Source organism: Heterodontus francisci, chromosome 5, assembly GCF_036365525.1.
Source record: "Heterodontus francisci isolate sHetFra1 chromosome 5, sHetFra1.hap1, whole genome shotgun sequence".
Classification (NCBI taxonomy): domain Eukaryota; kingdom Metazoa; phylum Chordata; class Chondrichthyes; order Heterodontiformes; family Heterodontidae; genus Heterodontus; species Heterodontus francisci.
In genome coordinates this window covers 56,677,962-56,750,050 of record NC_090375.1, presented here as the reverse complement: position 1 = coordinate 56,750,050, position 72,089 = coordinate 56,677,962, and positions in this window count along the sequence as shown.

The window sequence follows — 72,089 nt, the reverse complement described above, 5'->3', positions numbered from 1 at the left end:
GATTTGCTAGTGCTCTTCGGGGGGGTTTAAACTAATTCAGCAGGGGAATGGGAACCTAAAATGTAGTGCCAGTGTACAGGATGTTGAGAGCAGTGAGGTCAGGGATAAGGTTACAAGGACGCAAGAGGGCACTGGCAAGCAAGAACCTGGTTTAAAGTGTGTCTACTTCAACGCCAGGAGCATCCAGAATAAGGTGGGTGAGCTTGCAGCATGGATTGGTACCTGGGATCTCGATGTGGTGGCCATTTCGGAGACATGGGTAGAGCAGGGGCAGGAATGGATGTTGCAGGTTCCGGGATTTAGATGTTTCAGTAAGAACAGAGAAGATTGTAAAAGAGGGGGGGGTGTGGCATTGTTAATCAAGGAGAGTATTACAGCGACAGAAAGGATGTTTGAGGACTCGTCTACTGAGGTAGTATGGGCCGAGGTTAGAAACACGAGAGGTGAGGTCACCCTGTTGGGAGTCTTCTATAGACCTCCAAATAGTTCCAGAGATGTAGAGGAAAGGATAGCGAAGATGATTCTCGACAGGGGCGAGAGTAACAGGGTAGTTGTTATGGGGGACTTTAACTTTCCAAATATCGACTGGAAATACTATAGTTCGAGTACTTTAGATGGGTCAGTTTTTGTCCAGTGTGTGCAGGAAGGTTTTCTGACACAGTATGTAGACAGGCCAACCAGGGGCGATGCCACATTGGATTTGGTACTGGGTAATGAACCCGGCCAGTTGTTAGATTTAGATGTAGGTGAGCACTTTTGTGATAGTGACCACAATTCGGTTAGGTTTACCTTAGCGATGGGCAGGGACAGGTATATACCGCAGGGCAAAAAGTATAGCTGGAGGAAAGGAAATTATGATGCGATTAGGCAAGATTTAGGATGCGTAGGATGGGGAAGGAAACTGCAGGGGATGGGAACAATCGAAATGTGGAGCTTATTCAAGGAGCAGCTACAGCGTGTCCTTGATAAGTATGTACCTGTCAGGCAGGGAGGAAGTTGTCGAGCGAGGGAGCCGTGGTTTACTAAAGAAGTTGAAGCGCTTATCAAAAGGAAGAAGAAGGCTTATGTTAGGATGAGACGTGAAGGCTCAGTTAGGGCGCTTGAGAGTTACAAGCTCGCCAGGAAGGATCTAAAGGGAGAGCGAAGAAGAGCAAGGAGAGGACACGAGAAGTCATTGGCGGATAGGATCAGGGAAAACCCTAAGGCTTTCTATAGGTATATCAGGAATAAAAGAATAACTAGAGTTAGATTAGGGCCAATCAAGGATAGTAGTGGGAAGTTGTGTGTGGAATCAGAGGAGGTAGGGGAAGTGTTAAATGAATATTTTGCGTCAGTATTTACAGTAGAGAAAGAAAATGTTGTCGAGGAGAATACTGAGATTCAGGCGACTAGGCTAGATGGGATTGAGGTTCACAAGGAGGAGGTGTTAGCAATTTTGGAAAGTGTGAAAATAGATAAGTCCCCTGGGCCAGATGGGATATATCCTAGGATTCTCTGGGAAGCCAGGGAGGAGATTGCAGAGCCTTTGTCCTTGATCTTTATGTCGTCATTGTCGACAGGAATAGTGCCGGAAGACTGGAGGATAGCAAATGTTGTCCCCTTGTTCAAGAAGGGGAGTAGAGACAGCCCTGGTAATTATAGACCTGTGAGCCTTACTTCGGTTGTGGGTAAAATGTTGGAAAAGGTTATAAGAGACAGGATTTATAATCATCTTGAAAAGAATAAGTTCATTAGCGATAGTCAGCACGGTTTTGTGACGGGTAGGTCGTGCCTCACAAACTTTATTGAATTTTTCGAGAAGGTGACCAAACAGGTGGATGAGGGTAAAGCAGTGGATGTGGTGTATATGGATTTCAGTAAGGCGTTTGATAAGGTTCCCCACGGTAGGCTATTGCAGAAAATACGGAAGTACGGGCGGCACAGTGGCGCAGTGGTTAGCACCGCTGCCTCACAGCTCCAGGGACCCGGGTTCGGTTCCTGGTACTGCCTGTGTGGAGTTTGCAAGTTCTCCCTGTGTCTGCGTGGGTTTTCTCCGGGTGCTCCGGTTTCCTCCCACAAGCCAAAAGACTTGCAGGTTGATAGGTAAATTGGCCATTATAAATTGTCACTAGTATAGGTAGGTGGTAGGGAAATATAGGAACAGGTGGGGATGTTTGGTAGGAATATGGGATTAGTGTAGGATTAGTATAAATGGGTGGTTGATGTTCGGCACAGACTCGGTGGGCCGAAGGGCCTGTTTCAGTGCTGTATCTCTAATCTAAAAAAAAAATGGGGTTGAAGGTGATTTAGAGCTTTGGATCAGAAATTGGCTAGCTGAAAGAAGGTGGTAGTTGATGGCAAATGTTCATCCTGGAGTTTAGTTACTAGTGGTGTACCGCAAGGATCTGTTTTGGGGCCACTGCTGTTTGTCATTTTTATAAATGACCTGGAAGAGGGTGTAGAAGGGTGGGTTAGTAAATTTGCGGATGACACTAAGGTCGGTGGAGTTGTGGATAGTGCTGAAGGATGTTGTAGGGTACAGAGGGACATAGATAGGCTGCAGAGCTGGGCTGAGAGATGGCAAATGGAGTTTAATGCAGAAAAGTGCGAGGTGATTCACTTTGGAAGGAGTAACAGGAATGCAGAGTACTGGGCTAATGGGAAGATTCTTGGTAGTGTAAATGAACAGAGAGATCTTGGTGTCCAGGTGCATAAATCCCTGAAGGTTGCTACCCAGGTTAATAGGGCTGTTAAGAAGGCATATGGTGTGTTAGCTTTTATTAGTAGGGGGATCGAGTTTCGGAGCCACGAGGTCATGCTGCAGCTGTACAAAACTCTGGTGAGCCCGCACCTGGAGTATTGCGTGCAGTTCTGGTCACCACATTATAGGAAGGATGTGGAAGCTATGGAAAGGGTGCAGAGGAGATTTACTAGGATCTGGCCTGGTATGGAGGGAAGGTCTTACGAGGAAAGGCTGAGGGACTTGAGGTTGTTTTCGTTGGAGAGAAGGAGGAGGAGAGGTGACTTAATAGAGACATATAAGATAATCAGAGGGTTAGATAGGGTGGATAGTGAGAGTCTTTTTCCTCGGATGGTGATGGCAAACATGAGGGGACATAGCTTTAAGTTGAGGGGTGATAGATATAGGACAGATGTTAGAGGTAGTTTCTTTACTCAGAGAGTAGTAGGGGCGTGGAACGCCCTGCCTGCAACAGTAGTAGACTCGCCAACTTTAAGGGCATTTAAGTGGTCATTGGATAGACATATGGATGAAAATGGAATAGTGTAGGTCAGATGGTTTCACAGGTCGGCGCAACATCGAGGGCCGAAGGGCTTGCACTGCGCTGTAATGTTCTAATTCTAATTCTAATTCTAATTCTAGAGTTTAAGATTAATAAACTTCCACTTTTCCTGTTTAAATCCAAGAAAGCCTATCCGATTTCTTTGCCATACAATTGGAATCTCCGATCCTGCGGACTTCACCGTCCAGAGTGTCCGCGGCCACGGCGTGCGGTAAGTCCATTGAAGAGAAGAAGGAGCAGTGGGACCCGAGGGAAGCCTTGCGAAAAGGTGCCCCGAACACCCAAAAATCCACGAACGGCTCCTCGGCCACAACTTCAAAGCGCCCGCGGGAGATGGCTCGGAGAGCATCTGCAGCGCACTGTCGGCAATGCTGTATGCCTTTATATAAACCACATTAAAAACCCCTTAGTGAATATAATCACCTTTGTAAGTCTGCCAAAAGATGATTCACCTCCCGAAGGACGCGGATGAGCTTTCCAGACGTCGATGGTGGGAACTGAGGAAATGGCTTATTACCTGCACCCGCTTTCTCCCCCCCACTTCCCCTCCCCCTTCCCCACCTTCCACCCCCCCTTCCCCTTCCCTGCTCCACTCTCTCAGCTCACCCCCTCACAACCCCGTCCCAGCGCCCCCCCCTCGCACCATCTTCCCCCTGCACCCCCTTCCCCTGCACCCCCCCACCCCCTTACAGCCCCCTTCCCAGCTCCCCCTTGCACCCCCTTCCCTCCACCCCTCCCCCTCGCACCTCCTCCTCCCACCGACATCAGCCTCCCCCTGTGTAGGGGCCCTATCAACCCCACTGCCTTGTGGGCATCTCGGGAGAGACCAAGGCTAAGGGAGTAAACCCTAACAGAAAATCCGGAGCGGAACCCCATAGGCGGTCATGTGTCACCTTTGGCACGTTTCCGGCAGTTCCTACAGCCATAGCAGTGCCAAACGTCGTGCTCTGCACTCCTTTGGACCCCACCAGAAAGGCCGAGAGGGGGGTTTTGACGACTGGGCTACTCTCAACCTCCATAAATTCGCCCAGGGATGCGCCATGGAGAGGTCACTGCATAGTTGCCTCACAGCGACTGAAACAACATGGAAGGCAGCAGTTACGGGTTATAAGTCCAGATAAATTGGCGTAGAAACTGGGCGCCACGGGTTGCCTTTGTCGGTGGGAAAAGTCATCGCGCCTCACTGGACAGCTACCGCCCGCCTCAAACCGGGCAGCCCCCGGTCAGTAAGGTTCTGTCCCGCCACAGGCTACCTGCTTCAATGGGTGCTTGGAGCTCAGGGTCATTGCCCGAAAGGTGGACTGAAACACCGCACCAAACAACACGAAAAAAGGAAAGAAGGTACCAGCCCTTCGCTTTGCAAGCTGGAACATCAGAACTATGTGTCCTGGCCTGTCGGAAGACCTTACACAAATAAACGATTCCCGGAAGACTGCCATCATTAACAAAGAGCTCAGTAGACTCAATGTACACATTGCAGCACTTCAGGAGACACACCTCCCCGCGGGTGGATCTCTAGCAGAGCAAGACTACACCTTCTTCTGGCAGGGCAGGGATCCTGAAGAACCAAGACAGCATGGAGTGGGCTTCGCCATCAGAAACTCCTTGCTCGGCATGATAGAGCCTCCCTCAAATGGCTCGGAACGCATACTGTCCATCTGACTGCTCACCACCTCTGGTCCAGTACACTTACTCAGCATCTATGCTCCAACACTCTGCTCCTCACCTGAAGTTAAAGATCAGTTCTACGAGGAACTCCATAACATCATTAGCAGCATCCCCAACACCGAACACCTATTCCTGCTGGGGGACTTTAATGTCAGGGTTGGGGCCGACCATGACTCATGGCCCTCCTGCCTTGGGCGCTATGGCGTTGGAAGGATGAATGAGAACGGGCAGAGACTGCTTGAGTTGTGTACCTATCATAACCTCTGCATCACCAACTTGTTCTTTCACACTAAACCCTGTCACCAGGTTTCATGAAGGCACCCAAGTTCGCGTCGTTGGCACCAGCTAGACCTCATTGTCACAAGGCGAGCCGCCTTAAACAGTGTTCAAATCACACGCAGCTTCCACAGTGCGGACTGCGACACCGACCACTCCCTGGTGTGCAGCAACGTTAGACTCAGACCAAAGAAGTTGCATCATTCCAAGCAGAAGGGCCACCCGCGCATCAACACGAACAGAATTTCTCACCCACAGCTGTTACAAAAATTTCTAAATTCACTTGCAACACCCCTTCAAAACACTCCCACAAGGGATGCTGAGACCAAGTGGGCCCACATCAGAGACGTCATCTATGAGTCAGCTTTGACCACCTATGGCAAACGTGCGAAGAGAAATGCAGACTGGTTTCAATCTCATAATGAAGAGCTGGAACCTGTCATAGCCGCTAAGCGCATTGCACTGTTGAATTACAAGAAAGCCCCCAGCGAGTTAACATCTTTAGCACTTAAAGCAACCAGAAGCACTGCACAAAGAACAGCCAGGCGCTGCGCAAACGACTACTGGCAACTCCTATGCAGTCATATTCAGCTGGCCTCAGACACCGGAAACATCAGAGGAATGTATGATGGCATAAAGAGAGCTCTTGGGCCAACCATCAAGAAGATCGCCCCCCTCAAATCTAAATCAGGGGACATAATCACAGACCAACACAAACAAATGGACCGCTAGGTTGAGCACTACCGAGAACTGTACTCCAGGGAGAATGTTGTCATTGAGACTGCCCTCAATGCAGCCCAGCCTCTACGAATCATGGATGAGCTGGACATACAGCCAACAAAATCGGAACTCAGTGATGCCATTGATTCTCTAACCAGCGGAAAAGCCCCTGGGAAGGACAGCATTACCCCTGAAATAATCAAGAGTGCCAAGCCTGCTATACTCTCAGCACTCCATGAACTGCTATGCCTGTGCTGGGACGAGGGAGCAGTACCTCAGGACATGCGCGATGCCAATATCATCACCCTCTATAAAAACAAAGGTGACCGCGGTGACTGCAACAACAACCGTGGAATCCCCCTGCTCAGCATAGTGGGGAAAGTCTTTGCTCGAGTCGCTCTAAACAGGCTCCAGAAGCTGGCCGAGCGCATCTACCCTGAGGCACAGTGTGGCTTTCGTGCAGAGAGATCGACCATAGACATGCTGTTCTCCCTTCGTCAGATACAGGAGAAATGCCGTGAACAACAGATGCCCCTCTACATTGCTTTCATTGATCTCACCAAAGCCTTTGACCTCGTCAGCAGACATGGTCCCTTCAGACTTCTAGAGAAGATTGGATGTCCACCAAAGCTACTAAGTATCATCACCTCATTCCATGACAATATGAAAGGCACAATTCAACATGGTGGCTCCTCATCAGACCCCTTTCCTATCCTGAGTGGCGTGAAACAGGGCTGTGTTCTCGCACCCACACTTTTTGGGATTTTCTTCTCCCTGCTGCTTTCACATGCGTTCAAGTCCTCTGAAGAAGGAATTTTCCACCACACAAGATCAGGGGGCAGGTTGTTCAACCTTGCCCGTCTAAGAGCGAAGTCCAAAGTACGGAAAGTCCTCATCAGGGAACTCCTCTTTGCTGACGATGCTGCTTTAACATCTCACACTGAAGAGTGCCTGCAGAGTCTCATCGACAGGTTTGCAGCTGCCTGCAATGAATTTGGCCGAACCATCAGCCTCAAGAAAATGAACATCATGGGGCAGGACGTCAGAAATGCTCCATCCATCAATATTGGCGACCACGCTCTGGAAGTGGTTCAAGAGTTCACCTACCTAGTCTCAACTATCACCAGTAGCCTGTCTCTAGATGCAGAAATCAACAAGCGCATGGGAAAGGCTTCCACTGCTATGTCCAGACTGGCCAAGAGAGTGTGGGAAAATGGCGCACTGACACAGAACACAAAAGTCCGAGTGTATCAAGCCTGTGTCCTCCGTACCTTGCTCTATGGCAGCGAGGCCTGGACAATGTATGTCAGCCAAGAGCGACGTCTCAATTTATTCCATCTTCGCTGCCTCCGGAGAATACTTGGCATCAGGTGGCAGGACCGTATCTCCAACACAGAAGTCCTCGAGGCAGCCAACATCCCCAGCTTATACACACTCCTGAGTCAGCGGCGCTTGAGATGGCTTGGCCATGTGAGCTGCATGGAAGATGGCAGGATCCCCAAAGACTCATTATCCAGCGAGCTCGCCACTGGTATCAGACCCACCGGCCGTCCATGTCTCCGCTTAAAAGACATCTGCAAATGCAACATGAAGTCCTGTGACATTGATCACAAGTCATGGGAGTCAGTTGCCAGTGTTCGCCAGAGCTGGCGGGCAGCCATAAAGGCGGGGCTAAAGTGTGGCGAGTCGAAGAGATTTAGCAGTTGGCAGGAAAAAAGACAGAGGCGCAGGGGGAGAGCCAACTGTGTAACAGCCCCGTCGAACAAATTTTTCTGCAGCACCTGTGGAAGAGCCTGTCACTCTGGAATTGGCATTTATAGCCTCTCCAGGCGCTGCTCCACACACCACTGACCACCTCCAGGCGCTTACCCATTGTCTCTCGAGATAAGGAGGCCAAAGATGAAAGATGACAATTGGAAAGCAGTGAACAAGGATTCACTGAGGAGGAGATAAAAACACGGTGTTTTTAAAAATTAAACCCTGTTACGATATAACCGGGCAAAGGCTGAAAGGGAATTCCCTCGAACCCTATCTCACCTAGTCATAACAGTAGTTTGTATTTTTTATTTTATAAATTTTTTGTTGTACTCATATAAGCACTAATATTAAAATATACCAGAATTGCATCATAGAACTATGGAAATTTACAGCTCATTAGGAGGCCATTCTGCCCATCAAGTCTATGCCACTTTTTTGCTCATGCAATGCAAAACTAATATCACTGTTCTGTGTTCTCCCTTGAAGCCCTGTATTTTCCTCTGCTTCAAATAGCTATCCAATTTTCCCCAACAAAATTCTGCCTCAACCATTCTGTGTGACAAGTATTTCATATTCCAGCAGTCTTCTGTGTCAAGAAATTTTAAATTGGTGACCCCTTCTCACTGAACCCCCTATTTAGGGGAAATAGTCTTGTTCCATTCATATTGTGCTATTCACTCCATAAAAATGATCCTTATTTTTAAAAACCTTTATTCAACCTTTATTAAATCGCCTTTCAACCTCCTCTGCTCAAGTGGAAATAGTCCCTGTATTACAATTTTCTCTCTCCATAGATGCTGCCTGACCTGCTGAGTATTTCCAGCATTTTCTGTTTTTATTCCAAATTTCCAGCATCAACAGTATTTAGCTTTTGTCCCAAGTTTCAAAATTATGTTCTTCATATCCAAGTAAAAATTATCTGTGTATACTGAGAACAAAAATGGATCCAGCACTGAACCCTAGGGGTACACCACTTGCAAAACTTCTCCAATCCAGGAAATACTCATTTGAGTTTTGCTGAAAATAGAGACATGTTGCATAAACTTTTTGTCTTGCACTCATCAGGACAATCTGCAAGAATACCAAGGTAAGGGAAAGCAGCAACTTTATAGTGTATGAGAAGAGAGTGCTGATTGGTTGGCAAGTGAACTCTGATTGGTAGAGGTGTTGCCATGGAGAATGCACCAGTTTATGGTGATTGACAGTTAACTGCCAAGCTTTCTTTGAACTTTAAACTAGGCAGCTTTACTCTGATTGGTCAAGTCATTGCCCTGAGAAATGAACCAGCGAATGGCTGTCACTTATTTTGTTTAGCTGAAGCAGGCACAATGTGTGTACATGTTCTTTCTGTCTGCAAAGAACAGGGCCCTGTGTATTAATATATGTAACTTCCAGTACGCGCAAATGTGCCACAATACGAGCCCTACAGACAATCCTAAATTAGTTGTCAGTGTAATTCTTAGCATATTGAAGATTATTTAGCAAATGTTGTCCAATCGCAGAACCACATCTAATGTTGGACACTGTGTTTTGAGTTTTACAAGCACGGACTGGTTGGATACAGCCTGTACCTTGCCCATTACGAACAGCGGAAGAGACATGTTGTTTGATACAATCTACCAATCTTTGGGACGTACGGCCTATATACCTAGTATCACACTGGCATTGAAATTCATATATCACATTACACATTTGTATGATAGGCAGGACGTCTGTTTGGCTTGATAGCAGCATCCTGTTAATGGCAAACACCACACATGTTGCTTTTGCACAGTAGCAGTGTGAAACATGTACACACATTGCGCCTGTTTCAGCTAAACAAAATAAGTGATAGCCATTCATTGTTTCATTTCTCAGGGCAATGCCTGACCAATCAGAGTCAAGCTGCCTGGTTTAAATTTCAAACAAAGCTTGGCAGTTAACTGTCAGTCACCGTAAACTAGTGCATTTGCCATGGTAATGCTTCTACCAATCAGAGTTCACTTGCCAACCAATCAGCACTCTCTTCTCATACTGTATAAAGTTGTTGTTTTCCCTTACATTGGTATTCTTGTGGACTGTCCTGATGAGTGCAAGACGAAAAGCTTTGACAACATGTCTTTATTTTCAGCAATACTCAAGTTCTGTACTACCAAATGACTATTTAAACAATCATTTTTCGAACGCTTTGTTTTCTGTTCCATTCTATTAAATTTCCTCTTATCCCATACACTAAAATTTTTCCAACTAGCTTTGAATGAGACACCATATGAAAGCCCTCTGAAGGTTTGTATATAGCATATCTACTTTAAATATCCAAGTAGTAACTTCAAAAAAATTTTATATTTGTCACTCATGACTTGCCTTTAACAATTCCCTGCTGCATTTAGAGTGACCATAATATGATAGAATGTTACATTAGTTAAAAAGTAATGTAGATCAGAAACTAAGGTCTTACATCTAAGCAAAGGAAACTATGAAGGTATGAGGGGCAAATTGGCTATAGTGGATTTGGAAACTATGTTAAAAGGTATGACGATAGACAGGCAATGGCAAACATTTAAAGAACTAATACATAATTTCCAACAGAACACATTCCTTTAATACACAAAAAACAAGCAAGGAAAGTGTTCCAACCGTGGGTAATGAAAGAAATCAAGGATTGCATTAGCTCAAAGAAAGTGGCGTACAAAGTTGCCCAAAAAAATGGTAAGCTTGAGGATTGGGAGCATTTTAGAATTCTGCAAAGGAGGATCAACAAAAAGATTAAGAAAGGGAAAATAGAATATGAGAGTAAACTAGCAAGAAACATAAAAAACAGACTAAAAGCTTTTATAGGTATGTAAAAAGGAAAAATTAGCAAAAACAGATGTAGGTTCATTACAAGTAGAGTCAGAAGAATTTATAATGGGGAATAAGCAAATGGCAGAGAATCTAAACAAATACTTCATGTCTATCTTCATGGAGGAAAATACTAAAAATCTCCCAGAAATAATGGAGAATCAAGGGACTAGTGTAAATGAGGAACTGCAAGATATTAATTTTTTTTTTAATTATTAGAGAAATTAATGGGACTTAATGTAGATAAATCCCATGGACCTGATGATCTACATCCCAGAATGTTGAAAGAGGAGGCTGTAGAAATAGTATATGCATTGGTGGTCATCTTTCAAAATTCTATAGACTCTGGAATGGTTCCTGCACATTGGAAGGTGGCAAATGTAATCCCACTATTTAAGAAAGGAGGGAGAGACAAAACAGGGAACTACAGACTTGTTAGTCTAACATTGTCGGGAAAATGCTAGAATCTATAATAAAGGATGTGATAACAGGACACTTAGAAAATAATGGTAGGATTGGGAAGAGTCAACATCGATTTATGAAAGGGAAATCATGTTTAACAATCTTGTCGGAGCTTTTTGAGGATGTAACAAGCAGAATAGATAAAGGGGAACCAGTGGATTTGGTATATTTAGATGTTCAGAAAGCTTTTGATAAGGTCCCACATAAGAGGTTAGTAAACGAAATTAGAGCACCTGGGATTGGGGGGAATATACTGGCATGGATTGAGAATTGGTTAACGGACAGAAAACAGAGAGTAGGAATAAATGCGTCATTTTCAGGCTGTGACTAGTGGGGTACCGCAAGGATCACTGCTTGGGCCCCAGCTATTCACAATCTATATCAATGATTTGGATGTGGGGATTAAATGTAATATTTCCAAGTTTGCAGATGACACAAAACTAGATGAAAGTATGAGTTGTGAGGAGGATGCAAAGACACTTCAAGGGGATTTGGAGAGTGGGTGAAAATTGGCAGATGGAATACAATCTGGAGCAATGTGAGGTTATCCACTTTGGTAGGAAAAACAGAAATACAGATTATTTCTTCAATGGTGAAAGGCTGGGAAGTGTTGAATTTCAAAGGGACTTGGGTGTCCTTGAGTCACTGAAAGCTAATATGCAGGTACAGCAAGCAATTAAGGCAAATGGTATGTTAACCTTAACTACAAGAGGATTTGAGTGTAGGAGTAAAGATGCCTTACTGCAATTATATAGAACCTGGTTGAGACCGCACCTGGAGTGCTGTGTGCAGTTTTGGTCTCCTTACCTAAGAAAAGATATACTTGCCATAGAGGGAGTGCAACAAAGGTTCACCAAACTAATTCCTGGTATGGAAGGATTGTCCAATGAGGAAAGATTAAATAATCTGGGCCTTTATTCTCTGGAGTTTAGAAGAATGAGAGGTGATGTCATTCAAACATATAAAATTCTTATAGGGCTCGACACAGTAGATACAGGAAGGATAATTCCCCTGGCTGGGGAGTCTAGAACCAGGGGACACAGTCTCAGAATAAGGGGTAGGACTGAGATGAGGGAGCATTTCTTCACTCAGAGGGTGGTGAATCTTTGGAATTCTCCACCCCAGAGAGTTATGGAGGCTCAGTCAATATGTTCTAGACTGAGATCAATGGGTTTCTACATATTAAAAGGGATATGGGGATAGTGCTGGAAAATGGCATTGAAGTAGGAGATCAGTCATGATCTCATTGAATGGCAGAGCAGGCTCAAAGGGCTGAATGGCCTATTCCTACTCCTATTTCTTATGCTGTTCTGTTCTTGATTGACCAATGCATTTCAATATATTTGCTTATTTTATCATGAATTATGGATTCTAAGTGCTGAATTTTCAGGTCTTGCCAGGGGTGGGAAGGGAGCCAGGTAGGGGAAGAAAATACTGGTACCGGCGAATTTCAACAGGACATTGGGAGGGCAGCCCCGAGACTTTGCCTTGTCCATTAAGAACGCCAATTAAGATTGTTAAAGAGCTTGCTAGGGGCATATTCTGGTTTTGTCAGGGTGCACGGTTTGCATGCGCTGTACGGGGCAGACTAGGTGAATGAAGGCGGACACACAGCGGGGAGCCAGTCATGAATGCCTCAAGGAATTAGGAGGGCCCATGAAAGGGTTAACAGCGCAGAGGGGGACTTGGCCACTGGCACACGTGCCGTCGGCTCAGCGCAGGTTGCGGGGAGAGTGGGTAGTAAGTGCTCAATCAGTGCAGGGGGTCGTCACCCTGCTGGCATCACAAGGCCATAGGAGGAGGGGGAAAGACTGCCGAATGCAATTGAGGGGCTACCTGAGCAAAAGGAAGGCAGTAGCTGGCAATGGGGGTACAACTCTCAGATTTTGGGCCCAGTGGCAATGAGAAGCAACACCTTCCACAGGAAGGTCACAGCCCTGGGCATTACGAGGGCAGAGGAGAGGGACAAGTGGCAGGAAGGGCACAGAGGCCATCCCCTCAGCATAGGATCTACTGCTGAAGACAGAGATATCTGGAGATGACTGAGAAACAGTGCCACAGGAGACTGTGACTCTCCAGGCAGATGTTTACAGAGATATGTGCCCTCATTGCTGAAGACCTCAAACCTCGCAGCACTGCTTGCCATGCCCTGCCAGTTGCTGTCAAAGTCACTGCTGTCTTGAACTTATTTACCTCTGGCTCTTTCCAAGGATCAGCCGCGGAACTTGGTGATGCCTCGCAAAAGGCTGCACACCGCTGTATCTTGCAGGTCACTGATGCCCTATTTGCAAAAGTTGGACAGTACATTCAATTCCAGACAGATGGGGCCTCACAGGGACAGAGGGCAATGAGTTTTGCTGCCATTGCTGGATTCCCCAGGAGCAGGACATCATCAATTGCACCCATATGGGCATCAAGGTACCTAGTGACTGGCCTGTCAGATTCATCAACAGGAAGGGCTTCCACTCCCTCAACATTCAGCTGGTCTGTGACCACAACAAGAGCTTCCTCCATGTGTGTGCTCGCTTTCCTGGCAGCTGCCATGGGCTCCTTCATCCTCTGCCAATCTGGGCTGCAGCAAATTTTCACTCCACCTCCAAACTCCGTGACTAGATTTTAGAGGCAAGGTACAGCCCTTGAAGAGATAGCTACTCTCTCCTTTGTGAGAGCCAGAGACAGAGGCCCAAAGGCAATGCAACTGAAGCCATCTTCTTACCAGGACAATGATTGAGCAGGCAGTTTCAGTGCCTGGACCAGTTGGGTAGTGAACTGCAGTACACTCCTCCAAGCTCATTGTGGCGGTCTGCTGCAGTCTCCATAACATGGCCCTCCAGAGAGGTGTGGTCCTTGAAGAGGGTGAGGCACTGCAAGGACACAGCTCATCAGAGGAAGAGGAAGAGCAGGATGTGGAAGAGGAGGAGGAAGAGGAGGCAGAGGGGGAAGATGCAGTACACCGAGGTGCACAGCGAGGTGGCAGGGCCCAGTGTGGGGCTCGAGGATCTTGTCAGGATGTTATCAACATTAGGGATCATCTGATCCAGGTTCGTTTTGACTGAGCCCCTCTGACCCAGGAGCAATGGCTTGATCTGGAACTCACTCTGAGTGCCTGTGCTAACACATCCATTGAAGATGCAGCTTGGAACAAGTAAACTCTTACTGCCAATGAAGTATACACATCTGCCTGGAGGTTTCACCATCACCGTAGATGGATACTAGCTTGCCTTCACCACTCCATATGTCTTTTCTCATTCCCTCATTAATAAAGGAGGCACACACATTTGGATTCATGTGTCAACATTTATATGGTGCTCATAAAGGAAAACAATGCACAGTTCCAGGTATAAGACTCCCCAGTGACCCACTCAGTGCTGTGCCCAACGCGGTAGCAGCTGCACTCAGCCACTGCTATGCAGTGTTGCCCTTGTGGTCTTGGAGGAGATGGAGACAGCCTGCTTACTTGTCTTTGGCTGCAGCTGAAATGCACGTGGTGGTCATCCTCGTTGTGGAGGTACCCATGGGGGCACCTCCAGAAGCTTCTGCACCTCCAGAGGCTTCTGCACCTCAGAGGGGCCAAAGAGGCTGATGTTGATAATGGTGCCCCATGAGGGATGGCACCCTCATCCTCCTCGGTGGCAGCCTCAGCCCTTGGCTGGTGCTCCTGATGACTGAAGGGTACCACCAGCTGAGGTGCAACTGACCTCCCCTCCAGACATCCTTGCGCCTTCTCTGACTAGTCAGGGCTACATAGTATGGCAGGCATCCTGTGAACATCAGTGCACAGTTCCTGCATGCACACCAAGTGCTGCTGCACATGGCTCTCCTTGAGTTTGGCTACTCTATCAAGGGAGGAGCTCATTCGCTCAAAGCCCTGAGCTATGGGGGCGCACATGAGCTGGACAGACCTTCTCCGCCAAAAGCCCCGCAATGCCTCATGGAACTCTGACAGGTGGGAGCACAATCTGTATAAATGATTTGGATGTGGGGACCAATTGTAATATTTCCAAATTTGCTGATGACACAAAACTAGGTGGGAATGTAAGATGTGAGAAGGATGCAAGGAGGCTTCAAGGGGATTTGGGCAGTCTAAGTGAATGGGCAAAAACATGGCAGACGGAATATAATGTGAATAAGTGTGATGTGATCCACTTTGTTAGAAAAAAATAGAAAGACAGAATATTTCTTAAATGCTGAGAGGTTGGGAAGTGTCGGTGTCCAAAGTCCTGGGTGTCCTTGTTCATGAGTCACTTAAAGCTAGAATGCAGGTGCAACAATCCATAAGGAAGGCAAATGGTATGTTGGCCATCATTGCAAGGGGATTTGAGTACAGAAGTAAAGATGTCTGACTGCAATTGTACAGAGCCTTGGTGAGACTGCACCTGGAGCATTGTGCACAGTTTTAGTCTCCTTGTCTGAGGAAGGATATATTTGCCATGGAAGGAGTACAACGGAGGCTCATCAGCCTTATCCCTAAGATGGTGGGATTGTCTTATGAGGAGAGATTGGGGAAACAAGGCCTGTATTCTCTAGAGTTCCGAAGAATGAGAAGTGATCTCATTGAAACTTACAAAATTCTTACAGAGCATGACAGGGTAGATGTAGATAGGATGTTTCCCCTGGCTGGTGAGTCTAGAACCAGGGGACATAATCTCAGAATAAGGGGCAGGCCATTTAAGACTTCACTCAGAGGGTGGTGAATCTGTGGAATTCTTCACCCCAGAGGGCTGTGGAATCTCAATCATTGAGCATGTTTAAGAAAGAAATTGCTAGATTTCTGATATTAATGACATCAAGGGATATGAAGATAGTGCGGGAAAGTGGTGTTGAGGGAGATGATCAGCCATGATCTAGTTGAATGGCGAAGCAGGCTCGACGGCTGAATGGCCTACTCCTGCTCCTACATTCCTGTTGCTGCTGGTCCAATTATAGTCTCCTTTCCTGTGACTCCTGAGGTCCTGCATCCGTGCCCAGCTAAGCAGGGCTGCGTCTGTCTCCATCCTCTGAGGGGGAACTGCCCACAGCTGCCTCTGCCTTTAGCAGCTCCTCCTGCACACTAGTGTCATGCTCATCACCCAGTGCCACTCTATCTAACCATGCATGACAACCCACAGAGGTGACTGTATCTGCCCTGTTGGAGAATGTACTTATAAGGTCTGATGGTGCCTCTTCTGAGCTCTGATGTTGCCTGGCCCAGTGATGGTGATGGAGTTGGTCGTCTGTACCTGTGGGAAACTTTCCTTCCTCATCCTTCATAACCTATCTGCAGCCATTGACATGGTTAACCACACCATCCTCCTCCAACCCCTCTCCACTGTTGTCCAGCTGTGTGGGACTGCTCCCGCCTGGTTCCATTCTTAACTATCTAAAATGTACAGACTATCACTTGACTTGGCTTCTCTTCCTGCTCCCGCACTGTCACCTCTGGTGTCCCCCAAAGATCTATCCTTGGTCTCCAATTTCTCAACTACATGCTGTCCCTTGGTAACATCATTCAAAAGCACAGTGTTTGTTTTCACATGTACGCAGACGGCATCCAGCTCTTCTTCACCACCACCTCTCTTGACTCCTCCACTGCTGCTAAATTATCAGACTGCTTATCCAACATCCAGTACTGCATGAACAGAAATATTCTCCAGTTAAATATTGGGAAGGCTGTTTTCGGTCCCTGTTCCAAACTTCATTCCCCAGCTACTGACTCCACCTTCTTTCTGGCAACAGTATGAGATTCAGCCAGTCTGTTCCTAACCTTGGTGTTACATTTGACCCCAACGTGAACTTCTGATCACATATTCGTGCCATCACTAAGACCGCCTATTTTCACCTCTTTAACATCACCCGACTTCGTCCCTGTCTCGGCTCATCTGCTGCTGAAACTCTCATTCATGCCTTCATCACCTCCAGACTTGACTATTCCAATGCACCACTGGCTGGTCTCCCACATTCTACTCTCTGTAAACTTGAGGTCATCCAAAACTCTTCTGTCCATGTCTTAACTCACACCAAGTCCCAGTCACCTATTAGCCCTGTGCTCGCTGACCTACATTGGCTCCCCGTCAAGCAACGCCTTGATTTTAAAATTCATTAGTGGCTGCGCCTTCAGTTGCCTAATACTTTATGTTGTCTGCTGTTTGCAATGGGCAAGGTAGGGGCTGTACCCAACTAGCCTGTGCTTGCAAAACTCAAAACACAGTGTCCAATATTAGATGTGATTCCGTGATTGGACAACATTTGCTAAATAATCCACAGTGTGCTAAGAATTATGCTGACAACCAATTTAAGATTGTCAGTAGGGGTTGCAGTGTGGCACATTTGCATGTACTGGAAGCTACGTATATTAATACACAGGGCCCTGTTCTTTGCAGACAAAGAATATGAACAAACATTGCTCCTGTTTCAGATAAACAAAATAAGTGACAGCCATTCACTGCTTCATTCCTCAGTGCAATGACTAGACCAATGAGAGTCAAGCTGCCTGGTTTAAATTTTAAACAAAGCTTGGCAGTTAACTGCCAGTCAGCGTAAACTGGTGTATTCACCATGGCAAGTCCTCTACCAATCAGAGTTCACTTGCCAACCAATCAGCACTCTCTTCTCATGCAGTATAAGTTGTTGTTTTCCTTATATTGGTTATTCTTGCGATTGTCCTGATCAGTGCAAGACGAAAAGCTTCAACAACATGTCTCTATGTTCAGCAATACACATTTTATTATGTTAAAGATGCTATAGAAATATAAGTAGTTGTTGTTACAAGAGAGACCATGAAGAAGGGAGTAGTGGTAATGTCACTGACCTAGTAATCCAGAGGCCCAGGCTAATGCCCTGGGGGACAGATTCAAATCCCACCACGGCAGCTGGTGGAATTTAAATTCAATTAATTAATAAAAACTTGGAATGGAGAGCTAGTCTCAGTAATGGTGCCATGAAACTATCATCGATTATTGTAAAAACCCATCTGGTTCACTCATGTCCTTTAGAGAATGTAATCTGCTGTCCTTACCTGGTCAGGCCTACATGTGATTACAGACCCTCAGCAATGTGGTTGACTCTTAACTGCTCTTTGAAATAGCCTAGCAAGCCACTCAGTTGTCAAGGGCAGTTAGGGATGGGCAACAAATGCTGGCCTTGCCAGCGATGCCTACATCCCATGAAAGAATAAAAAAAACTAGCCTTAGAGAGCAGAAGCCTCTGCGGTACTGAGGCTTCCCAAAGCAACTCAGTCTTTGGTATTCTGTCAGACAGGGGGGAGTGCAATGCACTCACTTAGTGAACACATGGCACTCTCCTTGTGATCTGCGACCCTGACAATGTCCACGGCTCCCTCCTCCATGGCGGTGATAATGTGTAGGTAGCGAACTTCTCCTCATGTCTGGACCCTCTGGCGAGAATTGCGAGCTACTGTTTCTCCTGCAAGGACAAAAGAGCACAAGACAAGGCATTGCTGGCCTCTATGGCCAATTCCAGATGCTCCTATTCATTAGAAGTGACATGCTTCAGTGCTGGCAGGTCCTCAGCAACACTATGGCTCTGCTCTGAGGGGTCAGTAAGTGCCCTGGGCACACATCCCTCCCATGTTCAGAATCAGCATGCATCCTGAGGCTCCTCAGCTGGTATATCTGGTGGTGGGTGAATACCCAGAGATCTGTCCTAAGGGTTGGGCATTGCACTCACCTTGCCAGAGCGTATCCGGTCATTAAACCTCTTCGGACACTGGATCCAGTTTCTGCGCAGCACACTCCTTCTGCTGACTGTGCCAGCTATCTCCGTCCAGGCCTCTTAGTCTGGTTGGGTGGCCTCCTCCTGCCACGCTCCAGGAAGAGGACCTCCTTCCTCGGCCTTACTGCCCCAAGAGGGCCTCCATGTCTGCATCCGGGAATCGAGGGGCTGCCCTGCCCCGAGTTCCAGGCCTCTGTCTCTCCTGAAACATCTTCCAAACTGCAGGTAAAGCAGTGATACAACAGCCACAGTAACGGTTACCGTGGTCTGTTTAAATTGGGCCCGCACTTGAAAATCCTGCCTCCATTCCTGCCCCGCGGCCACTAATTGGCTGCTAAAACTGTCTCCAGGCCAATTATGGGGGTGCGCCTGTCAAAATCGGGACCAGTGACTTTTCCCTTCCCCCCACCCCCGGGGTGGTGCAGGACCCAGAAATGATCCCAAGTTCCATTTCTCACCGCCCCCACCCCCCAGAAGGAAAGTCCTGCAATAAAAGTTTATCCACAAGTTGGAATAATTATAGTTACCCTGTTTATCCCTCTCTCCCCTCGAACTAAGGCATTACATTAGCTGCTCTCCAATCTCAATTACATAATATGCATATTTAAAGAAAATTGGAAGACTGTGACCAAAGCCTGTGACCATTTCAACAGGGTCCATGCCATTAGGGACCAGTGACTTCTGCTAATTTTTCCAGAGCCAATTATCTCTCATGTATACCCATTATTAGAATTAGAATTAGAACATTACAGCGCAGTACAGGCCCTTCGGCCCTCGATGTTGTGCCGACCTGTGAAACCATCTGACCTACACTATTCCATTTTCATCCATATGTCTATCCAATGACCACTTAAATGCCCTTAAAGTTGGCGAGTCTACTACTGTTGCAGGCAGGGCGTTCCACGCCCCTACTACTCTCTGAGTAAAGAAACTACCTCTAACATCTGTCCTATATCTATCACCCCTCAACTTAAAGCTATGTCCCCATGTTTGCCATCACCATCCGAGGAAAAAGACTCTCACTATCCACCCTAACTAACCCACTGATTATCTTATATGTCTCTATTAAGTCACCTCTCCTCCTCCTTCTCTCCAACGAAAACAACCTCAAGTCCCTCAGCCTTTCCTCATAAGACCTTCCCTCCAGACCAGGCAACATCCTAGTAAATCTCCTCTGCACCCTTTCCAAAGCTTCCACATCCTTCCTATAATGCAGTGACCAGAACTGCACGCAATACTCCAGGTGTGGTCTCACCAGAGTTTTGTACAGCTGCAGCATGACCTCGTGGCTCCGAAACTCGATCCCCCTACTAATAAAAGCTAACACACCATATGCCTTCTTAACAGCCCTATTAACCTGGGTAGCAACTTTCAGGGATTTATGTACCTGGACACCAAGATCTCTCTGTTCATCTACACTACCAAGAATCTTCCCATTAGCCCAGTACTCTGCATTCCTGTTACTCCTTCCAAAGTGAATCACCTCACACTTTTCCGCATTAAACTCCATTTGCCATCTCTCAGCCCAGCTCTGCAGCCTATCTATGTCCCTCTGTACCCTACAACATCCTTCGGCACTATCCACAACTCCACCGACCTTAGTGTCATCCGCAAATTTACTAACCTACCCTTCTACACCCTCTTCCAGGTCATTTATAAAAATGACAAACAGCAGTGGCCTCAGTATCCTCCTCCAGTACATGGACTGCTGCATTTTCACCATTATTTGTAAAGAGCAATACAAAATATTTATTTAGTAATTCTGCCATACCTAAATCCTCCACAATTAGATTCTCTCCTACATCCCCAAGTGGCCCCATCCTCTCTTTGACTATTCTTTCACATTATGCTTTCTTATAAAAGCCTTTACAATTCTGTTTTATGTTATCTGCTAGCCTTCTTTCATATTCCCTTGTAGCCTTTCCAATCTCCCTTTTGACCTCTCTATTACACTTTCTATATTCTTCATAATTATTTTAGTATTGTTGATCGATTATTTTATCATATATCTTTCTTTAATTTTCAGTTTTGTTTCAACCTTGTTATTTATCTGCAGACCAGCTTTTTATGCAAATATTTATTTTGTATTCAAACCATCTCATATTGGAAGATTTCCCACTGCTGTTCTGTCAACCTTTTTGTTAATATTTTGACCTAATTAATTTGGGCCAGAACCTTTTTTATCTCATTTTTTTATTTCACTGAACTTTGCCTTTTTCCAGGCTCTTTATTATCCCCTTTTATTCTTAAACTGAACCTAAACACTGTTTACTAATTGTTCTCCTACCCTGACATCAGTTATTTGCCCCACTTAATTTCACAGAACTAAATCAAGTAATGCTTCTTAAACACAATGATCCATGAAGTGTTGTGTTCATTATAAGAACATGACTCAGACTGATCCCATGCTTTACCTTTATTCTAGTCCATCTTAGGATAGTTAAAATCACCCAATACTATTGCCCTGTTGTCCTTGTATCTCTTTCTGAACTGCCTGTAGTTGTTTCCTTCTATCTCATCTCCATTGTTTGGTGGCCTGTAATGTACAGCAAAGATTCACATTTGTATTTCTTAACTTTTCACATGGATTCCATCCGAACATGACTCACAAAGTCCTTACATTTTGGTGCTTCAATAGAATCCTTTACCAATACTATAACTACATGACCTTATTTTCTTCCTCTCTATCTCCTAAAATTGTAACTAGGAATAATACGTTCCTAATCCTTTTCAAATTCACACCATGTCTCTGGTACAACTGTTATGTTAATCCCTTCACTGTAGTATGGGAGTAATAGGAACATAGCAGCAGAGGGAGGCCATTCAACCCCTTGAATCTGTTCCATCATTCAACCATATCATGTCTGATGTGTACCTCAACACCATTTACCCACCTTTGTTTCATATCCCTTGATACCCTTACTTAACAAAAATCTATCAATATCAGTCTTGAACAGTGCAGTTGTGCCAACATCCACAGTTTTTTGAGAGGGTTCCATAATTCTTCTATCCTTTGTGTGAAAAAGTCTTTCCGGATTTCAGTCCTGCATGGCCTAGCTCTAATCTTAAGATTATGTTCCCTTTTTTTCTAGATTCCCCCGTCAATCAAAATAGTTCCTCTCTTCTATTGAATCCTTTAATTACTTTAAAAAACTCAGATCAGTTTCAGGATAAAAAATGGAGTGAAACTGTGTCCTAGCCCCCATTTTTATTTCTTCTCCATGCTCTTAGCCTTCGCCTTCCCTGCAGATATGGAAGGAATCTACTTGCACACTAGATATGACAGCAAGCTCTACAACCTATCAAGGCTGAAAGCGAAGACAAAAACACATCACATTCTGATCAGAGAACTGCTCTACACTGATGATGCTGTGCTAGTCGCTCACACGGAAATTCAGCTACAAAGACTCATGAACTATCTCTCCCATGCCTGTAACTTGTTCTCCTTGACTATAAGCGTCAACCAAACAATGGTCATGGGTCAAGGTGTTGCATATCCTCCACTGATCACACTAAATAACACCCCACTGGAAATGGTTAGCAAATTCTGCTACGTCGGGTCCACGGTGACAGGTGACATCCCTTGATGCAGAGCTTGATACACAAGTAGGAAAAGCAGCTACCACCTTTGCTCAATTCACAAACTGAACATGGAATAACACCAAGCTGACCCAGAGGACCAAGCTGATGGTTTTTAAGGCCTGTGTTCTCAGCACCTTGCTGTATGGCTGTGAAACATGGGCGACTTACAGTTACCAGGAAAAGATATCTTCACTGTCTGTGGTGCATTATGGGTATATACTGGCAGGACAAAATCACGAATGTGGCAGTCCTCTCAAAGACAGAGCTCCCAAATGTGTTAGCGCTGCTGACACGTCTGCAGGATGGAAGATGGTGGCATGCCCAAGGACCTTCTGTATGGTGAGGTAGCTGGCGCCAGACTACCAATGGGGCATCCAAAGCTCTGCTTCAAAGATGCCTACAAGCATGACATGAAGGCCCTAAACATCGACTATCACACCTGGGAATCACAAGCTGACGATAGATGGAAATGATGACACATCCTGTAGACTGGTGTGCACTGCCACCATGTCCAGTGGCTACAGCAGTGTGGCAGCGGGCACCAATGTTGAAACCAACAACCCAATACATCATCTGGCAGCTTCATGTGTGGAACTTGTGGCAGAATCTGCCTCTCAAGGATTGGCCTTCACAGCCATCAGCAAAGGTTCCCCATATAAAGACATCACATCTAAATGCATTGTTTGCTGCATGTCCATCATCTCTCGTAAATGGAAGGATGCCAACAACAACAACAGATCACGCCATTGTATCTTATTTTCTTTTAAAACATAACTCCCTTTAAGGTGCATGAAACGTTTTTGTACCTTATACTCCAGTGCTTTTTATCAGGAAGTCAGTGAAGGAAATGTATTTTTGATTCTTTTCAAGTAATTCAAAAGTAGTAACTGTTTGCCATCTATTTCGCTGAAGAAAAATCTAATTTATTCACTGAGTGTAACAAGTGATTTATACAGAAAGTGATTCATGATATCAACTATGTAATGTTGTTTGCCGAGGTAGTTTATTTTGGCCTTGTTTTCACTCTGATCTCCCTCTTCGAGGCTTGGAAAACAATTGAGCAATTGATGGGTTTGTATTCCATTTTATAAGGTAACACTGGTAAGAACGTTTGTGGCCCTCTGGGCTCTGCAGTTTCATGATGCTTGTATCTTGTACAATCTGTATTGAAGCAAACACTTTTTCAGATTTTTGATAAATAAAAGCTTTACTTTGAGAATAAAAAGTAAACAGATCATGCCTCAACCTTCTAAACTCAAAGGATTACAATTCCCACCCGTGCACAGTGGTTAGCACCGCAGCCTCACAGCTCCAGTGACCTGGGCCCAATTCTGGGTACTGCCTGTGCGGAGTTTGCAAGTTCTCCCTGTGACCGTGTGGGTTTTCGTCGGGTGCTCCGGTTTCCTCCTACAGCCAAAGACTTGCGGGTTGATAGGTATTTTGGCCATTATAAATTGTCCCGAGTATAGGTAGGTGGTAGGGGAATATAGGGAAGGTGGGGATGTGGTAGGAATATGGGATTAGTGTAGGATTAGTATAAACTGACACGGAACACAAAAGTCCGAATGTATCAGGCCTGTGTCCTCAATACCTTGCTCTATGGCAGCGAGGCCTGGACAACGTATGTCAACCAAGAGCGATGTCTCAATTCATTCCATCTTTGCTGCATCCGGAGAATACTTGGCATCAGGTGGCAGGACCGTATCTCCAACACAGAAGTCCTCGAGGCGGCCAACATCCCTAGCTTATACACACTACTGAGTCAGCGGCGCTTGAGATGGCTTGGCCATGTGAGCCACATGGAAGATGGCAGGATCCCCAAAGACACATTGTACAGCGAGCTCGCCACTGGTATCAGACCCACCGGCCGTCCATGTCTCCGCTTTAAAGACGTCTGCAAACGCGACATGAAATCCTGTGACATTGATCACAAGTCGTGGGAGTCAGTCGCCAGCGTTCGCCAGAGCTGGCGGGCAGCCATAAAGATGGGACTAAAGTGTGGCGAGTCGAAGAGACTTAGTAGTTGGCAGAAAAAAAGACAGAGGCGCAAGGGGAGAGCCAACTGTGTAACAGCCCCGACAAACACATTTCTCTGCAGCACCTGTGGAAGAGCCTGTCACTCTCGAATTGGCCTTTATAGCCACTCCAGGCGCTGCTTCACAAACCACTGACCACCTCCAGGCGCTTATCCATTGTCTCTCGAGATAAGGAGGCCAAAGAAGAAGAAGAAAGTATAAATGGATGGTTGATGGTCGGCACAGACTCGGTGGGCCGAAGGGCCTGTTTCAGTGCTGTATCTCTAAATAAATAAACCTCTACTCATAACTTAGCCTGAATACCATTCGGGTGAATCTGTGATGTACATCTCCAAGGCCAATATATCTTTCCTGAGGCTAAAACTGTCTAAAACTGAACACAGCTCTCCAAAAGGGATCTGACCAAGGTTCTGTACAACTGAAGCTTTACTTTCTCACTTTTGTATTCCAAACCATTTGAGATAAAGGCCAGCATTTAGTTTAGTTTAGAGATACAGCACTGAAACAGGCCCTTCGGCCCACTGAGTCTGTGCCGACCATCAACCACCCATTTATACTAATCCTACACTAATCCCATATTCCTACCACATCCCCACCTGTCCCTATATTTTCCCTACCACCCACCTATACTAGGGGCAATTTATAATGGCCAATTTACCGACCACCCTGCAAGTCTTTTGGCTTGTGGGAGGAAACCTGAGCACCCGGAGAAAACCCACGCAGACACAGGGAGAACTTGCAAACTCCACACAGGCTTCAGCCTTTTAGGAACTTAGGAATTGTTAGATCAAGATAGACCAAGATTCATCTGGTTCGCCTTCTGGTAGTTGCATGATACAACAATATTGGAGTTGTTGACCCATCATAGCAATCAATCTCTATTAATTAGTCTACAACAAACACAGACATAACCAAAGGAAAACCCCAGTGGCTTTGGGAACCTGTTCATTCCAAGTAGGCTATAACTTTTACATGTCATGGCTCAAATTACTCATATATTGAAGTCCACAGTGTTATTGATTAAATGGTGTACCTGTCCACTAGCTTTTAGCGTTTTGTGTACCTAAATTCCTTTGCTTGTTCACAGTTGCTAATCTCTCACTGTTAAGAAAATCTTCCTATTTGTCTTTCTTGGATCCAAAGTAGATGACCTCACATTTCCCCCACTGTAATATTCTGATGCTGTTAAGGCTTAGAACAGAATATCTAAGAGATTGACGGTTACAGGAACAGGGGTTAATTTACATACCTCTGACATTTATGGCTTCCACTTACACTCTACATGATGTTCTGTACAAGTTATGTTACATCACTTCTTGTGATGACACTTGCAGGCTATTTACTTATTCATCTCAGTAACAACCCTAAATTACATCTCCCCCCAGGTCTCTGACTTTTCTTCTCAGAATGTTAACCGCATTCTTTTTTCCTTAGAAAATGGTTGGGGTTTTGAGTCTTCTAGTTCTTCCTCCTCATTCTTTTAGAGTCATAGAGTTGTACAGCATAGGAACAGGCCCTTCGGCCCACCGTGTCCATGCCGACCATAATGCCTATCTATACTAATCCCACCTGCCTGCATTAATTCCATATCCCTCTATGCCTTGCTCATTCAAGTACCTGTCCAGATGCCTCTTAAATGTTGCTGCTGTTGCTGCCTCCACCACCTCCTCTGGCAGCTCATTCCAGATACCCACTATTCTTTGTGTGAAAAATTTACCCCTTTGATCCCCTTTATACCTCCTCCCTCTCACCTTAAATTTATGCCCTCTAGTTTTAGTCACCCCTACCATGGGAAACAGACTCTAGCTATCTACCCTATCTATGCCTCTCATAATTTTATATACCTCTATCATGTCTCCTCTCAGCCTCCTTCACTCCAGGGAAAACTGACCCAGCCTATTCGATATCTCTTTATAACTCAAGCCCTCCAAACCAGGCAACATCCTTGTGAATCTTTTCTGCACCCTCTCTAGCTTAATCACATCCTTCCTGTAGTGCGGCGACCAGAACTGCACATAGTACTCCAAGTGTGGCCTAACCAACATTATGTACAAATGTAACATGACATCCCAACTCTTGTACTCAATGCCTCGGCTGATGAAGGCAAGCATGCCATACGCCTTCTTCACCACCCTGTCTACCTGTGTTGCCACTTTCAGGGAACTATGTACTTGCACCCCAAGGTCTCTCTGCTCAACAACACTCCCCAGGGCCCTGCCATTCACTGTATATGTCCTGCCCTGGTTTAACTTCCCAAAATGCTTCACTTTGCACTTGTCTGCGTTAAATCCCGTTGCCAATCCCTTGCCCAGTTTCCCAGTTTATCTATATCCTGTTGTAACCTTAGACAACCTTCTTCACTGTCCACTATACCACCAATTTTGGTGTCATCTGCAAACTTACTAATCATGCCCCCTACATTCACATCCAAGTCATTAATATATATGACAAACAACAGAGGGCCCAGCACCGATCCCTGCAGCACACCACTGGTCACCGGCCTCCAATCTGAAAAGCAACCCTCCACTACCACCCTCTGCCTCCTCTCACCAAGCCAATTTTGTATCCAATTGGCTAGTTCACCCTGGATCCCATGTGTTGAAACCTTCTGGACCAGCCTACCATGCAGGACCTTGTCAAAGGCCTTGCTAAAGTCCATGTAGACAACGTCCATCGCCCTGCCCTCATCAATCCCCTTGGTCACTTCCTCAAAAACTCAATCAAATTCGTGAGACAAGATTTCCTACACGCAAAGCCATGCTGACTATCCCTAATCAGATCATGCCTTTCCAAATGCATATAAATCCTGTCTCTCAGAATCCCTTCCAATAACTTTCCCACCACTGATGTAAGGCTCACCAGCCTGTAGTTCCCCGGCTTATCCTTGCTGCCCTTCTTAAATAAAGGCACAACTTTAGCTACCCTCCAGTCTTCCGGTACCTCACCCGTGGCTAACGATGATACAAAAATCTCTGCCAGGGCCCCAGCAATCTCCTCCCTTGCTTCCCATACCATCCTAGGATACACCTGGTCAGGCCCTGGGTATTTATCCACCTTAATGCGCTTCAAAACCTCCAACACCTCCTCCTTTGTAATGTTGATATGCTCCAGGATATCGCTGTTCCCTCCCTTGAAGTCACTAGCTTCCATGACCTTCTCCACGGTAAATACAGATGAGAAGTATTCATTTAAGACCTCACCCATTTCCCATGGCTCCACACATAGATTACCACACTGATCCTTAAGGGGACCGATTCTTTCCCTAGCTACCCTTTTACTCTTAATATACTTATAGAATCTTTTAGGATTCTCCTTTATCTTATCTGCCAGGGAAATATCATGGCTCCTTTTCGCCCTACTAATTTCCTTCTTAAGTGTACTCCTACATCCCCTATACTCCTCGAGGGACTTGCTTGATCTCAGCTGCTTATACCTGACATATGCCTCCTCCTTTGTCCTGACCAGACCCTCAATATCCCTCGTCAACCAAGGTTCCCTAAACTTGCCAGCCTTGTCTTTCCATCTAACAGGAACATGCCAGCCTTGAACTCTTCCGATCTCACTTTTAGAAGCCTCCCACTTGCCAGACGTCCCTTTACCTGTAAACAGCCTCTCCCATTCAACTTTTGAGCATTCTTGTCTGATGCCATTGAAATTAGCCTTCCCCCAATTTAGGACTTCAACCTGAGGACCAGTCCTATCCTTTTCCATAACTATCTTGAAGCTAATAGAGTTATGGTCACTGGTCCCAAAGTGCTCCCCCACTGACACATCAACCACCTGCCCAGCCTTATTTCCCAAGAGGAGGTCGAGTGTAGCCCCTTCTCTTGTAGGTCCATCCACATACTGCTTCAGAAAACTATCCTGGACACACTTAACAAATTCTTCCACATCTGATCCCTTAGCACTAAGGCAGTCCCAGTCAATATTAGTTTTGTACTTCAGTAGAACTGTTTGATGACTCAGGTTCTTCACCCAGGTGTTACGACCAGGTGAGAAAGGTGCCTCGGGGTCCCTTTTTGCCTTCACCTGGTTTTATTGTAACAGGGTTTAATTTTAAACACACTGTGTTTTGAGCTCCTCCTTGGCGAATCCTTGTTCACCGCTTTCCAATTATAAGGCAAAGAAATGAGCATAAACAGGCTTTCTAAGGTTTAAAGAAGAAAAGTGAAATTTATTAAACCTTAAACCTTCTCTGATCTCAAACCCAAACTGATTCTCTGGGTTGCATATCTGTCAAGTTTTTGGTTCCATGACATCTTTCATAATTCTTTGATTGAATAGATCTTTCTCTATCCTCTCTCTCCCTCACTTTTTCCAAGTCTTCTGCACTCACTTGTGGTTGGAGTGTTCTTGGAAGTAGAGCAAGTTGTGGTCTCAATCTTTTTCCCATCAATAACTTACATGGGGCTAAACCATTCTGAAGTGGTGTCTTCTTCTCATAATGATTGATAGCACATGTGATACACCTCATTATCATCTCTTCAATTTCTTTCGAAAGGCCACTAAACTGACTGTCTTGTACTGGCTCTGCACTTTGTTATTCCCAAATGTCCTTGGTGTAATCTTTCCAAGATCTCTAATCTTCGTATCCTGGGGATAACTGATCTCTCATTAACTATCAACAAATCATCAACATTACTCAAATGACCCTGTTACTCATAATATTGCCTTAACACTGGGTTGTGTGGCATGTACGCTGGCCATCCATGCAAAAAATATTCTCTAATTGCTGCACATACTTCTTCTTCTTTGTGAACCTTTCTGATTTTGCTCAATTTCCGAGTTGTAGTAGGTAAATATTCTGTCATTATAAGAGCAAGCACTTCTACTTCACCAAAAAATAAAATGTCACCTTCTTCAGGTCCAGTTGATGAAATGCACGACAACGCATCCACTGTTATTTGCTGTTCCCCAGGAACATAGTGTCGAATCTCATTAGTCTTAATCTAAACCTCTGTACTCTCAGAGGTAACTTTGCTGGTTCTTTTGCATTTAGTAGAGTAATTAACAGTTTGTGGTCTGTTTCAATTTTATGTTGGAGACCGAGCACATAGTCAGAAAATTTCTTGCATGCCCAAGTTGTTGCCAAAGCTTCCTTTTCTGTGACTGCGTATCTTTGCTCTGTTTCCATTAATGAACGAGATGCAAAATATATAGGTTTGCATCTCCCATTGCTTTGCACCTGAGACAAGACTGCACCTAGCCATATTGCTGATGCATCCGCTGCTATAATGGTTGGTAACTTTGGGTCATAATGTGCTAAAATTTGTGAAGAAAGAACATCTTGATTTTTTCAAAAGTTTCTTGTTGGACCTCACTCCAACAAAAGGCCCTGTCATTCTTTAATAACTGATGGTAGCAATTCATATATCATCGCTAGATTCGGCAGAAATTTTCCCACCTGATTGACCATGTCCATAAACCTTTGCAACTGTGTGATGTTTTTAGGCTAAGGAAAGTCTTTTATGACTTTTGTCTTTTGAGGGTCTGCTCTGATTCCTGGTCCATCAATAATATGACCTAGAAATCTCACCATTTGTTGTGAAAAGACACATTTCTCATTCAACGTTAGATTTGCTTCCTGTAATCTCTGAAATACTGTTCGCACACTCGCATCATGCTCCTGCTAACTTGCACCATGGATCAACATGTTGTCTATGTGCCTGATGATCCCATCTAATGCTTCCAGGATTCTGGACATCGTTGTTTGAAAAATTTCCAGTGCTGATGTAATTCCAAAAGATAACCTGTTAAAACAGCATCTTCCAAATGGTGTTATAAAAGTCGTCAGTAGTTTAGATTCTTCATCCAAAGGTACTTGTCAAAATCCGCGGCTAGCATCTAATTTAGTGAAAATCGTGCTTTTCCCTAGCTTTTCTAAACTCTCATCCACTGATGACATTGGATGTATTTCTCTCTCTTGATTAATTGCATGAGGTCTACACAAATCCGAATGGCCCCATTTGGTTTCTTCGCTGGAACCATACCAGAACACCATCCTGTAGGCTTTGTGATTGGTGAGATGACTCCCTGTTTGGTCATTAGCTCTATTTCCTTCTTAATTTTCTCTAAGAGTGGGTGTAGAACTTTTCTTGGTGTATATAAACACAATGGTTCTGCATCCTTTCTTAAAGTGATGTGGTAGGCTGTTTTTAGTGTTCCTAATCCTTTGAATAATTTAGGAAATTCAGCCCAAAAATTCCCTGGCTGTTTCTCGATACCTTTAAGCTCTTCAACTCTGCATATTAATTGTAGATTTATGCATGCTTTTCTGCTTTGGAGTGAGCATTTCTGATTCTTGATAATATCACTCTAGGAATTTCTTACCCCTCTTAACTCAGAATCGTTTTCAACTCCCCTATTAGCTTCAGCTCGATGCCTTCAGGTCCATATAGGTTTTACCTGTAGGTCTAATACTTATCTTCAGCCATGCTGCTCCAGTGTCCAGTTTGAATCTTGTCTCCTACAGCCTCCTACAAGAATCTCTGCCGACCAGTAATCTTCATTTGCTCCAAGGATTTCTCATAGAAACGGTAATTCAACACACATTGTACATCATGTACTTCATTAACTTTTTAATTTTCTTTGGACTTGCCTATTGTATTTTGCAGCACGGGTTTCTTACTGTTGCATACCAGTTGGATGTGCCCCCTCTTTTTACATACAAAACACTCCGCTTCTCTAGCTGGGCAATTTTCCCGCAGGTGCCTCACTCGGCCACACCTACTGCAGTGAGACGGTGCTGCCTCTAGATGCCTTTCCTGTCTTTGACTGACATTATTCTACTACTTTCGAGATCGGACTCTGCCTGTCCCCTCGAACGACAACATGTTTACATTTTCTAACCTCTGCTTGCCTGCTTAACTGAATCGCCTTGGCTAATATAAGATCATCTCTCGACTGCAAATAATCCGAGAGAGTGTCGTCTGCTACTCCGACCACAATCCTGTATCTAATTAACTCTTCCCACAAATTGCCAGATTCATAATCTTCAGTGAGCTTATATAAGTCATTGATGAATGAATCAATACTTTCGGCTCTGTGCTGAGCATACTTATTAAATTTGGTGCGCTCGACCATCACATTTTTCTTCACCTTAAAGTAAGACTCTAGAGCCTTAATGACCTCCTCGTACGTAGATTTTTCTTCGTCTATGTCCTACGTTATGAGGATGACAACCTCACACTTCCCAGTGGCATACCGACCTGCTCCTTGTCTGGCATCTGCGTGAGACCCAATGCAGTAAGGTACCTAGCAAACCTTCAGACCCATTTCAGCCATACCTCTACTTGGTTCTGTCCAGCTACCTTTTCGAAGTTCTCCAGTAAGGGCAGTGATTTTTCAATTTCTTCTTCAGTTTAACTTCGTTACCATGTAATATTCTGATGCTATTAAGGCTTAGAACAGAATATCTAAGAGGTTGACAGTTACAGGAACAGGGGTTAATTTGCATATGTCTGACACCTATGGCTCCACATACACTCGACACGATGTTCTGTACAAGGTCTGTTACATTACTTCCTGTGATGGCATTCACAGACTATTTACATATTCTGCCCAGTAACAACACTATATTACATTATACTACAAACACTGTCTGCCATAATTTTATCTACTCACTTAGGTCCTTTTATAATGTCCTACAACCCATATACACAATTTATTGTGGCACCTAACATTAGCTTCAGTCTTGGATGTACAACTTCTATTCCTTCATCCAAGCTATTAATATATATGGTGAAAAGCTGAGACAGATCCCTGGATCCATGGGGAACATCACTTGTCAAATCCTGCCAATCTGAGAAAATTCCTGTTATCCCTACTCTCTGTCTCCTATTTTCCAACTAATTTGCAATCCAGTCAGAAAATTACTTCCAATCCTGTACATTTTACATGTGAAAGACATGACATCCATCTGAAATCATAGGGTTGGGCAGGGTGGGCGGGGGTCCTTTGTTACACCTCTAGGTTACACCACTGTATAATTAAATATTGAGCAGTACAGGACACTCCTGAACATGAGATATGTGGCCCTAGCAAAAGTGGAGTCAAAGGGAATCAGGGGGGAAACACTCCACTGTTGGAGTCATACCTAGCACAAAGGAAGATGGTTGTGATTGTTGGAGGTCAATCATCTCAGTCCCAGGACATCATTGCAGGAGTTCCTCAAGGTAGTGTCCTAGGCCCAACCATCTTCAACTGCTTCATCAATGACCTTCCCTCCATCATGAGGTCAGAAGTGGGATGTTCGCTGATGATTGCACAATGTTCAGCACCACTCACAACTCCTCAGATACTGGCGCAGTCTGTGACATCTCCCTATGACATTCAATGGAATTACCATTGCTGAATTCCCCACAATCAACATCCCCGGGGTTACCATTGATGGGATATTAAACTGGACCAGCCATAAAATTACTGTGGCTACAACAGCAGGTCAGAAGCTGGGAATTCTGTAGTGAGTAACTCACCTTCTGACTCCCTAAAACCTGTCCATCATCTACAAGGCAAAAGTCAGGAGTGTGATGGAATACTCTCCACTTGCCTGGATGAGTGCAGCTCCATCAACACTCAAGAGCTCAAGACCTTCCAGGACAACGCAGCCTTCTTGATTGGCACTCTATCCATCACCTTAAGCATTCACTCCCTCCACCACTGGTGCACAGTGGCAGTAGTATGTACCATCTACAAGGTGCGCTGATGGAACTCGCCAACTTCCTTCGACAGCATCTTCCAAACCCACGACCTCTACCATCTAGTAGAAGAAGGGCAGCAAACGCATGGGAACACTTTCAGCTGCAACTTCCCCTCCAAGTCACACACCATTCTGACTATATCGCCATTCCTTCACTGTGTCTGGGTCAAAATCGTGGAACTCCTTTCCTAACAGCACTGTGGGTGTACCTACACCAGACGAATTGCAGCAGTTCAAGAAGGCAGCTCACCACCACCTTCTTAAGGGTAATTAGGGATGGGCAATAAATGCTGGCTTAGTGACGCCCACATCCCATGAAAGAATAAAGAATAGATTGCTTATGGTAGTGGCCAGTACCACGTTACCAAAAAATAAATCTAATATAGACCTGAAACTTGCAACACATGAATTCTAAAATATACCAGCTACACAACAATTATGAAATGCATCAAAAACACATCAGTAATAAAAATATATTGGCAATAATCTGTAATACATTACAAATCTTACACCTGTCCACTCTTTCAGTCAACTTTTAGGGCTGGTGAAAGGGTATGACTGCAGCACAATGGGTTTACATAGGAATTTATGATGAAATTCTAGCAATAATTGGAGAATGTATAAGTTTAACATGGTGATTGAATGCTGGTTGCACATCCTGGTCCAAATATCCTCTGGCCTCTAACCCCATCACACTTGAATTCATATCTGGATTCCTTGGGGTCATTTTTGAGTTTTTGGTAGCTGGCAAGCATGTCTCAGCAGTGGTGAGGTGCTTGTGATTTTGAGGCCCAAGCCTCATTTATATTGGACCGGCGATTTACCATATATTGAGAACACACCGAATATTAAAATTTGCCGGCAACATGCCTACACCAAAGTATGTCAATGACACACCAATACCTACATATACCAGCAAGATACCAATATTAAAATATAACAGGAATTCACTTAGCAGCAGCATAAAACATTAAAATATACTATGCACACACTAACAATGAAAATATACTAGCAACATGTAAATAGTAAAATATAACACACCAACATTAAAATATAGTTGCAACACATTGAGAAAGTACAGCAGCAATACATAATTAATAGACCATCAATAGATGAGTCCTAATTACACCAGCTATGCAGCAATATTAAAATGTACCAACAGCATACTATTAATGAAGTAGACAACTAATGCATATGTAATACATAAAAATCCTTGGGTTTGTCATGAATGTGACATGGTCATTAGTTGAGTAATGTTTCAATATGTTTTTTGAAGTATTGCAGGTGCTGCCAGCAATTCATCCTTTGTCCATTAATGGCACTGTGGCACTCCTACATTCTTTCAAACTTTTCTCAGCATACCTACTTACTCTAACAAATTTAAAGCCTTCTCATGATGTAAAGTTCATATAATTTTAAATTTCAAATGCATAAATGTTTATTTTTTCTATGCTAATCTTTCCTGGTAGTTCTTTTCTCGATAAAGAAACAAATAAATTGTCACTTGGGCCACACCTCAACCTGCCTTACTTTTGATTTTGTTATTCTGAACTTTCATTTGTGGTCTTATTCCTGCTCATGATTGATCGATCATTTTGTTTTAAACGCTAAAAGTAACAAACCTTATTTCCTTCAGTGCTCCCTTTTTCTGCTCACTCTTTGCCTAATGAATACATATCTTGACACTTGTTCTGTACTCAACCTCGGCTTCATTCCTAATCCCCGGACATCCTGCTGCTCATTTGATTCATCTTTAGTGCAATCTATCAATTATATATTAAGAATACTGAGCGGCAGCTACATTCCATTGGTATTACGTCCAGAGGTGGTACTCTGAAGTTCACATTAAGTGACTCATTAAGTATAGTAGACCTCAATGATGGACTCAACTTCACAGGTTACTATGGCAGGACTCAAACTCAAGGGTTTGTTAGTCCATACCATAACTCCCAGGTTACCATTCCCATAGCATATACTAGCAATATATCAATAACAAAATATACTATCAACACACTAAAAATAAAATACATCACAAGACAGCAAATGATATATCAGCAGTACAAGTTTTGGTCTTACCTTAGATATTCTCTCAGTGCACCACATTAGAATCTTAGAGCACAGATGGAGGCCATTTGGCTCATCATGTCTGTGCCATCTCTTAGAGAGAGCTATCCAATTCATTCCATTTCCCCAATCTTAATCCAGAGCCCTGCAAAATTTTCCTTACAAAGTTTACTCCCATATGCAAATTGCTATTGAATCTGCTTCCACCCCTTTTCAAGGCAGTGCATTCCAGATCATAACAGCTTGCTGCATAAAATAAAATCTTATCTCCCTTCTGGTTCCTATGTTAATTATCTATGTCCTCTGGTTACCAAACCAGCTGCCAGTGGAAACAGTTTCTCTTTAGTTCCTCAAAATCCTTCATAATGCTGAACACCTCTATTAAATCTACCCTTAACCACTTTCTCTATTCTATGGAAAACAGTGCTAGCTTCTCTAGTCTCTCTACATAACTGAAGTCTCTCATCCATGGTATCATTCTGATAAATTTCCTGTGCAACCTCTTCAGGAGTACTAACAGTGCTAGTCACTCCTGTAAGTGGTCTGAGCATCTTAGTTTCAAGGGTGCGCCTGTATGTAACTATACAATAACATAACCCAGGTTTGAATGGATAGTGACTCCATGTGATCTGATCCGGATATTCATAATTTTTGCACATGCTCCAACATGCTAGCTCTACTCCCTGCCTTTCTGAGCCAAACCAAAATAACACTTGATAAAATGAGGCCAGATACAAATCATTAATCTGCTTTATTTAAAAGCAATTCAACCTATAGAGCAACAGTTTAGATTGGACTCACTTAATTGAATCAATACAACTTCTCCTTGCATAACAAAACAAAACAATGAATACACCAAGTTTCCTCACAAAAATGCATCATCTTACATAAACAGTAGCTCCAAACTGCTCTCCTGCATGTTACCCTTCTGTATCCTGATAAACCCTGCCCTTGCAGATTTCTGTTTTAAAATGGTATTCACAACCTGAGGGGAAGGCCTGTTGACATTCCCAGTTGAGTGTCTGGTACCAGGGACCTCACAACACAATGGGTATGAAGTGTTTATTGATTATACGTACATCCCCCACTTCCTTTGCCTCATCATTAGTGGCCACAAACTGGGCCACAAACTCTGGAAATCTCTCTGTGAACCTCTCCACCTCTCTCCCTCTTTCTTTAAGATGCTTCTTAAAAGATAACACTTTAACCAAGCTTTTGGTCACCTGTCCTAATGTCTCCTTCTTTGGCTCGGTGTCAATTTTGGTCTGATTATGCTCATGTGAAGTACCCTGTTAAATACATTACCCTGTTGAAAGTTCTATATAAATGCAAGTTTATCCCTCACATTTTTGTTCATATCTGCTGGGGTCAATTGTAACTAGGTTCAACAAACTCACCATAGACCTGGGGTGGAATTTACAACCTTCTTGGTTTGTATGACTCAGCTACTGACTGTTGTAATCAGCTGAACAATGGAGTCTCAAGTAATTTTGATTGAAGGAAACTCTTTCTCATCGTGTGGCTGTGTTTAAGCTTCTTGCAGTCAAGAAAGCCTCATAATAGTTTGGCAGAAGTCCAGTATCTTGCAGCATTAATCCCCAAAGTCTGAAAAGATCATTTATAGTGCACAAAAAATAATCCCAGGAATTACCTTGCACTATGTTCTATTGTATTATGGATTGAAGAATCACCTTTTGTTGTGTGTTTTTTTGTCCCATCTATATTATTAACAATTTCCCTGGTGTAAATGTTGAACACGATCAACAGAATTTGCATGGGTGGTTGAAATTGTATCCCACTACGCCTCTGAGTTGGGAGATTCTTGATTAAAATCTGCCTCTAAGACAATTTATTAGACATTCCCTATTATCATTACATGCTATATTCAGTACAAAGTAATAGTTGGAAATGATGACTTACAACATGTCTCCAAGGTTTCAGCCGAAATTCTGGTAGATTGGGGAAATCTCCATGGAAATTCTAGATGGGTGTTTAATGATGACGAGGAAGGTCTTTAATGGGAATTGAGCATGGTATGAAATGATAATTAGGAATGTCTATTAATGGGGATTATTATCATCAACACTACACATTATCGCCTCTAATTTTATTGGACCTTCTGCCATTGTGCTGCTCAAACTTTGTTGGGGATGTGGTGGAAACCCCATTTCCACATGCATACAGAGTTTTCACTGTACTTCTGTCAAAGTCAGGCAGCGCAGTGACATTAAGCCTGAGGCAGTATTTTAATCAATTTTAATAGACATTTCCCATTATCATTACAACAGTAAAGAGATTTGACGACACAATCTAGGCTGACACTTTGATGTGGTACTGAAAGACAGCTGCAATGTCATAGGTGCTGCATTTCAGATGAGATGTTACACCAAAGCCCTGTCTGTCTTATTAGGTAAACATGAAAAATCCCACAGCATTATTTGAAGAAGAGCATGGACTTTGCGTCTTGTCCAGTGTTTATCCCTCAATTAATACCCAAATAAACAGATGATCTGGCTATTTCTCTCATGGCTGTTTCTCAGATCTTGCTGTTGTTACGACCAGGTGAGAAATGGTCTAGGGTTCTCTCTCAGCCTTCACCTGGTCTTACCATAACAGGGTTTAATTTTAAACACACCATTTTTTTTAGCTCCCCCTTAGTGAATCCTTGTTCACTAACTTCCAATTATAAGGCATAGAAACTAACCAAACAGGTTTTCTTAGGTTTAAAGAAAAAAGGTTGAACTTTATTAAACTCTAATTCAGATAAGGCCTACAGATATGCGACACACCCATACTAGTATGCATTTGCGATGCACACATGCAGATAGAGACAGAAAAGAGCAGAAGAAATAAAGTGGAAAAGCTTGAGACAATATCTGAAGATGGTTTTGGTAACTGTTCTTCAAGCTTAATGTAAAGTCCTTGATTGTAGGTAGGTCTTGCTTTTCGTTGGGGCCCAGTATTCTTCTTTAACCTTGTTCGATGTAGGAGACTTTTCTCTCTTGAAGTTCATGTGTCCTCAGTGGGTCCAGAGGCTTGTAAGAAACAGATGGGAGCAGACAGGCGAGGTCTTCTCACTTCAGGCACAAACAGTCTTTCTCAGTTCAAACTCTTTCTACAATTCAGAAAAACCCAGGTTGCCAAGCAGGTAGTTATGTAACTAGCTGGTCTGACCACATCTGTTTGTGGATTCTCTTGTCTTAGCCGACCCTGGAATGTCTCTTCTTACACACAATACCTGGTGCTCAAAGTCAATTGTGGGTTAAATTGGAGCAGGGAATAGCCCCTTTGTCCCTCCAAACACTGTCTGTTAGTATGCAAAAATGTTTTTCCAGCCATGAGTCTGGTGAATTTTTTAACAAGTCCTTTCTTCACTCCAGAAACAGTTTAAAATCAATGGTCATATGCCAAAATTAATATAACTCATTCTTGGCAGGTGGGGGCCTGTATGACACTGTGCATAAATTGGCTACCACATTTCTCTACATTTTACAGCAGTAATTGGCTGTGAACCATATGGGTTATCATGACTTCTTTCTTTTTACATTTAATCTCCTTTAATAGACATTCACAATTGTGCGCTATGCTTAATCCTGATTAATCTATCCTTCACATTTTCATGCCATTAAGCTAGGAAGGGAAAATTCATGTGGTTCGGTCTCAACCAGTATACTATTTCTTTGTATGTTATCTCCTTTTTGCACTCTATCGGCCTGATGCAATCATTCTGGTAGGCAGACAGCTTCTTTTTTAATTCATTCATGGGATGTGAGCGTCATTGACAAAGCCAGCATTTATTATCCAACTCTAATTGCCCTTGAGAAGGTGGTGGTGAGCCGCCTTCTGAATCGCTGCACTCCATGTGGTATAGGTACACTCACAGCTGCTAGACTTTCCAGGGCTCTCCCTTCAATACTTCCTACCAGCTTCTGGAACAATGATGCAACCTCTGATTACCACCTCCACCACGGTCATGTTACTCAGATCAGTTCGGCGGCACTGAACTCAGACTGAGTGATTATTAAAGTGCTACAATTCATCGCCATTGCCTTGGAGTAAGACAAACTTAACCTGTACAGTGCTTAGGCCAGATCTCTACTCCAAATTGGGTAATGAGGGGTGAGGAGACACAGCTTCAAGCCACAATTAGGGCTGATGTAGGACTGGTGTCAGGAAGCTTTATCACAAGAGTAGTCAACATGTGTTATGGTAGTGGAGCCAAAAACCTTGGAATCATTTAAATAAAACTGATGGATGAAGTGATAGGGAGAATTTTAAATTCTTGTTTGGACTGCAGGATCCTTGTCCCCCAACAAATCGAATTTAAAATTCTTGGCCTCATCTTCAAGTCCCTCCATGATCAATGATGATTAAGAGGTTGTCTATAATGCAGATACACTGTATACATACTGTACACGTGCAATTGACCCCCAATATACAAATGCGCACAGCGTTATTTCTAGATGCTTCCTTCAAACTGACTGACAGCACTTGAGCCTTGACTGTACGTTGTTTATTTAAGCCGGATGTCTGACCTTAATTCTCTATAATGCTCACACACCTGATTTGCAGGAATGTAAATACAATGCAGTGACTCAACTGGGCAAATACAGGTTACAGCAACACTGTAACACAGTACCAATAATTAACTGCCACTAAAAACTCACAGAACAATGGAAAACCAGGCACTACATGCTGAAATCCAATCAAAATGCTCAAGATGGTTTATATATAGAATAATGAATACCTGGGAGTGAGGTACAGGCTGGAATCTAACCAAGTGGTTCAGATGGCTTATATATAAAGGGGAAATAACTGAAATCTATAGGCAGACTGGATAGTGCAGTCGGTAAAGCACTGACTTTTCAGATTAGAGACCTGGTTTTGCATCCAGCTCAGAGTAATGGATGAAAGTTTCTGCTTGCTGTGAAGATTCTATATGAAGTGGGTTCGGGCAACATTGGCTCAGTGCCCTTATTGACAGAGTTGGCATTTGGCAACCTCACCAAGACAGAGAGAGCACACATGACCAGAATGGGAGATGGAAGTATCACACTGCTGCAGTTGCAGGTTTCTTCTGAGGTATACCCTGATGCATGCCCTTGGTTCATGGAGAGGGAATGTACTCTGCACCTGATGCTACTATTCCTGAACTAGAAGAATTTGATAAAACAGTTTATGCTATACCTGACCTGAGTGTGCTTCGTGCTGATACTGGATGTTTGACATGGAAAGTGTTCCATTCCCCAGCACTAAAATCATATAAACTGGAAACTGAAAAATGCATAAAAAACCGGGTGTGATATTGGTCTTTGGCAAAAACGTGAAATGGGCAACAGCAAATTGGCAGCCCAATTTACGCCACAGCCACTGACTTTGATGGAGAAGAAAATCGGGCATGGTGTAAAACAGGCTGCCAAGTCACTATGTTTCACACTTTCACTGAATATCAACTCTCAGGTTTAAGAAATAATCTGTAATAATCCATCTCTAGTTGATTGGTTCAGCAGGAGTTAGTCATGTTAGCCATAGCTCATGGATAACAGCTGTGCCTCTAAGTCAGAAGGTTGTGGGCTCAAGTCCCACTCCAGAGACTTGAGGACAAATCAAGGCTCACACTACAATGCAGCACTGATGGAGTGTTGGATTGTCAGAGGTATTGTCTTTCAGATGAGATGTTAAATGATGCTCTCTCAGGTGGATGTAAAATATCCTATGGCACTATTCTAAGAAGGAGGGAGTTCTCCCTGATATCCCACAAATATAATCACTAAAAGCAGATTATCTGGTCATTATCCCATTGCTGTTGTGGGAGCTTGTTGTGTGCAAATTGGCTGTCCCAGTTCCTAAATTACAAAAGTGGCTTCACTTCAAGAGTACTGCATTGGCTGTAAAATGCTTTGGGATGTCCTGAAGTAATGAAAGGTTTTATGTTCTTTATTTAGTCTTACACCAGTTTGGCTATGTATTCACTGCAGTAATACTATATTCAGTCAAACTCACCTTAATCCATTCACTTTAACAAAATGATGACAAGATGCATACAAGCACATTAAGGTTTCAAACAGCCCAATTTCAAGGCAGAATACCCTACTCTAACACATTCTTTCTCAGGGCCTCAACACCATGGAATAGCTTATCTCCCTCAGTCATCCTTTCTCTACAATCTACAGGCTTTAAAACCTAAGCACAAATCCGATGAACAAACTTATTTTTTCTTTTCTCCCACTCCTCTCAGCTTTGATATTGTACTACACTGTGGGCCTTGACCATTCACCTTGGTATCTCCATAATAAAATAAAAAGCAATCGATTCTTGCTGTGTATATAATTGACTTGTCTTCTTTTACAGCAAAGAAGGAACCTGCTTTTGTTTACACCGTTGCCTCAGTGAGTTCCCTAACCATTTTTGTGCTGATTTCTCCCACCTTTTCTTCTACTTTGATGGTGTCATGCAACAAGCTTTCTCAATCTAAGAACCAACTCCAGTCTCCAAGATGCTGAAAGTGAAGAGGGGATACAAAGCTGCTTTGAAGAGATCTGTACATTACCAGACCATGGCATAAGTAAATTATATTACATTGCACATTGTCTATTGAAGATAGGCCTTTCTGATTAGTTTCAATGCAGTGAAGAAATGACAAATGGCCTTGGCTTATTAATGTCAACTCTGAGTTCAAAGGAAAATGGTTCAAGCCCACTCCAAAGAGTTGAGCACATAATCTAGGCTGATACTTCAATGCAACAAAACAATAACTTGCATTTATATAGCAGCTTTATCATAGAAAAATGTCCAAAGGCACTTCACAGGATCATACAAATCATAAAAGAATTGACACCAAGCTAAAAAAGATGTTTGGACAAGTGGCCAAAGTCTTGGTCAAAGAGGTAGGTTTTAAGGAGTGTCTTAAAGAACGAGAGGTGTAGAGGTGCAGAGGTTTACGAAGGAATTCTGGACCTTATGGCCTAAACATAATGCAGCCACCAATGTTGGGGTGAAGGAAGTCAGAAATGCACACGAGGCCAGATTGGAGCACTGCAGAGCTTTCGGAGGATTGTAGGGAGAGGAAGGTAGCAAACTTAGGGAGGGCTTTGAACACAAGGATGAGAATTCTAAATTGAGGCATTGCTGTACCAGGAGCCAAATCTGGTCAGTGAGCACAGATGAACAAGATTTGGTGCAGGTTAGGTCACGGGCAGCAGAGTTTGGATGAGCTCAAGTTTATGGTGGGTGGAGGATGGGAGGCCAACCAGGAGAGCATTGGAATAGCTGAGTCCAGAGGTTTCAAAAGTGTGGATCAGGGTTTCAGCAGCAGTTGGACTGAGGCAAGAGTGGCCGATATTACGGAGATGGAAGTAAACGGTCTTGATGATGGAGAGGATATTGGATCGGAATGTTAGGTTAAGATCAAGTCGGATGCCAAGGCTATGAACAGTCTGGTGCAGCCTGAGGCAGCTGCCAGGAAGGGGGTTGGAATTGATGGCTAGGGAACGAAGTTTGTGGCAGGGGCCAAAGATAATGGCTTTGCTCTACCCAATGTTTAATTGGAGTAAATCTCTACTCATTCAGTACTGGATGTCAGAAAAGCAACCAGACAGTACAGAAGCAGTGGAGGAATCGAGAGAGTAGTATTAAATGTATGTATGGAATCTGACATTGTGTTTTTGGATGTTATCAGTAGGGAGTGGCATGTAGATGAAAAATACGAGGGAGCAAAGAGTAGATCCATGTGTGACTCCAGAGGAAATGGATCAGGAAGCCAGAAGCCATTTCAGCAGATTCTCTGGCTTTGCCTGGATCAATAAGAATAGAACCAGGTGAGGGCAGTTCCACTCAACTGGATAATGGAGGAGAAGCATTGGAGGAAGGTGGTGTGGTCAACTATGACAAAGGATGCAGACAGGAGAAGAAGACTAAAGAGGGATATTCCCCCCTCAAAAAAAAAGAAATGCTTGTAATTTTATAGCACCTTTCACGACTGCAAGACATCCCAAAGTCTGTTACACCAATGAAGTACTTTTGAAGTGTAGTCATAATTGCATAGGATGTCATTTCTGAATTTAATTTGGGTCATTTCAATGCTGTAACAGGGGTGGAAACCTGTTTGGTGAGGTTGAATCATAGTGTTGCAGGAAAGATAGGCACAAATTTGGAAGGTGCTAGCTCATTCAAGGACCTTGGAGAGAAAAGGAAGGTAGAAGAAGGGATCAAAAACAGTAGAAGAAGGGATGGTAGTTTGCAAGGGGTCAAGGGTGGATTTTTTGATGAGTTGTGAGATGACGGCAGATTTGAAAGTGAGACGGGCTCAACCAGAGAAAAGGGAAGCATTTACAATATCAGCAAGCTTGGGGACCAGAAAGAGAAGTTGGTTGGGCAGCAATTTAGTGGGAATAGCATCAAGAGAGCAGGAGTTGGGCCTTATGTTCAAGATAAGCTCAGAAAGGACATAAGAAAAGATAGGAAAAAAGACTAGAGATCCTATTGCACTATTCAAAGAAGAGCAGGTGAATTTTCCCTAATATCCTCACCAACATTTATATCTAAACTAACATCTAAAACAGAAAATCTGGTCATTTATTTCATTGCTGTTTGTGGGACCTTGCTGTGTGTAAATTGGCAGCTACTTATCCTACATTACAACAGTGCCGACATGCCAAAAGTACTTAATTGGCTGTAAAGTAATTTGGGATGTCCTTAGGTCATGAAAACCACTATATAAATGCAATTTCTTTCTTTTCTTTACACAGGTGTGTTAACCATTGTCCTACAAATAACACTGACTAAAATTTAATTCACAATGATTTTTTTACATTTGTCATTGGGATGTGGGTGGTGTTGCTGTATGTATTGTCCACCGCCTGTCACTCTAGAATTGGCCTTTATAGCCACTCCAGGCGCTGCTTCACAAACCACTGACCACCTCCAGGCGCGTATCCATTGTCTCTCGAGATAAGGAGGCCCAAAAGAAAAAAAAAGAAAAAGATGTCCTAAGGACATTAAGTGTCAAATTTGTAACTCAGACCAGGTGAGGGTGGCAGGTTTTCCGTCAGTTAAGGATATTAATGAACCAGTTTTGTGTGTGAACCTTGGCTGTGATATCCACTTTTTAGCCCAAGTCTGAATGTGGCCCAGGTCTTGCTACATGCGGACAATGACTGCTTCAGTAACTGAGGAGTCGTGAATGATACTGAACACTGTGCAATCATCAACGAACATCGCCACTTCTGAATTTATGATGGAAGGAAGGTCATTGATGAAGCAGCTGAAGATGGTTGTACTTAGGACACTACCTTGAGGAACTCCTGCGGCAATGTCCTGGGGCCGAGATGATCGGCCTCCAACAACCACAACCATCTTTCTTTGTGCTAGGTATGACTTCAACCAGCGGAAAGTTTTCCCCAATTCCCATTGACTTCCATTTTGCTAGGGCTCCTTGATGCCATATGCAATCAAACGCTGCCTTGATGTCAAGGGCAGTCACTCTCTCCTCACCTCTGGAATTCATCTCTTTTATCCATGTTTGGACCGAGGCTGTAATGAGGCAAAGAGCCGAATGGCTCTGGCAGAATCTAAACTGAGCATCAGTGAGCAGGTTATTGCTGTGCAATTGCCACTTGATAGCACTGTCGACAACACCTTTCATCACTTTACTGATGATTAAGAGTAGACTGATGGAGTGATAAGCAGCCAGATTGGAATGGTCTTGCTTTTTGTGGACAGGACATATCTGGCAATTTTCCACATGGTTGGGTAGATGCCAGTGTTGCAGAGGGGAGCCAGCACAGGTTAGTGAAAGCTAGATCATGTTTGACAAATCTAATCAAATTTTTTGATGAAGTCACAGCTCCAGGGACCCGGGTTCAATTCTGGGTACTGTCTGTGCAGAGTTTGCAAGTTCTCCCTGTGACCGCGTGGGTTTTCGCCGGGTGCTCCAGTTTTCTCCCACCGTCAAAGACTTGCAGGTTGATAGGTAAATTGGCCATTGTAAATTGCCCCTAGTGTAGGTAGGTGGTAGGGAACATGGAATTACTGTAGGGTTAGTATAAATGGGTGGTTGTTGGTCGGCACAGACTTGGCGGGCCGAAGGGCCTGTTTCAGTGCTGTATCTCTAAATAAAAATAAATAAATAAAATAACGTTGATGAAGGAAATGTAATGGATGTTGTCTATATGGATTTTCATGGTTGCCAGAGTTAAAGTCTTTTGCGAAGTCAGCAAAGGCCATGTACAGCTACTGGTGTTGTTCCCTGCATTTTTCTTGGATCTACTGCACAGTGAAGATCATGTCTGTGGTACCTCTCAATGGGTGAAAACCACACTGTGACTCTAGAAGGAGCTCTTCAGCCACTGGGAGGAAGCATTGGGGGAGGATCCTTGCAATGATCTTCCCTGTGGCAGACAACAGTGAGATTCCTCTGTAGTTGCCACGATCGGTCTTGTTTCTCTTCTTGAATACTGTCACAATCACAGGTCCCTGAAGGCCCCCAGCAAGCACTCGTCATCCCAGAGGAAGGAGAGAACTCTGTCAATTGTGAAGACTTATGAAGCATCCTGCTCAAATTTGGTTGCCCTCAGAAGTTTGTCACCATCCTCCAACTACTCCACAATGACGTGCAAGCCCTGATCTTCACCAACGGAACCACCACAGTCCCGATCTCAGTCAAGACCGGGGTCAAGCAAGGCTGTGCCATCACACCATCTCCCTTCTCCATTTTCCTCGCTACAATGCTACACCTCACCTCCAGTTGATGTAGTCTACATGGACTTCAGTAAGGCTTTTGATAAGGTCCCGCATGGGAGATTGGTTAAAAAGGTAATAGCCCATGGGATCCAGGGCAATTTGACAATTTGGATCCAAAGTTGCCTTAGTGGCAGAAAGCAGAGGGTGATGGTCAAGGGTTGTTTTTGCGAGTGGAAACCTGTGACCAGTGGTGTACCACAGGGATCGGTGCTGGGACCCTTGCTGTTTGTAGCATACATTAATGATTTAGACGGGAATATAGGGGGTATGATCAGTAAGTTTGCAAATGACACAAAAATTGGTGGTGTCGTAAATTGTGAGGAGGAAAGCCTTAGATTACAGGACGATATAGATGGGCTTGTAAGATGGGCAGAGCAGTAGCAAATGGAATTTAATCCTGAGAAGTGTGAGGTGATGCATTTTGGGAGGACTAACAAGGCAAGGGAATATAGGACCCTAGGAAGTACAGAGGATCAGAGGGACCTTGGTGTACTTGTCCATAGATCACTGAAGGCAGCAGCACAGGTAGGTAAGGTGGTTAGGAAGGCATATGGGATACCTGCCTTTATTAGCCGAGGCATAGAATATAACAGCAGGGAGGTTATGATGGAGCTGTATAAAATGCTAATTAGGCCACAGCTGGACTGCTGTGTGCAGATCTGGTCAACGCACTATAGGAAGGATGTGATTGCACTGGAGAGGGTGCAGAGGAGATTCACCGGGATGTTGCCTGGGCTGGAGCATTTCAGCTATGTAGGGAGACTGGATAGGCTAGGTTTGTTTTCCTTAGAGCAGAGACGGCTGAGGGGGGACCTGATTGAGATATACAAAATTATGAGGGGCATTGATAGGATAGATAAGAAACTTTTTCCCTTAGTGGAGGGATCAATAACCAGGGGGCATAGATTTAAGATAAGGGGCAGGAGGTTTAGAGGGGATTTGAGAAAAAGATTTTTCACCCAGAGGGTGGTTGGAATCTGGAACACACTACCTGAAGGTAAGGTAGAGGCAGGAACCCACACAACATTTAAGAAGTATTTAGATGAGCACTTGAAACACCATAGCATACAAGGCTACAGGCCGTACTGGAAAATGGGATTAGAATAGATAGGTGCTTGATGACCAGCACGGACACGACAGGCCAGAGGGCCTGTTTCTGTGCTGTATAACTCTATGACTCCAGCAAATTACCTGCAGGCGTAGAGATAATCTACAGAACAGAAGGAAAACTGTTCAACCTACGCTGCCCTCAATCCAAAACCAAAATCACTCCAACCTCAGTCATCAAGCTTCAGTATTCAGATGATGCTTGCGTGTGTGCTCACTCACTCCAGGTACATTGTCTACTCCTTCTCCAAAGCATATGAAAAAATGAGTCTTTCACTAAACACTCGGAAAATGATCCTCTTCCAACCAGAAACCACAGCACAAAACCTTTCCCCGTCAATCAAGGTCAATGGTGAGATCCTGGAAAATGTAAGGTGAAGGCAGGCTTAAATGATGAGGTTTATCAATGCCTCCAATGTGCCAACTCAGTCTTCAGCTGACTGAGAAAGACAGTATTTGAGATTCAGAATCTCAAACCGGAGACTAAGATCATGGTTTACCAGGCAGCAGTGATCCCTGTGCTCCTATATGCTTTGGAGACTTGGACAACCTACAGCAGGAACCTCAAAGCACTGGAGAATTATCACTAGAGGTGCCTCTGCAAGATCCTCCAATTCCAGTGGCAGTGACGCAGTGGTTAGCACCGCAGCCTCACAGCTCCAGCGACCTGGGTTTGGTTCTGGGTACTGCCTGTGCGGAGTTTGCAAGTTCTCCCTGTGACCGTGTGGGTTTCTGCTGGGGGCTTTGGTTTCCTCCCACAGCTGAAGACTTGCAGGTTGATAGGTAAATTGGCCATTGTAAATTGCCCCTAGTGTAGGTAGGTGGTAGGAGAATGGTGGAGATGTGGTAGGGAATATGGGATTAATGTAGGATTAGTATAAATGGGTGGTTGTTGGTCAGCACAGACTTGGTGGGCCTAAGGGCCTGTTTCAGTGCTGTATCACTCTATGCCTCTAAAGGTGGGCCAAAGCAGTGTCCTCCCCAAGCCAACCCTCCCAGCATCGGTGTGGTAATCATCCCAAAACTAGCTCTGCTGGGCAAGACATGTCGTCCACATGCCTGATACCAGACTCCTGAAGCAGCTGTTCTGCTCAGAACATGGTCGCGGTAAGAGACTCCCCCAGGAGGACAGTGGAAATGCTTTAGAGGTGTCCTTAAAGCATCCACAAAGAGATCAAACATCCCCATCAGTGGGAGTCCCGGGCTTGTGATCATCCTAGCTGGAGAAAGCTCATTCGGGAAGGCATCGTATACTGAGGGAACATGCGGATGTGAAGTTGAAGTGTCGGAGGGAGTGTACAAGGATTCAAACTACTCATCTAGCTGATCCTTCACGCACCACCTGCCTCTCATGTGGCAGAGTCTGAAGATCATGCATTGGACTTATCACCCATCGAACCTGAGTAGAAGCAAGTCATCATCAATCCCAAGGGACTGCCTAAGAGAAGATATGGACTTTAAGAAAGTGTTTGACAAAGTCCCACATAAAAGGTTAATTTTCAGAATTGAGGCTCATGGAATAGGAGGGTCAGTGTCAGCTTGGATAAAAAAATAGGCTGAAGGATTGTGTGGCTTGTAAGGCCACTCCAAAGGGCAGGTAAGGATTAACCAGGTTGATATGGGACTGGAGTCAAATATAGGCCCAGACCAGGTAGGGGCAGCAGGTTTTCTTCCCTAAAGGACAGTAGTGAAAAATTTGGGTTTTTATGATAATCCAGCAGCTTCATGGTCATTTTTCCTGATACCAGCTTTTTAACTCAAATTCTCAAACTGCTATGGTGGGATTTGAATTCACTTTCTCTGGATTACGTCTAGTATCATGATCACTACACTTCCATACCCTACTAACTTGTTTTTTTAAAATGTAAATTGTATTTTGAAAACAAAGTCTTTGTGAATGAAACAGGAGGGTATGAGGGGGAAGTGCAGAAGCCACGGTTAGTAGCCTTTGGTTGTGGGAGGGGGTGGTGCTGGGGAATGAGTGTCATTGCATGGTATAAGGACACAATAGTGTAAGGGGTAGGAGAGCAAACAAGGTATTGAGCATGTAGTTCAAAGGGAAAGATGTAGGGGTAGTAATGGGAGTGAAGAGAGTGCTAGATTGAGGAATTAGTTACAGGAAGGTGAAAAGATACAGGACTGATTATGCAGCTGGTGCGGGTCCTGACGCCGGGCCAGAAAGGCAAGGGGAACCCTGCCTCGGCTTTTGGGGGACCCCCGGCTGCATTTTATGGTGCTCAGGCAATTAACTGCCCGGTACTGGGATCCTGCCTCCAAGAGCTGCTGGCCAATCAGGGGGCCAGCAGCTCAGCAGTCCCAGCAGTACCATTAGGATTGGTGGCCACTGCTAGTACTGTAGTAGGCCCCAGACCTGGAATAGCCATGGTGCCTCGGACTACAGGTCAGTGGGTGTGGGCTTCTGGACCCAGTCAGGCAGACCCTAGGGAGGGGTGGGGTGTGGGTGGTTGTTGAGGGCGGGGGTAGCCTTTGCCACCGGGAGCCCTCCATGGGCCACAAATTGCCCATGCTGGATGGCGACCTCCACCACACACATGGAGGTTGACAGCTTTTACTGCACAGCTTCCCCATATGGTGGAGGGCTCCGCCGCCACTGGTAAAATGCCAGCAGTGGTGGGATGAGGCCCCTAAGTGGCCATTAATTGGCCACTTAAGAGCCTCAATGGCCATCCTCAGCATCTTCATCCCCTGATTAAATTAAATGGCGTCGGAAAGATAACAGGCATTCCACCCCCCAGCTTCCGTCATAATTTAACGGCCTCCCCCTGTGCCCCGCCGCTACACTGCCCTTTCCTGGAGGGCTTAGAAAATTCAGCTTACATCAATAGCACTGAGGGGTGTGGGGATACAAGAGTGTTTGGGGGAGTGGAAAGGAAGGGAAATGCTGTTGGGCCACATTTTCCTTATAACATATGCCACAAATGCAAAGGCAGCAAAGGTTCCTTTCCCTGCCACACCACATTCAATACCTCCTACCTGAAAAAAAAGAAAGAGAAAGACAGCAAAAAGCAAACAGTTGAGGGGAGAGGAGCAGAAGAGGAGAGAATGAGGGAAACAGTGGATGAAAATAACACATAACCATGTGCAAAGCCACAGGCAATTGATGAATCACTTTTAAAAGGCAAGTGGATAGATGTTTGTATAATAAATGTTTAAAGGGTATAAGCAGTGAGTGGAGGAATGGAATTAAATGGGTAGCTCTATCAAAGAGCAAGCACAGGCACGATGGGCCAACTCAGCCTGCTGTGCTGGAAAATTCTAGGATTTGATGATTCTACAGTCCTGTGTTTATTTACTGTTTCAGTGAGACAGAAAGAGACTGCAATCTGTATATTTACTTATGCAACCAGAACATTTATTTTTGCAGGAAAACAGTAATTACTTATTTTCCAGGAACCAAAATATTTCAGTAAATGTCCGCAGAAATCTCTTTGAATCCTGCAAAGCCTCGTTGTTAGACCCAGACCCCCCTCGGCACAACTGCTGATAGAAGCGGCCAATCCACCAGTCAGTCAAACCCTTGGTTCTGCCAAACCCGAAGTAACCCCTACACTGTTGTGTCAACCTGCAGGATCACTTCCCATTCTGCCAAGCGAGACAAACCCCACACTAGTTATTCAAAATTCCAGGACCCTAACCCAGTTCTACAAAATTCTAGTATCTCATTCCTGTTATGCCAAATTCCAGGATCGCATCCCAGTTAGACCAAACTTCAGGACACCGCCCAGGTTATACCAAACTCCAGGTCACCACCTATTATACAAAACTTCAGGTTCGCTTCCCCAGTTATACCAAACTCCAGGAACCCACCCCAGTTATACCAAACTCCAGGACACCACCCCAGTTATACCAAACGCCAGGACCCCAACCCAGATATACCAAACTCCAGAACCCCACCCCAGTTATACCAAACTCCAGAACCCCACCCCAGTTATACCAAACTCCAGGACATCACCCCAGTAATACCAAATGCCAGGACCCCAACCCAGTTATACCAAACTCCAGAACCCCACCCCAGTTATACCAAACTCCAGGACATCACCCCAGTTATACCAAACGCCAGGACCCCAACCCAGTTATACCAAACTCCAGAACCCCACCCCAGTTATACCAAACCCCAGAACCCCACCCCAGTTATACCAAACTCCAGAACCCCACCCCAGTTATAGCAAATGCCAGGACCCCACCCCAGTGATACCAAACTCCAGAACCCCACCCCAGTTATACCAAACTCCAGAACCCCACCCCAGTTATACCAAATACCAGAAACCCACCCCAGTTATATCAAACGCCAGGACCCCACCCCAGTTATACCAAACTCCAGATCCCCACCCCAGTTATACCAAACTCCAGGACCCCACCCCAGTTAGAACAAATTCCAGGCCTCCACCCCAGTAATACCAAACTCCAGAACCCTATCCAAGTTATACCAAACTCCATAACCCCATCCGTTATACCAAACTCCAGGACCCCACCCCAGTTATACCAAACTCCAGGACACCATCCCAGTTAATGCAAACTCCAGAACCCCACCCCAGTTATACCAAACTCCAGGACCCCACCCCAGTTATACCAAACTCCAGGAACCCATCCAAGTTATACCAAACTCCAGGCCTCCACCCCAGTTATACCAAACTCCAGAACCCCAACCCAGTTATACCAAACACCAGGACCCCACCCCAGTTATACCAAGCTCCAGAACCCCATCCAAGTTATACCAAACTCCAGAACCCCATCCAATTTATACCCAACTCCAGAACCCCAACCCAGTTATACTAAGCAACAGGACCCCACCCCAGTTATACCAAACTCCAGAACCCCATCCAAGTTATACCAAACTCCAGGACCCCAACCCAGTTATACCAAACCCCAGGACCCCACCCCAGTTATACCAAACTCCAGAACCCCATCCAAGTGATACCAAACTCCAGGACACCACCCCAGTTATACCAAACTCCAGGACCCCAACCCAGTTATACCAAACCCCAGGACCACATCCAAGTTATACCAAACTCAGGAACCCCATCCAAGTGATACCAAACTCCAGGACCCCAACCCAGTTATACCAAATTCCAGAACACCACCCCAGTTAAACTAAATACCAGGACACCACCCCAGTTATACCAAACTCCAGGACCCCAACCCAGTTACACCAAACTCCAGGACCCCAACCCAGTTATACTAAATGCCAGGACCCCACCCCAGTTATACCAAACTCCAGGGCCCCGACCCAGTTAGACCAAACTCCAGGACACCACCCCAGTTATTCCAAACTCCAGGACACCACCCCAGTTATCCCAAACTCCAGGGCCCCGACCCAGTTATACCAAACTCCAGGACACCACCCCAGTTATTCCAAACTCCAGGACCCCACCACAGTGATACCAAACTGTAGGACCCCACCCCAGTTATACCAAACTCCAGGACACCACCCCAGTTATCCCAAACTCCAGGGCCCCGACCCAGTTATACCAAACTCCAGGACACCACCCCAGTTATTCCAAACTCCAGGACCCCATCCCAGTGATACCAAACTGTAGGACACCACCCCAGTTATACCAAACTCCAGGACACCACCCCAGTTATTCCAAACTCCAGGACCCCACCCCAGTTATTCCAAACTCCAGGACCCCACCCCAGTTATACCAAACTCCAGGACCCCACCCCAGTTATACCAAACTCCAGGACCGGACCCCAGTTATTCCTAACTCCAGGAGCTCATCCCAGATATTCCAAACTCCAGGGCCCTACCCCAGTTATACCAATCTCCAGGACCCCACCCCAGTTATTCCAAACTCCAGGACCTCACCCCAGTTATTCCAAACTCCAGGACCCCACCCCAGTTATACCAAACTCCAGTACACCACCCCAGTTATACCAAACTCCAGGACCCCACCCCAGTTATACCAAATTCCAGGACCCCACCCCAGCTATACCAAACTCCAGGACCCCACCCCAGTTATTCCAAACTCCAGGACCCCACCCCAGTTATACCAAACTCCAGGACCCCACCCCAGTTATTCCAAACTCCAGGACCCCACCCCAGTTATACCAAACTCCAGAACCCCACCCCAGTTATACCAAACTCCAGAACCCCACCCCAGTTATACCAAATACCAGAAACCCACCCCAGTTATTCCAAACTCCAGGACCCCACCCCAGTTATACCAAACTCCAGAACCCCACCCCAGTTATACCAAATACCAGAAACCCACCCCAGTTATACCAAACGCCAGGACCCCACCCCAGTTATACCAAACTCCAGATCCCCACCCCAGTTAGACCAAACTCCAGAACCCCACCCCAGTTATACCAAATGCCAGGACCCCACCCCAGTTATACCAAATTCCAGGCCTCCACCCCAGTAATACCAAACTCCAGAACCCTATCCAAGTTATACCAAACTCCAGAACCCCATCCGTTATACCAAACTCCAGGACCCCACCCCAGTTATACCAAACTCCAGAACCCCACCCCAGTTATACCAAACTCCAGGACCCCACCCCAGTTATACCAAACTCCAGGAACCCATCCAAATTATACTAAACTCCAGGCCTCCACCCCAGTTATACCAAACTCCAGAACCCCAACCCAGTTATACCAAACACCAGGACCCCACCCCACTTATACCAAGCTCCAGAACCCCATCCAAGTTATACCAAACTCCAGGACCCCAACCCAGTTATACCAAACCCCAGGACCCCATCCAAGTTATACCAAACTCCAGAACCCCATCCAATTTATACCAAACTCCAGAACCCCAACCCAGTTATACTAAGCAACAGGACCCCACCCCAGTTATATCAAACTCCAGAACCCCATCCAAGTTATACCAAATTCCAGGACCCCAACCCAGTTATACCAAACCCCAGGACCACATCCAAGTTATACCAAACTCCAGAACCCCAACCCAGTTATACCAAACACCAGAACCCCACCCCAGTTATACCAAACTCCAGAACCCCATCCAAGTTATACCAAACTCCAGGACCCCAACCCAGTTATACCAAACCCCAGGACCCCACCCCAGTTATACGAAACTCCAGAACCCCATCCAAGTGATACCAAACTCCAGGACACCACCCCAGTTATACCAAACTCCAGGACCCCAACCCAGTTATACCAAACTCCAGAACCCCACACCAGTTATACCAAACTCCAGGACCCCAACCCAGTTATACGAAATGCCAGGACCCCACCCCAGTTATACCAAACTGCAGGGCCCCGACACAGTTAGACCAAACTCCAGGACACCACCCCAGTTATACTAAATGCCAGGACACCACCCCAGTTATACCAAACTCCAGGACCCCAACCCAGTTATACCAAACTCCAGGACCCCAACCCAGTTATACTAAATGCCAGGACCCCACCCCAGTTATACCAAACTGCAGGGCCCCGACACAGTTAGACCAAACTCCAGGACACCACCCCAGTTATTCCAAACTCCAGGACACCACCCCAGTTATCCCAAACTCCAGGGCCCCGACCCAGTTATACCAAACTCCAGGACACCACCCCAGTTATTCCAAACTCCAGGACCCCACCCCAGTGATACCAAACTGTAGGACACCACCCCAGTTATACCAAACTCCAGGACACCACCCCAGTTATTCCAAACTGTAGGACACCACCCCAGTTATACCAAACTCCAGGACACCACCCCAGTTATACCAAACTCCAGGGCCCCGACCCAGTTATACCAAACTCCAGGACACCACCCCAGTTATTCCAAACTCCAGGACCCCACCCCAGTGATACCAAACTGTAGGACACCACCCCAGTTATACCAAACTCCAGGACACCACCCCAGTTATTCCAAACTCCAGGAACACACCCCAGTTATACCAAACTCCAGGACCCCACCCCAGTTATAGCAAACTCCAGGACCCCACCCCAGTTATTCCAAACTCCAGGACCTCATCCCAGATATTCCAAACTCCAGGGCCCTACCCCAGTTATACCAATCTCCAGGACGCCACCCCAGTTATTCCAAACTCCAGGATCTCACCCCAGTTATAACAAACTCCAGGACCCCACCCCAGTTATTCCAAACTCCAGGACCTCACCCCAGTTATTCCAAACTCCAGGACCCCACCCCAGTTATACCAAACTACAGTACACCACCCCAGTTATACCAAACTCCAGGACCCCACCCCAGTTATAACAAATTCCAGGACCCCACCCCAGTTATACCAAATTCCAGGACCCCACCCCAGTTATTCCAAACTCCAGGACCCCACCCCAGTTATACCAAACTCCAGAACCCCACCCCAGTTATACCAAACTTCAGAAACCCACCCTAGTTATACCAAATACCAGGACCCCACCCCAGTTATACCAAACGCCAGGACCCCACCCCAGTTATAACATACTCCAGATCCCCACCCCAGTTATACAAAACTCCAGAACCCCACCCCAGTTATACCAAATTCCAGGCCTCCACCCCAGTAATACCAAACTCCAGAACCCCACCCCAGTTATCCCAAATTCCAGGCCTCCACCCCAGTAATACCAAACTCCAGAACCCCATCCATTATACCAAACTCCAGGACCCCACCCCAGTTATACCAAACTCCAGAACCCCACCCCAGTTATACCAAACTCCAGAACCCCACCCCAGTTATACCAAATACCAGAAACCCACCCCAGTTATACCAAACGCCAGGACCCCACCCCAGTTATACCAAACTCCAGATCCCCACCCCAGTTATACCAAACTCCAGAACCCCACCCCAGTTATACCAAATGCCAGGACCCCACCCCAGTTATACCAAATTCCAGGCCTCCACCCCAGTAATACCAAACTCCAGAACCCTATCCAAGTTATACCAAACTCCAGAACCCCATCCGTTATACCAAACTCCAGGACCCCACCCCAGTTATACCAAACTCCAGAACCCCACCCCAGTTATACCAAACTCCAGGACCCCACCCCAGTTATACCAAACTCCAGGAACCCATCCAAGTTATACCAAACTCCAGGCCTCCACCCCAGTTATACCAAACTCCAGAACCCCAACCCAGTTATACCAAACACCAGGACCCCACCCCAGTTATACCAAGCTCCAGAACCCCATCCAAGTTATACCAAACTCCAGGACCCCAACCCAGTTATACCAAACCCCAGGACCCCATCCAAGTTATACCAAACTCCAGAACCCCATCCAATTTATACCAAACTCCAGAACCCCAACCCAGTTATACTAAGCAACAGGACCCCACCCCAGTTATATCAAACTCCAGAACCCCATCCAAGTTATACCAAACTCCAGGACCCCAACCCAGTTATACCAAACCCCAGGACCACATCCAAGTTATACCAAACTCCAGAACCCCAACCCAGTTATACCAAACACCAGAACCACACCCCAGTTATACCAAACTCCAGAACCCCATCCAAGTTATACCAAACTCCAGGACCCCAACCCAGTTATACCAAACCCCAGGACCCCACCCCAGTTATACGAAACTCCAGAACCCCAACCCAGTTATACCAAACACCAGAACCCCACCCCAGTTATACCAAACTCCAGAACCCCATCCAAGTGATACCAAACTCCAGGACACCACCCCAGTTATACCAAACTCCAGGACCCCAACCCAGTTATACCAAACTCCAGAACACCACCCCAGTTATACTAAATGCCAGGACATCACCCCAGTTATACCAAACTCCAGGACCCCAACCCAGTTATACCAAACTCCAGGACCCCAAACCAGTTATACTAAATGCCAGGACCCCACCCCAGTTATACCAAACTGCAGGGCCCCGACACAGTTAGACCAAACTCCAGGACACCACCCCAGTTATTCCAAACTCCAGGACACCACCCCAGTTATCCCAAACTCCAGGGCCCCGACCCAGTTATACCAAACTCCAGGACACCACCCCAGTTATTCCAAACTCCAGGACCCCACCCCAGTGATACCAAACTGTAGGACACCACCCCAGTTATACCAAACTCCAGGACACCACCCCAGTTATTCCAAACTCCAGGAACCCACCCCAGTTATACCAAACTCCAGGACCCCACCCCAGTTATACCAAACTCCAGGACCCCACCCCAGTTATTCCAAACTCCAGGACCTCATCCCAGATATTTCAAACTCCAGGGCCCTACCCCAGTTATACCAATCTCCGGGACCCCACCCCAGTTATTCCAAACTCCAGGATCTCACCCCAGTTATACCAAACTCCAGGACCCCACCCCAGTTATTCCAAACTCCAGGACCTCACCCCAGTTATTCCAAACTCCAGGACCCCACCCCAGTTATACCAAACTCCAGTACACCACCCCAGTTATACCAAACTCCAGGACCCCACCCCAGTTATTCCAAACTCCAGGACCCCACCCCAGTTATACCAAACTCCAGAACCCCACACCAGTTATACCAAACGCCAGAACCCCACCCTAGTTATACCAAATACCAGAAACCCACCCCAGTTATACCAAACGCCAGGACCCCACCCCAGTTATACCAAACTCCAGAACCCCACCCCAGTTATACCAAATGCCAGGACCCCACCCCAGTTATACCAAATTCCAGGCCTCCACCCCAGTAATACCAAACTCCAGAACCCTATCCAAGTTATACCAAACTCCAGAACCCCATCCATTATACCAAACTCCAGGACCCCACCCCAGTTATACCAAACTCCAGAACCCCACCCCAGTTATACCAAACGCCAGAACCCCACCCTAGTTATACCAAATACCAGAAACCCACCCCAGTTATACCAAACGCCAGGACCCCACCCCAGTTATACCAAAATCCAGAACCCCACCCCAGTTATACCAAATGCCAGGACCCCACCCCAGTTATACCAAATTCCAGGCCTCCACCCCAGTAATACCAAACTCCAGAACCCTATCCAAGTTATACCAAACTCCAGAACCCCATCCATTATACCAAACTCCAGGACCCCACCCCAGTTATACCAAACTCCAGGACACCACCCCAGTTATACCAAACTCCAGAACCCCACCCCAGTTATACCAAACTCCAGGACCCCACCCCAGTTATACCAAACTCCAGGAACCCATCCAAGTTATACCAAACTCCAGGCCTCCACCCCAGTTATACCAAACTCCAGAACCCCAACCCAGTTATACCAAACACCAGGACCCCACCCCAGTTATACCAAGCTCCAGAACCCCTTCCAGGTTATACCAAACTCCAGGACCCCAACCCAGTTATACCAAACCCCAGGACCCCATCCAAGTTATACCAAACTCCAGAACCCCATCTAATTTATACCAAACTCCAGAACCCCAACCCAGTTATACTAAGCAACAGGACCCCACCCCAGTTATACCAAACTCCAGAACCCCATCCAAGTTATACCAAACTCCAGGACCCCAACCCAGTTATACCAAACCCCAGGACCACATCCAAATTATACCAAACTCAGGAACCCCAACCCAGTTATACCAAACACCAGAACCCCACCCCAGTTATACCAAACTCCAGAACCCCATCCAAGTTATACCAAACTCCAGAACCCCAACCCAGTTATACCAAACACCAGAACCACACCCCAGTTATACCAAACTCCAGAACCCCATCCCAGTTATACCAAACACCAGGACCCCAACCCAGTTATACCAAACTCCAGGACCCCAACCCAGTTATACCAAACTCCAGAACCCCACCCCAGTTATACCAAACTCCAGGGCCCCGACCCAGTTGGACCAAACTCCAGGACACCACCCCAGTTATTCCAAACTCCAGGACACCACCCCAGTTATCCCAAACTCCAGGGCCCCGACCCAGTTATACCAAACTCCAGGACACTACCCCAGTTATTCCAAACTCCAGGACCCCAACCCAGTGATACCAAACTGTAAGACACCACCCCAGTTATACCAAACTCCAGGACACCACCCCAGTTATACCAAACTCCAGGGCCCCAACCCAGTTACACCAAACTCCAGGACACCACCCCAGTTATTCCAAACTCCAGGACCCCACCCCAGTTATACCAAACTCCAGTACACCACCCCAGTTATACCAAACTCCAGGACCCCACCCCAGTTATACCAAATTCCAGGACCCCACCCCAGTTATACCAAACTCCAGGACCCCACCCCAGTTATTCCAAACTCCAGGACCCCACCCCAGTTATTCCAAACCTCAGGACCCCACCCCAGTTATACCAAACTCCAGAACCCCACCCCAGTTATACCAAACTCCAGAACCCCACCCCAGTTGTATTAAACTCCAGGACCCCACCCCAGTTATAACAAACTCCAGGACACCACCCCAGTTATACCAAACTCCAGGGCCCCAACCCAGTTACACCAAACTCCAGGACACCACCCCAGTTATTCCAAACTCCAGGACCCCACCCCAGTTATACCAAACTCCAGTACACCACCCCAGTTATACCAAACTCCAGGACCCCACCCCAGTTATACCAAATTCCAGGACCCCACCCCAGTTATACCAAACTCCAGGACCCCACCCCAGTTATTCCAAACTCCAGGACCCCACCCCAGTTATTCCAAACCTCAGGACCCCACCCCAGTTATACCAAACTCCAGAACCCCACCCCAGTTATACCAAACTCCAGAACCCCACCCCAGTTGTATTAAACTCCAGGACCCCACCCCAGTTATAACAAACTCCAGAACACCACCCCAGTTATACCAAAACCCAGGACCCCACCCCAGTTATACTAAACTCCAGGGCCCCACCCCAGTTATACCAAACTCCAGAACCCCACCCCAGTTATACCAAACTCCAGAACCCCACACCAGTTGTACTAAACTTCAGGACCCCACCCCAGTTATGCCAAACTCCAGAACCCCACCCCAGTTATCCCAAATTCCAGGCCTCCACCCCAGTAATACCAAACTCCAGAACCCCATCCATTATACCAAACTCCAGGACCCCACCCCAGTTATACCAAACTCCAGAACCCCACCCCAGTTATACCAAACTCCAGAACCCCACCCCAGTTATACCAAATACCAGAAACCCACCCCAGTTATACCAAACGCCAGGACCCCACCCCAGTTATACCAAACTCCAGATCCCCACCCCAGTTATACCAAACTCCAGAACCCCACCCCAGTTATACCAAATGCCAGGACCCCACCCCAGTTATACCAAATTCCAGGCCTCCACCCCAGTAATACCAAACTCCAGAACCCTATCCAAGTTATACCAAACTCCAGAACCCCATCCGTTATACCAAACTCCAGGACCCCACCCCAGTTATACCAAACTCCAGAACCCCACCCCAGTTATACCAAACTCCAGGACCCCACCCCAGTTATACCAAACTCCAGGAACCCATCCAAGTTATACCAAACTCCAGGCCTCCACCCCAGTTATACCAAACTCCAGAACCCCAACCCAGTTATACCAAACACCAGGACCCCACCCCAGTTATACCAAGCTCCAGAACCCCATCCAAGTTATACCAAACTCCAGGACCCCAACCCAGTTATACCAAACCCCAGGACCCCATCCAAGTTATACCAAACTCCAGAACCCCATCCAATTTATACCAAACTCCAGAACCCCAACCCAGTTATACTAAGCAACAGGACCCCACCCCAGTTATATCAAACTCCAGAACCCCATCCAAGTTATACCAAACTCCAGGACCCCAACCCAGTTATACCAAACCCCAGGACCACATCCAAGTTATACCAAACTCCAGAACCCCAACCCAGTTATACCAAACACCAGAACCACACCCCAGTTATACCAAACTCCAGAACCCCATCCAAGTTATACCAAACTCCAGGACCCCAACCCAGTTATACCAAACCCCAGGACCCCACCCCAGTTATACGAAACTCCAGAACCCCAACCCAGTTATACCAAACACCAGAACCCCACCCCAGTTATACCAAACTCCAGAACCCCATCCAAGTGATACCAAACTCCAGGACACCACCCCAGTTATACCAAACTCCAGGACCCCAACCCAGTTATACCAAACTCCAGAACACCACCCCAGTTATACTAAATGCCAGGACATCACCCCAGTTATACCAAACTCCAGGACCCCAACCCAGTTATACCAAACTCCAGGACCCCAAACCAGTTATACTAAATGCCAGGACCCCACCCCAGTTATACCAAACTGCAGGGCCCCGACACAGTTAGACCAAACTCCAGGACACCACCCCAGTTATTCCAAACTCCAGGACACCACCCCAGTTATCCCAAACTCCAGGGCCCCGACCCAGTTATACCAAACTCCAGGACACCACCCCAGTTATTCCAAACTCCAGGACCCCACCCCAGTGATACCAAACTGTAGGACACCACCCCAGTTATACCAAACTCCAGGACACCACCCCAGTTATTCCAAACTCCAGGAACCCACCCCAGTTATACCAAACTCCAGGACCCCACCCCAGTTATACCAAACTCCAGGACCCCACCCCAGTTATTCCAAACTCCAGGACCTCATCCCAGATATTTCAAACTCCAGGGCCCTACCCCAGTTATACCAATCTCCGGGACCCCACCCCAGTTATTCCAAACTCCAGGATCTCACCCCAGTTATACCAAACTCCAGGACCCCACCCCAGTTATTCCAAACTCCAGGACCTCACCCCAGTTATTCCAAACTCCAGGACCCCACCCCAGTTATACCAAACTCCAGTACACCACCCCAGTTATACCAAACTCCAGGACCCCACCCCAGTTATTCCAAACTCCAGGACCCCACCCCAGTTATACCAAACTCCAGAACCCCACACCAGTTATACCAAACGCCAGAACCCCACCCTAGTTATACCAAATACCAGAAACCCACCCCAGTTATACCAAACGCCAGGACCCCACCCCAGTTATACCAAACTCCAGAACCCCACCCCAGTTATACCAAATGCCAGGACCCCACCCCAGTTATACCAAATTCCAGGCCTCCACCCCAGTAATACCAAACTCCAGAACCCTATCCAAGTTATACCAAACTCCAGAACCCCATCCATTATACCAAACTCCAGGACCCCACCCCAGTTATACCAAACTCCAGAACCCCACCCCAGTTATACCAAACGCCAGAACCCCACCCTAGTTATACCAAATACCAGAAACCCACCCCAGTTATACCAAACGCCAGGACCCCACCCCAGTTATACCAAAATCCAGAACCCCACCCCAGTTATACCAAATGCCAGGACCCCACCCCAGTTATACCAAATTCCAGGCCTCCACCCCAGTAATACCAAACTCCAGAACCCTATCCAAGTTATACCAAACTCCAGAACCCCATCCATTATACCAAACTCCAGGACCCCACCCCAGTTATACCAAACTCCAGGACACCACCCCAGTTATACCAAACTCCAGAACCCCACCCCAGTTATACCAAACTCCAGGACCCCACCCCAGTTATACCAAACTCCAGGAACCCATCCAAGTTATACCAAACTCCAGGCCTCCACCCCAGTTATACCAAACTCCAGAACCCCAACCCAGTTATACCAAACACCAGGACCCCACCCCAGTTATACCAAGCTCCAGAACCCCTTCCAGGTTATACCAAACTCCAGGACCCCAACCCAGTTATACCAAACCCCAGGACCCCATCCAAGTTATACCAAACTCCAGAACCCCATCTAATTTATACCAAACTCCAGAACCCCAACCCAGTTATACTAAGCAACAGGACCCCACCCCAGTTATACCAAACTCCAGAACCCCATCCAAGTTATACCAAACTCCAGGACCCCAACCCAGTTATACCAAACCCCAGGACCACATCCAAATTATACCAAACTCAGGAACCCCAACCCAGTTATACCAAACACCAGAACCCCACCCCAGTTATACCAAACTCCAGAACCCCATCCAAGTTATACCAAACTCCAGAACCCCAACCCAGTTATACCAAACACCAGAACCACACCCCAGTTATACCAAACTCCAGAACCCCATCCCAGTTATACCAAACACCAGGACCCCAACCCAGTTATACCAAACTCCAGGACCCCAACCCAGTTATACCAAACTCCAGAACCCCACCCCAGTTATACCAAACTCCAGGGCCCCGACCCAGTTGGACCAAACTCCAGGACACCACCCCAGTTATTCCAAACTCCAGGACACCACCCCAGTTATCCCAAACTCCAGGGCCCCGACCCAGTTATACCAAACTCCAGGACACTACCCCAGTTATTCCAAACTCCAGGACCCCAACCCAGTGATACCAAACTGTAAGACACCACCCCAGTTATACCAAACTCCAGGACACCACCCCAGTTATACCAAACTCCAGGGCCCCAACCCAGTTACACCAAACTCCAGGACACCACCCCAGTTATTCCAAACTCCAGGACCCCACCCCAGTTATACCAAACTCCAGTACACCACCCCAGTTATACCAAACTCCAGGACCCCACCCCAGTTATACCAAATTCCAGGACCCCACCCCAGTTATACCAAACTCCAGGACCCCACCCCAGTTATTCCAAACTCCAGGACCCCACCCCAGTTATTCCAAACCTCAGGACCCCACCCCAGTTATACCAAACTCCAGAACCCCACCCCAGTTATACCAAACTCCAGAACCCCACCCCAGTTGTATTAAACTCCAGGACCCCACCCCAGTTATAACAAACTCCAGGACACCACCCCAGTTATACCAAACTCCAGGGCCCCAACCCAGTTACACCAAACTCCAGGACACCACCCCAGTTATTCCAAACTCCAGGACCCCACCCCAGTTATACCAAACTCCAGTACACCACCCCAGTTATACCAAACTCCAGGACCCCACCCCAGTTATACCAAATTCCAGGACCCCACCCCAGTTATACCAAACTCCAGGACCCCACCCCAGTTATTCCAAACTCCAGGACCCCACCCCAGTTATTCCAAACCTCAGGACCCCACCCCAGTTATACCAAACTCCAGAACCCCACCCCAGTTATACCAAACTCCAGAACCCCACCCCAGTTGTATTAAACTCCAGGACCCCACCCCAGTTATAACAAACTCCAGAACACCACCCCAGTTATACCAAAACCCAGGACCCCACCCCAGTTATACTAAACTCCAGGGCCCCACCCCAGTTATACCAAACTCCAGAACCCCACCCCAGTTATACCAAACTCCAGAACCCCACACCAGTTGTACTAAACTTCAGGACCCCACCCCAGTTATGCCAAACTCCAGAACCCCACCCCAGTTATACCAAACTCCAGAACCCCACCCCAGTTATTCCAAACTCCAGAACCCCATCCAAGTGATACCAAACTCCAGGACACCACCCCAGTTATACCAAATTCCAGGACCCCAACCCAGTTATACCAAACTCCAGAACCCCACCCCAGTTATACTAAATGCCAGGACACCACCCCAGTTATACCAAACTCCAGGACCCCAACCCAGTTATACCAAACTCCAGGACCCCAACCCAGTTATACTAAATGCCAGGACCGCACCCCAGTTATACCAAACTCCAGGACACCACCCCAGTTATTCCAAACTCCAGGACCCCACCCCAGTGATACCAAACTGTAGGACACCACCCCAGTTATACCAAACTCCAGGAGACCACCCCAGTTATCCGAAACTCCAGGGCCCCGACCCAGTTATACCAAACTCCAGGACACCACCCCGGTTATTCCAAACTCCAGGACCCCACCCCAGTGATACCAAACTGTAGGACACCACCCCAGTTATACCAAACTCCAGGACACCACCCCAGTTATTCCAAACTCCAGGGCCCCGACCCAGTTATACCAAACTCCAGGACACCACCCCAGTTATTCCAAACTCCAGGACCCCCCCCCAGTGATACCAAACTGTAGGACACCACCCCAGTTATACCAAACTCCAGGACACCACACCAGTTATTCCAAACTCCAGGACCCCACCCCAGTTATACCAAATTCCAGGACCCCACCCCAGTTATACCAAACTCCAGGACCCCACCCCAGTTATTCCAAACACCAGGACCCCACCGCAGTTATTCCAAACCTCAGGATCCCACCCCAGTTATACCAAACTCCGGAGCCCCACCCCAGTTATACCAAACTCCAGAACCCCACCCCAGTTATATTAAACTCCAGGACCCCACCCCAGTTATACCAAACTCCAGGACCCCACCCCAGTTATACCAAACTCCAGGGCCCCACCCCAGTTATACCAAACTCCAGAACCCCACCCCAGTTATACCAAACTCCAGAACCCCACCCCAGTTATACCAAACTCCAGAACCCCACCCCAGTTATACCAAACTCCAGGACCCCACCCCAGTTATACCAAACTCCAGGACCCCACCCCAGTTATACCAAACTCCAGGACCCCACCCCAGATATACCAAACTCCAGAACCCCACCCCAGTTATACCAAACTCCAGGACCCCACCCCAGTTATACCAAACTCCAGGACCCCACCCCAGTTATACCAAAACCCAGGACCCCACCCCAGTTATACCAAAGTCCAGAACCCCACCCCAGTTATACCAAACTCCAGAACCCCACCCCAGTTATACTAAACTCCAGGTACCCACCCCAGTTATACCAAACTCCAGAACCCCATCCAAGTTATACCAAACTCCAGGACCCCAACCCAGTTACACCAAACCCCAGGACCCCACCCCAGTTATACCAAACTCCAGAACCCCATCCAAGTGATACCAAACTCCAGGACACCACCCCAGTTATACCAAACTCCAGGACCCCAACCCAGTTATACCAAACGCCAGAACCCCACCCCAGTTACACTAAATGCCAGGACACCACCCCAGTTATACCGAACTCCAGGACCCCTACCCAGTTATACCAAACTCCAGGACCCCAACCCAGTTATTCTAAATGCCAGGACCCCACCCCAGTTATACCAAACTCCAGGGCCCCGACCCAGTTAGACCAAACTCCAGGACACCACCCCAGTTATTCCAAACTCCAGGACCCCACCCCAGTGATACCAAACTGTAGGACACCACCCCAGTTATACCAAACTCCAGGACACCACCCCAGTTATCCCAAACTCCAGGGCCCCGATCCAGTTATACCAAACTCCAGGACACCACCCCAGTTATTCCAAACTCCAGGACCCCACCCCAGTGATACCAAACTGTAGGACACCGCCCCAGTTATACCAAACTCCAGGACACCACCCCAGTTATACCAAACTCCAGGGCCCTGACCCAGTTATACCAAACTCCAGGACACCACCCCAGTTATTCCAAACTCCAGGACCCCACCCCAGTGATACCAAACTGTAGGACCCCACCCCAGTTATACCAAACTCCAGGACACCACCCCAGTTATTCCAAACTCCAGGACCCCATCCCAGTTATACCAAACTCCAGGACCCCACCCCAGTTATACCAAACTCCAGGACCCCACCCCAGTTATTCCAAACTCCAGGACCTCATCCCAGACATTCCAAACTCCAGGGCCCTACCCCAGTTATACCAATCTCCAGGACCCCACCCCAGTTATTCCAAACTCCAGGATCTCACCCCAGTTATACCAAACTCCAGGACCCCACCCCAGTTATTCCAAACTCCAGGACCTCACCCCAGTTATTCCAAACTCCAGGACCCCACCCCAGTTATACCAAACTCCAGGACACCACCCCAGTTATTCCAAACTCCAGGACCCCACCCCAGTTATACAAATTCCAGGACCCCACCCCAGTTATACCAAACTCCAGGACCCCACCCCAGTTATTCCAAACACCAGGACCCCACCGCAGTTATTCCAAACCTCAGGACCCCACCCCAGTTATACCAAACTCCGGAGCCCCACCCCAGTTATACCAAACTCCAGAACCCCACCCCAGTTATATTAAACTCCAGGACCCCATCCCAGTTATACCAAACTCCAGAACCCCACCCCAGTTATACCAAACTCCAGGACCCCACCCCTGTTATACCAAACTCCAGGGCCCCACCCCAGTTATACCAAACTCCAGAACCCCACCCCAGTTATACCAAACTCCAGAACCCCACACCAGTTGTACTAAACTCCAGAACCCCACCCCAGTTATACCAAACTCCAGAACCCCACCCCAGTTATACCAAACTCCAGGACCCCACCCCAGATATACCAAACTCCAGGACCCCACCCCAGTTATACCAAACTCCAGGACCCCACCCCAGATATACCAAACTCCAGAACCCCGCCCCAGTTATACCAAACTCCAGGACCCCACCCCAGTTATACCAAACTCCAGGTCCCCACCCCAGTTATACCAAAACCCAGGACCCCACCCCAGTTATACCTAAGTCCAGAACCCCACCCCAGTTATACCAAACTCCAGAACCCCACCCCAGTTATACTAAACTCCAGGTACCCACCCCAATTATACCAAACTCCAGAACCCCATCCAAGTTATACCAAACTCCAGGACCCCAACCCAGTTACACCAAACCCCAGGACCCCACCCCAGTTATACCAAACTCCAGAACCCCGTCCAAGTGATACCAAACTCCAGGACACCACCCCAGTTATACCAAACTCCAGGACCCCAACCCAGTTATACCAAACTCCAGAACCCCACCCCAGTTACACGAAATGCCAGGACACCACCCCAGTTATACCAAACACCAGGACCCCTACCCAGTTATACCAAACTCCAGGACCCCAACCCAGTTATACTAAATGCCAGGACCCCACCCCAGTTATACCAAACTCCAGGGCCCCGACCCAGTTAGACCAAACTCCAGGACACCACCCCAGTTATTCCAAACTCCAGGACCCCACCCCAGTGATACCAAACTGTAGGACACCACCCCAGTTATACCAAACTCCAGGACACCACCCCAGTTATCCCAAACTCCAGGGCCCCGATCCAGTTATACCAAACTCCAGGACTCCACCCGAGTTATTCCAAACTCCAGGACCCCACCCCAGTGATACCAAACTGTAGGACACCACCCCAGTTATACCAAACTCCAGGACACCACCCCAGTTATACCAAACTCCAGGGCCCTGACCCAGTTATACCAAACTCCAGGACACCACCCCAGTTATTCCAAACTCCAGGACCCCACCCCAGTGATACCAAACTGTAGGACCCCACCCCAGTTATACCAAACTCCAGGACACCACCCCAGTTATTCCAAACTCCAGGACCCCACCCCAGTTATACCAAACTCCAGGACCCCACCCCAGTTATACCAAACTCCAGGACACCATCCCAGTTATACCAAACTCCAGAACCCCACCCCAGTTACACGAAATGCCAGGACACCACCCCAGTTATACCAAACACCAGGACCCCTACCCAGTTATACCAAACTCCAGGACCCCAACCCAGTTATACTAAATGCCAGGACCCCACCCCAGTTATACCAAACTCCAGGGCCCCGACCCAGTTAGACCAAACTCCAGGACACCACCCCAGTTATTCCAAACTCCAGGACCCCACCCCAGTGATACCAAACTGTAGGACACCACCCCAGTTATACCAAACTCCAGGACACCACCCCAGTTATCCCAAACTCCAGGGCCCCGATCCAGTTATACCAAACTCCAGGACTCCACCCCAGTTATTCCAAACTCCAGGACCCCACCCCAGTGATACCAAACTGTAGGACACCACCCCAGTTATACCAAACTCCAGGACACCACCCCAGTTATACCAAACTCCAGGGCCCTGACCCAGTTATACCAAACTCCAGGACACCACCCCAGTTATTCCAAACTCCAGGACCCCACCCCAGTGATACCAAACTGTAGGACCCCACCCCAGTTATACCAAACTCCAGGACACCACCCCAGTTATTCCAAACTCCAGGACCCCACCCCAGTTATACCAAACTCCAGGACCCCACCCCAGTTATACCAAACTCCAGGACCCCACCCCAGTTATACCAAACTCCAGGACCCCACCCCAGTTATTCCAAACTCCAGGACCTCATCCCAGATATTCCAATCTCCAGGACCCCACCCCAGTTATTCCATACTCCAGGATCTCACCCCAGTTATACCAAACTCCAGGACCCCACCCCAGTTATTCCAAACTCCAGGACCTCACCCCAGTTATTCCAAACTCCGGGACCCCACCCCAGTTATACCAAACTCCAGTACACCACCCCAGTTATACCAAACTCCATTACCCCACCCCAGTTATACCAAATTCCAGGACCCCACCCCAGTTATACCAAACTCCAGGACCCAACCCCAGTTATTCCAAACCTCAGGACCCCACCCCAGTTATACCAAACTCCAGAACCCCACCCCAGTTATACCAAACTCCAGAACCCCACCCCAGTTATATTAAACTCCAGGACCCCACCCCAGTTATACCAAACTCCAGAACCCCACCCCAGTTATACCAAACGCCAGGACCCCACCCCAGTTATACCAAAACCCAGGACCCCACCCCAGTTATACCAAACTCCAGAACCCCACCCCAGTTATACCAAACTCCAGAACCCCACACCAGTTGTACTAAACTTCAGGACCCCACCCCAGTTATGCCAAACTCCAGGACCCCACCCCAGTTATACCAAACTCCAGGACCCCACCCCAGTTATACCAAACTCCAGGACCCCACCCCAGATATACCAAACTCCAGAACCCCACCCCAGTTATACCAAACTCCAGTACACCACCCCAGTTATACCAAACTCCAGGACCCCACCCCAGTTATACCAAAACCCAGGACCCCACCCCAGTTATGCCAAAGTCCAGAACCCCACCCCAGTTATACCAAACTCCAGAACCCCACCCCAGTTATACTAAACTCCAGGACCCCACCCCTGTTATACCAAACTCCAGGATCCCACCCCAGTTATACCAAACTCCAGGACCCCACCCCAGTTATACCAAACTCCAGGACCCCACTCCAGTTATATCAAACTCCAGGTCTCCATCCCACTTATACTAAACTCCAGGTCTCCACCCCAGTTATACCAAACTCCAGGGCCCCACCCCAGTTATACCAAACTCCAGGACCCCACCCCAGTTATACCAAACTCCAGGACCCCACCCCAGTTATACTAAACTCCAGGACCACACCCCAGTTATACCAAACTCCAGGACTTCCACCCCAGTTATACCAAACTCCAGGACCCCACCCCAGTTATACCAAACTCCAGGTCTCCACCCCAGTTATACTAAACTCCAGGACCACACCCCAGTTATACCAAACTCCAGGACCTCCACCCCAGTTATACCAAACTCGAGGACCTCCACCCCAGTTATACCAAACTTCGGGACCTCCACCCCCGTTATACCAAACTCCAGGACCCCAGCCCACTTATACCAAACTCCAGAACCCCACCCCAGTTATACCAAACTCCAGAACCCCACCCCAGTTATACTAAACTCCAGGACCCCACCCCAGTTATACCAAACTCCAGGACCCCACCCCATTTGTACCAAACTCCACGACCCCACCCCAGTTATACCAAACTCCAGGACACCATCCCAGTTGTACCAAACTCCAGGACCCCACCCGAGTTATACCAAACTCCAGGAGCCCACTCCAGTTATACCAAACTCCAGGACCCCACACCAGTTATACCAAACTCCAGGACCCCACCCCAGTTATACTAAACGCCAGGACCTCACCCCAGTTATACCAAACTCCTGGACCCCACCCCAGCTTTATCAAACTCCAGGTCTCAACCCAGTTATACTAAACTCCAGGTCTCCACCCCAGTTATACCAAACTCCAGGACCCCACCCCAGTTATACTAAACTCCAGGTCTCCACCCCAGTTATACCAAACTCCAGGACCCCACCCCAGTTATACCAAACTCCAGGTCTCCACCCCAGTTATACTAAACTCCAGGTCTCCACCCCAGTTATACCAAACTCCAGGACCCTACCCCAGTTATACCAAACTCCAGGACCCCCCCCCCCCGCCCCAGTTATACCAAACTCCAGGTCTCCACCCCAGTTATACTAAACACCAGGTCTCCACCCCAGTTATGCCAAAGTCCAGGTCTCCACCCCAGTTATACTAAACTGCAGGTCTCCACCCCAGTTATACCAAACTCCAGAACCCCACCCCAGTTATACCAAACAAAGGGACCCCACCCCAGTTATACCAAACTCCGGGACCCCACCCCAGTTATACCAAACTCCAGGACCACACCCCAGTTACACCAAACTCCAAAACTCCACCCCAGTTATACTAAACTCAAGGTCTCCTCCCCAGTTATACCAAACTCCAGACCCACACCTCAGGTATACCAAAAGCCAGGACTCCACCCCAGTTCCACCTAAATTCGGGACCCCACCCCAGTTATATCAAACTGCTAGATCCCACCCCAGTTATACCAAATGCCATGTATCCATTCCAGTTATTCTAAACTCCAGGACCCTGCCCCAGGTAGACCAAACTCCAGGACCCCGCCCCAGTTATACCAAACTCCAGGACCTCCACCCCAGTTATACCAAACTCCAGGACCCCACCCCAGTTATACCAAACTCCAGGACACCACCCCAGTTATACCAAACTCCAGGACCCCACCCCAGTTATACCAAACTCCAGGACCCCACCCCAGTTATACCAAACTCCAGGACTCCACCCCAGTTATACCAAACTGCAGGACCTCCACCCCAGTTATACCAAACTGCAGGACTTCCACCCCTGTTATACCAAACTCCAGGGCCCCACCCCAGTTATACCAAACTGCAGGACCTCCACCCCAGTTATACCAAACTGCAGGACCTCCACCCCAGTTATACCAAACTCCAGGGCCCCACCCCAGTTATACCAAACTTCGGGACCTCCACCCCAGTTATACCAAACTTCAGGACCCCACCCCAGTTATACCAAACTGCAGGACCTCCACCCCAGTTAAACCAAACTCCGGGACCCCCACCCCAGTTATATTAAATTACAATTTTGCTAATGTCTCCCCATCCCAGTGCTGCTATCTGGCATTGAGACTGGTCCAACCTGGTAGTCTTTGTATATAACCTTATTACTTGTCCTTGGCTTTAAAACTGGGATAAATATTAAACACGTATTAGTAAAGGAATTTATATGAAAAAAATGAAGGTAAATCATTTATAGTTTTCACAGAATAGTGGCCTGAGCAATTAAATTTGAGTAACTAAAGTACCAGGAAGTATCCCACATACCACTAGCTAATACAAATGTCATTTGACTTATTGAGTTACTGTGAATCAATGGTCATGATAACACACCTTATATGTCATGACTCAGCACCCTATTGTTGTAAAACAGTGTATG